The 72,089-nt window shown below is 43.9% G+C and overlaps 1 protein-coding gene across 5 annotated transcripts; it reads left to right on the top strand.

Annotated features, from left to right (window-relative positions):
- Window positions 1–19,196: 19,196 nt before the first annotated feature.
- SALL4 (spalt like transcription factor 4) lies at window positions 19,197–42,832 on the top strand. 5 transcript variants are annotated; one of them, XM_006129428.4, is made up of 4 exons: window positions 19,197–19,354; window positions 36,835–39,360; window positions 40,002–40,309; window positions 41,665–42,832. In XM_006129428.4, the coding sequence occupies exons 1-4, from the start codon at window positions 19,285–19,287 to the stop codon at window positions 42,085–42,087; spliced, it is 3,327 nt and encodes a 1,108-aa protein (XP_006129490.2). In that variant the 5' UTR covers window positions 19,197–19,284; the 3' UTR covers window positions 42,088–42,832. The 5 variants fall into 5 exon arrangements, with proteins under 5 accessions (XP_006129490.2, XP_006129489.2, XP_006129491.2 ...); XM_006129427.4 differs by having other exon boundaries at window positions 19,215–19,366; XM_006129429.4 differs by lacking the exon at window positions 19,197–19,354 and adding an exon at window positions 19,599–20,191.
- The last annotated feature ends 29,257 nt before the right edge of the window (window positions 42,833–72,089 follow it).

The following is a 72,089-nucleotide window of genomic DNA, read 5'->3' on the forward strand; positions in this document are numbered from 1 at the left end:
TCTCAGCAGGGCCACAAGTGGATACTTGTATCTACCTGGCATGTGTCTTTGTTTCAGCAGCTGCATCCCAGGCTACTAGCTTACAGATACGGTAAGTATTTCAGTTATTTTTAAATTATAAAGAGACATTTGGATCTGGTTGGTAGAGGTTCCGGGACATCACAGCTTCTGTCAGTGGGATCTTTGCTAGACATTCATTTGCTAGCGATCGCAGATTGGAAGATGGAACAGTTTTTCCATGTTTCTGGTAGAAAATGATCTATGCCAAAGAGATGTTACTGCCTGGTAACTAATCATCAAATCTGTCCCTGGAAAAGGGCTAGTAAGCTACAAGGCATCTGAAGTTTGCCTTATTTAGGAATCTCCCTGACTCTGTTGAGTTTCTCCTTATGAAAAATTCACATAAATCAGAAAGCATTTTGGAGAATCTGAGCCATTATTTGGACAGTGTTGAAATATTTATGTAAAATAGTGTTAAAATAGGAATTCACATTTTTGAAGGTGTGTGTGGGTGGGTGTGTGAGACAGAGAGAGTTGGTCACTTAAGGGAACCATAGATTTGTTTTTCAGACTATTCTATATTCTCACATTACGCAACATGCTATTCTTCTGATAAGCCTGTTTATGGTGTGACCTACTTAGCAAGATCACTGGTGGCTCCAGCCTCACAGCATTCTAAAGACTAAAGGCCACAAACAGGAAAAGATATTATATAAAAAAATGTTTTTCAAACTTTTTCCTTTACATGCTGAAAGGTGTCAAGCACTGAACCAACTCTTTATGCCACCCAGTACTGAGAGCATTGTTCAACCAACTGCCCTTTTCAAATGTAAATGGATACAAAAGCTATGTCAGCAAAAGGAATTCTTGGCTTAAACTGTGGCTCGCAGCTTATGTCCCACAATAAAACATGAGACCTATTAGTCCCTCCTAAAGACTTGTACCACATTTAAAACTCTTTCCCCCCCACCCCCAACACAGTTTCTACCTAATATGGCTGTATCCTGGTTTCAGTTCACACCCAGCCTGGTTAAATCCGTGTTAAATCCGTGTTATATTCATCTGCATAGAGGGGAGTCTATAGATTCTGCTGGTGGAATTGTCTAAAAAGATCCCTGTCTGCATGAGACGATGAACACTAGCTGCAACCATGTTGGGAAACAGGGTCAGGATTTTCAGTCAGACTAGTGTCATTCAGCATCCTCTGAAAATCTCTCTCAAAGAGTCTAAAGCTTGGGACCCAAAAATAATCAGGGCCTTTCCTATAATGTAAATCTAAATTGTTCGGGGAAGTTGGTGACAATTTCAATTTTCCTCTACTCTAGTTACAAGTATAGCAGGATCTTAACTGTACATAACTATGCTAAAGTTCAAGGTGTCAGACTATGTTTGTAACCTGCGGGCAACTGTGTGGCAGCAAGAACAGGCTGAAAAAAGGGATACAAGTTTTGTGAAAATGTGAACCTTTGCGTTTCATGGAAATTTGAAAACTTTTGAACAGCTGCCACTCCAATTGGGTTCCCTGTAGGAATGTAAAAAATTATTTAAAAATGTAACTGTGTAACTGCTAAAAATCCTAGCAGTTACATGCTCTGCGGGCGCTGCAATATAAAGCTTTGGTTAGTTTTATACTGCAGAATCTGTAGCGAAGCCTCCCCAGGAGTGGGGCTGGCAAGGGCTCCTGGGAAGGCTTCCAGCCCCATGCCTGAGGAACCTCTGGCTAGAGCAGCCCCTGCTTGCAGAGGGGGTCCTGCAGGGCTGGAGCAGCTTCCTGCCTGGGGCAGGCGGGGAGTTGCTCCAGCTCCTACCAGCTAGCTGAAACTGATAAAGCCTCACCTGCTAAGGTTAATCGGTTAACCATTTCCATCCCTAGTTCCCTGATAGAGTTCTACTTATAGGGTAGGCAGATCCTAATGTATCTCAGTCAGAACCACACTTGACAATTAATGTCACACTTCAGGCCACAAACGAACAGGCCACATGGTTGTAGCTAGCATGGCTCTGAATCCGTTGACCTTATGTACATAAGCCTTCCTTTTCCTCTATTTCCCCTCCTGAAATGTTTCAACAATACTCAGATTAGCCACTTAATTGACTCTTACAGTAAGCAATTTCCTCCTTGTCAGTTCCCTCTCTCACCTCCACCTTCTGTCCTATGTAAATTTTTTACCTCCTTTCATTGTATCCCTCTGTTATAAAATGGTCATGCCTAGTCACTTTCAGAATATGATCTGAAGAAATAGGTCTGCCCCACAAAAGCTCATCACCTAATAAACTATTTTGTTAGTTTTTAAAGTGCTACATGACTGCTTTTTTGTTTTACAATGATTCAGGCACTAGTGAAGACAAAGTGCCATCAGCCAACAGTATTTTTACAAGTACGCCATCTAAATTTGCTTTGAGCAGTTGACTAAAATAGGTACAGATGCTAACATTGTGTCTATTTATTTGTATTGTTTGTGGTATAACCTAAGGCTCCAATCAATAGAGCTTTGTGTGGATACAAAATTGATATCTGCCTCTACATCTGCACCCACATATGCGGATACCCGCGAATATAAAGTGATATCTGCACAGGGTTCTAGATACAAAATTTGTATGCACATCCGCAAAAATAAGCCACGGATATCCACAGCCACATCTGTGATGTGAATACGCACACATATAAAACAGATAGTCATGGATTTACAGGGTCCTACCAATCAGAGATCAAGTTCCCACTGTCCTGGACACTTGTACATAGAGAGAGAAAAAGCAAAATTCTGTGCCCCAAACAATTTATAATCTAATGCAGGGCTACTCAACTTTGGAAGCCCCGAGGGCCACAATGATATTCACAGCACCTGCCAGGGGCTGCAACTTAAGCATGGTTGCATATACATGCAAATATATATGCAAATATATGCAAATAGCTTCTTTTACACTGATGGGCATAAATACAAAGATTAAGGCAAGACTACACAACACACAGGCCCCATTTAAGTCAGTTCTGCTGATTTTAATAAAATGCAATATTTACCCAATTTCCCCCTGTTTGACAGCACTTTTAATGAGCAATGACAGTCCAGGAATTTAACTACTAAAACGCATGGCAACAGAAGACCATTACATTCACTACTTTTTTTTTTTTTTTTGGCTCCCACCCGCAGGTCGCATGTTGAGCCCTGCATAAACCCAAACTACACTGCAGGCCGCAAACAAATGGGCCACGGGCCATATGTGGCCCACGTGTTGAGTAGCCCTGATTTAAGGAGTTAATGAGACAATAATGGGCATAGTAGATAGTCAAGGGAGCACACTGTGACCCTCTGTCCCTACATTTTCTCACCTATCAAATGGGGATAACACTTAGTTACCACACAGGGGGGCAGTGAGGCTTCACGAATTGGGGCCCAATTCTGTGAGGTGCAGTATACATCATCTCAGTGGGAACAGGCTTGCTCATAAAGTTCCCATGACTTCCTGCCAGGTTTCAGTTGGTCCTGAAATACTATATTTGTGGCATGTGACTGTTATAATTTGCACAATAAGCAGCAGTCATAGTACCCTGACTGCCTAACCGTATGGTCCATCCAGCCCAATATTCTGTCTTGCCGACAGTGGCCAATACCAGATGCCCCAGAGGGAGGGAACACAACAGTCAATCCTCACGTGATCCCTCCCCTATCACCCACTTCCAGACAAACAGAGGCTAGGGACACCATTTCTACCCATCCTGGCTAATAGCCATTGATGAACCTAACCTCTATGAATTTATCTAGCTTTTTTTTGAACCCAGTTAAAGTCTTAGCCTTCACCACGGCCTCTGGCAAGGAGTTCCACAGGTTGACTGGGTGCTGAGTGAAGAAAAACTTCCTTGTTTTATACCTGGTACCTATTAATTTCATTTGGTGACTCCTAATTCTTATATTGTGGGAATAAGTAAATAACTTTTCCTTATTCCCTTTTTCCACACTAGGCATGATTTTATAGATCTCTATCATATCCCTCCTTACTCTTTTCTAAGCTGAAAAGTCCAAGTCTTTTAATTTCGCTTCATATGGGACCGGTTCCAAGCCCATAATCATGTTTGTTGTCCTTTTCTGAACCTTTTCAATATATCTTTTTTGAGATGTGGTAACCACATCCGCACGCAGTATTCAAGATGTGGGCGTACCATGGTTTTATGTAGAGGCATTAAGATATTTTCTGTCTTATTTCCTATCCCCTTTTTAATGATTCCTAACATTCTATTTGCTTTTTTGACTGCCGCTGCACACTGAGTCTATGTCTAGACTACATGACTCCATCGACGGAGCCATGCAGATGAGGTTTCTAGACATAGGGAAATGAAGCAGCGATTTAAATAATCACCACTTCATTTACATCAAAATGGCTGCCACACTGTGCCGATCAGCTGTTTGGTGGCACAGCGCGGTAGTCTGGACGCTCCGCAGTCGACAAGAGCTTCCCTTGTCGACCGCCCCATCATGCCTTGTGGAATGAGGTTTACTGGGGCAGTCAACAAGGGCTTCCCTTGTTGACCACGGAGCATCCAGACTACCACGCTGTGCTGCCAAACATCTGATCGGCACAGCGTGGAAGCCATTTTGATGTAAATGAAGCGGCGATTATTTAAATCACCGCTTCATTTCCCTTTTTTGAGTATACTAATCTACATGGCTCCATCGAGGGAGCCGTGTAGTCTAGACGTACCCAGAGTGGAGTATTTTGTAGACATAACAGCAGAGAGAGATTTTAAGAGACATTCAAAAAAAGGATACTGTGGCAGCTTTGCAGAGAAGAGTTGTTACTAACCCCTATGGTCTGCACCAATGCAAATATAAAAACCAGACTGCTGCAACCACAGCCAGGGTAGAATGCTAAGAATCATAACCCTAGCTAACCCACAATCTTCCAAACTTGGCTGTGATCCAGTGAGATGAACAGTGCCGTCCACCAGGGTGCTCTGTGCTGGATCTGAGCAACCACGCTTTAGACATGGTAAAGCAGAGGCTTTGCAATCTTCTCTAATACTGACATCATCATCAGTAGTTGGTCAAACAGCATCAGGGCCCTGTTTGGCCAAAACAATGAGCAACCTAGGCTAGTGAATGGGCCACATGAGTGGCCCTCCTTCGATAGTGGGCTGCAAGATTGTTATAACCAAGGCAATCTCCCATGATAGGATAGTTTTGCTAATTGCACTTGGGTTCCTAGAATTTGTCAGGGGCAGTGCTTTGAATGGACAGAGAGCGAGCACACAGTTCTCACAGTCAATGTCGTGTACATTCAGCATCATCTTACTTTATGTGCCCTTGATTTATGTGCATGTCACTTTAGGAATACTGGTAGGAAAAAATTAACATGGACGGAAACGATCATAAACTGACAACCCTGCACATGGCCAACAGTAAACAAAATGTCTGGTTTACTCAACAGGACACATGTGGCCCTCAAGCTGCAGGTTGCCCACCACAGGTAAACAGTCATTTCTGAAAACAGATTTTTAAATTCTATTGTCAGGCTTTTTTAGAGGCTTTTTTAGACAGGTCTATAGTACCAACTTCACTACAAATCCAGCTATCTCCCATTTTCAGCACATTTGTCCATGAAGACAGTTTTGCAGTGTAGATGGGATAGAACCTGGCTTTTAAAATTATGTGGAAGTCAGATTTTGGCTGGCACTGAACTGCACATTATTCATAGTGACAACCATGTTTTACCGAGGCCCCCAAACATGAATTCACTTGTGTGCTAGATAATTTAATGAGAAGTAGTTTTACATTTATTTGTAGAGGAAAATTACCAGATTTTTTTCATTGCAATTAACTTTCAGAGAATGAACATTAATGTCAGCAGAAACATCTGCCAAAGCATCTTTTTCCTAGCCATCTGGAAAACTCCAGTATTCAATGGATAGAAGAATTCTGTTTCTTCCTAACCAGAAACAATTCTTCTATTACTCATGTTAGATTCCTCTCTTTCACATTACTTTTTACTCAATGACTCATATGCTACATAATGTTGCTATAAATCACAGAAATGCTGATTGGTCACAAAGCATTCATCCATCCCAGCAAGTAAGAATTAGGGTTGTAAAATCCCATTTAATTGGGTAACATTATATTTAACCAGTTAACTGATGAAACAGAGGAGGGCGAAGGGGGCCACAGCTGTAGTGGAGTAACCCCTCTCCCCCCCACAGTGAGTGGGGACTTCTCTGGCCAAGCTGGAGCACCCACCACCCTCACCCACAGTGAGCACCACGGGACTGGAGCAGCCCTCTGCCCTAGCAGGTGTGGGGCTGCTCCAACCCCTGCCAGTTAACTGTAACTGGTAAGCATCACCCGGTACGGGTGATGCTTGCCGGTTAACTGTAACTGGTAAGCATCACCCGGTACGGGTGATGCTTACCAGTTAACTGGCTAACCATTCACAACCCTAGTAAGAATTAGCCAGACCTAAACCATACAGACTTTTCAAGCTCTTCCAAGTCATATTACAGCTTACAAGTAATTTTTGTTCTTTAGGCTGAACTGCTGAGCCTTGTCCACATTGGTCAAAATGGGCTCATAGTTCACCACTATTCCCGGGGTAGCAACAGGGCAAGTTGTACGGCAAACAATGCTCAGGTGAGCTCAGGTTGACTCTCTGATTTAAGACTTGTCCATGTGGAGAAATTTACTGGCAGAACTATATAGGATAATTATACTGCTCGGCTACGTCTACACTGGCCACAATTTCCGGAAAAGCCATGCAAATCAGGTAAGTCAGGATAGGGAAATATAGGATAGGGAGGAATAAGAGATCCTCCGGAAAAGGGCTTTATTCCGGAGGATCGCGCCAGTCTAGACGCTTTTTTTCCGGCTTTTCCCCAAGCCGGAAAAAAAACGGCGGACATGTTTATTTAAATCCGCGGGGGATATTTAAATCCCCCGCGGATTTCCCTATCCTGACTTACCTGATTTGCATGGCTTTTCCGGAAATTGTGGCCAGTGTAGACGTAGCCCTCTAGTTATAAGACTTGTCTACACTATGCGATGCCATTGATCTACTTCAACTATGCAAACAGCATAGCTGAACTCGACATACTCACTGTGGCATCTTGCATATTGCAAGGTCACTGGGAACTGCTTTCCCATCAACACCAGCTACTCTTCTCGTCTTGGTAGAATACTGGCATTGATGGGAGCATGCTCAGAGATTGATTTATCATGGCTAAGCAGACACAATGAATCAACAGCCGTTGGACTGATTGCTGCAGTGTCAATCCACCAATAGTGTAGACAAGGCCAGAGTGCCTATTTGTGGAGATGTAGCAGGTTATCTCTAGTGGTATCACTGATTTCCTTGTGAAAGTAAGATTCAAGGATTATTTTAGTAGGACTATGATACTAAATATTATTAAGAGGGGAACTTGGGTTTGTCTTAGTCTCCATTACCAGCTAATTTGTGTTCAGCATTATGTTATCTAATGTACAGTTGTCATTTACATTCAAACATGGCACAGCGTTGTAATTCAGACAAAGCCTTTCAGTCAAAGCCCCTGAGAGCAGGGGTGGGCAATAATTTTTGATGCGGGGCCACTCCAAGAATTTGGACAGTGGTCAAGGGTTGTACTCTTCCATATTAATGGAGATGCAGGGTCTGGGATAGAAGTTGGGTGCAGAAGGGAGTTTGCAGTAAGAGACTGGGGTGGAGGAGAGGGTGTGGGGTCTGGGAGGGAGTTTGGGTGAAGGAGGCAGTTATGACCTGGATTAGGGGACGAGGGTGTAGGGGTTTGGATTGTGACCTTGAGCAAGAGGGAGTTGTGATCTGGGGAAAGGGACTAGGGTGCAGAAGGGAGTGGAGGAGTTTGGGCTGTGACCTAAGGCAGGAAGGGGTTGGGACTTGGGGGAGGGAACTGGGATGCAGGAGGGGGAGCAGGGGTTTGTGTTCTGATATAGGGCAGGGGATTGGAGTACAGGATCTGGAAGGGGATATTGGGGAAGGAGAGGGTGGAGGGGTTTGGGCTGTGCCCTAGGAAAGTAGGGGGATGTGACCTGGGGCAGGGAATTGGGTTGTAGAGGGGCAGAGGGTTTGTGTTATGTGGGGTAGGAGTAGACGGGGGGCAGAGGATTTGAGCTGTGACCTGGGGCAGGGGATTGAGATGCAGGATTTGGGAGGGGATATGGGTGCAGGAAGGGGGCAGAGGTTTTGGGTTATGTGGGATAGTGGAGCAAAGGAGTAGAGTGCCAGAGCCCGGCTCTGGCTAGGAGACTTACCTGCTTGATTCTCAGCCAGTAGCCTTGTCAAACAGACTCCCGGCCTGCCCCGCTCTCACAATTGCTGCAGGGGCCATCTGGTTTTTGAACACCTATGAGCCTGAAGGGAAGGGAGGGAGGGAGGCTGCTTGACAACAGGCAGCTCCTATTGGCCAGAAACTGGCCAGTGGGATTGTGCTGGGGGCAGTGGCAGGGCATGAAGCCTCTGTTCAAACAGAGACCTGCAACAGCTGCTTTTCTCATCAGCGTGCAGAGGAAGAGGCAGGGAATCTGCATGAGGCTTCTGCTGCATCCACGGGCTGGATATTGCAGCTTGGTGGGCCAGATCAGGCTTGTGGAGGGTATTTTGCCAGGCCTGCCCTGAGAGTGTGTCTATGCTGCAAGTAAAACCCCATTACTTGCCTCTGCCAGCTGATTCAGGCTCACTGAGCTCGAATTAAGGGGTTGTTTAACTGTGATGTGGATGCTCAGGCTGCAGCCCAGGCTCTTGGACCCTGTGAGGTGGGAGAGTCCCAGAGCCTGACTACAGGCAGAGCCTCAATGGCTACACTGCAAATAAACAGCTTTTTAGTCCAAGCCCCACTGTCCCAATTCAGGTTGCAGACAGTGGTGCCGACAGACTCGCTGCTCCTCCCTCCCCCCCCGCCCAGTGCTACTTGAAGCATCCTATGTGGGGCTCTGGTGGTGATTTAAAGGGCTGGAGCTCCGGCTGCTGCCACAGTAGCCATGATAGTGGCTCGGAGCCCCAGGCCCTTTTGAACTTCCAGGCCCTGGAGCAGTTGCTCTTTTGCCCCCTCTGTCGGCAGGCCTGGTTGCAGTTATCTAATCGCAATGTAGACATTGCTGCCCTATATGCCAGGGGGCATGAAGGGAAATGATGAATGTATCATAGAATCATAGGACTGGAAGGGACCTCGAGAGGTCATCGAGTCCAGCCCCCCGCCCTCAAGGCAGGACCAAGCTCTGTCTACACCATCCCTGACAGATGTCTATCTAACCTGTTCTTAAATATCTCCAGAGAGGGAGACTCCACCACCTCCCTTGGCAATTTATTCCAATATTTGACCACCCTGACAGTTAGGAATTTTTTCCTAATGTCCAATCTAAACCTCCCCTGCTGCACTTTAAGCCCATTACTCCTTGTCCTGTCCTCAGAAACCAAGAGGAACAAATTTTCTCCTTCCTCCTTGTGACACCCTTTTAGATATTTGAAAACCGCTATCATGTTCCCCCCTTAATCTTCTCTTTTCCAAACTAAACAAGCCCAGTTCGTGAAGCCTGGCTTCATAGGTCATGTTCTCTAGACCTTTAATCATTCTTGTCGCTCTTCTCTGTACCCTTTCCAATTTCTCCACATCTTTCTTGAAATGTGGCGCCCAGACCTGGACACAGTACTCCAGCTGAGGCTGGAGTAGATATGTAGATATATTCCCACTTCTTTAACAGACTTACTCTGTGAGTTTGGATGACTTCTATAACCCTCCGTTGCTACCTTTCCTCACCTATAAAATGGGGATAACAGTTACCAGGCAGGGGGATTGTGAAGTTTAATTAATTGGGGTCCAGTCCTGTAAAGTGCAATGTATACCATCTCATGGGAACAGGCTCTCACAAAGTTCCCCTGACTTCCTGCCAGGTTCCAGTTGGTCCTGAAATACTACAAAGGCAGCCTTACATGTGGCGTGTTAGCCTTTTCCCTCCAGTCTCACCAGCAACTTGGAAATTAAGAAAGAGATGTTTGAGAATGAAAACCAACAAAGGAGACAAAAGATGTTAACCAATTTGTTTTGTTTTTTTAAACAAATTCACATAAAGTTTTGTGATAAGATGTTAGCTCTGATGCAAAACATTGCACTAGGTGACTTTTCATGCTCTAAGAAACGGAGCAGATAATGTTTACTCTTGTCTAGATGAAACACTCGGGCATTTTAACAAACATCCACTGATTTGTTTGTTTACCTGCCTAGCCCACATGCTTGTCATTCCTCTTGTCTGTGGAGCCAGTTGGAGTGTCTTTCAAAATATTACAATTCCTGTGCTGCTCTTTAGTTTACTTAAATGGAACACCCTTGATCACCTAACTTACCCTTTCCTATTTTAGATGTCCTGGTTCAAATTAATCACAGGTGTAATTGCAGAAGACATGACCCAGAATAGACATGTTCTCCAAGCTGCATTCATAAAAATAATATTTCAGTATCTGAGAAACTGTTTGCTTTGAATAAAGAAGAGAATGGTAAGAAAAAAAGCTAAGAGGATCAGCGTAACTTGCCCTGGTAACACTATTGTTCTTTGATTCTATATCATCCGTCTGTAGTCACTCTCCACATTTTCTGATGTTCACCTCCATATTCCTAATAGAATTCTCAAGAGCACCCCATTTTAGACCCTTCTTTGCCTCTCAAGTGGCTGCACATGGTCATCTGCAGACACCCCAGTTTATGAGGCTGGGGTGGACGTGACCTCTGGGGCTCTTGTATAACAGTGCAGAGTCTGGATTACCAAGCCACTGAGCCATCTCTTAGCAAAAAGCTTTAATCAATGAAATCAGAGCTGCTCACATTTAACAACAACTAGTTATTAATCGATAGTGCTTATGGCAGTGGCAGTCAAAAAAGCTAACAGGATGTTAGAAACCATTAGGAAAAGGCTAGACAAGAAGACAGAAAATATCATAATGCCAGTGCATAAATCCATTGATATGCCCTCACCTTGAGCACTGAATGTAGCTCTGGTCTTCCCATCTAAAAAAAAAAAAAAAAAAGAGCAATGGAAAAGGTACAGTGAAGGGCAACAGAAATAATTAGGGGTATGGAATTGCTTTCATATGAGAAGAGAGTAAAAAGACCAGCACTGCTCAGCTTAGAAAAGAGAATACTAAGAAGGGACATGATAGAAATCTATATAATGAGTGATTCTGAGAAAGTGAATAAGGAAGCATTACTGACTCCTTCGCCTAATACAGGAACCCAATGAAATGAATAGGCAGCAGGTGTATAACAAACATCAGGAAGTACATCTTCATGCAACACACAGTCAACCTGTGGAACTTCTTGTCAGGGGATGTTGTGAAGGCTGGAAGTCTGACTGGATTAAAAAAAACAATTAGTTTAGTTCACAGACAATAGATCAATCAACAGCTTTTAGCCAAAAGGGTCAGAGAGACAACTCTACGCTCTCAGTTCCTAAACCTCACTGCCAGAAGCAGTGACTAGACAACAAGGGATGAATCAGTCAATAAATTGCTCTGTCCTGTTCATTCACTCTGAGTATCTGGTACTGTCCACTGTCAGAGATAGGAAAATGGGCTGAATTGACCATTGGTCTGACTCAGTATGGCCATTCTTATGTTCTTATCTACTTGAACAATTCAGTAACATCAGCTGTGTTACATTTATTAGGTGACATGGGAAGAATGTGGAGTTACCACTAAATATTTAGCAGTGCTTTATTGTTTCACTTGTTAAATATTTTACATCTGAAATAGTTTAGTTTGGGATCTTCAGAAGTGCCTATGGGAGTTAGGTGCCCAGATACCTTTTGAAAATCCCAAACTGAACCTTTTAGAGACAGGTTATGGAAACTATAAGGCAGTGTTTTTCAAAATGGTCCCCAGATCCACTCTGAGAAACCTGCTAACTGACCGCTGTGGTTTTTTATTTACTGGCTCAGCAGCCACTGAGCTTTGTGGCTCCCATTGATTCCAGTTCACCATTTGCAGCCAAGGGGAGCAGTGAGAAATGGTGTGGGCCGGGCCTCTGCTTCCCGTGGTTTCCCTTTGCTGTGAACAGTGAACTGGAGCCACTGGGAGCCACTAGGTTTGTGGCTGCGGCATCGGTAAATAAGCACAGTGGGGCAGTCAGTTGGCAGGTTTCTCGGAGTGGATTGTGGGCCACTTGGAGAATCAGCACTATTAGGGATTAATTCAGAGAGGAGTTTTAGGCCATATCTGAACCGGATGTGCTTTTAGCAGTGCCTGAGTACCAGAATATTATACCAGCAAAGTGCTCCCAGTGTGGAGGCAGCTATCAGGCAAAACTGCACTTTGCACTTAGTCAAACAAGCCATAATGGTAAAACACAGTCTAGCCCAGGCCTGGTCAAATACGGCCCACCAAGTCATCGGATCCGGTCTACGGAGGCAGTGGGGAGCCCCAGGCAGGCTCCCCTGCTTGCCCTGCAGCTCCGCACACCACTCAGAAACGTGACTGCGGGGCGCTTTCTCTTTATGAGTCTGGTGGGAAGGGGGGAAGATTCAGACACTGCTCCCGCCCCCAGCACAATCCCATTGGCTGGTTTCTGGACAAACATTGGCCAATGGGAGCTGCCTCATGCTCACTCACTCAAGCACATGGCCAAGCAGGCAGAACATGTTAAGCTCTGCAAGCCTTTAGTTCTGTAGGCAGGCAGGCAGGCTGGTAAGTCTCCTGGCACCTCAGCCTCTCCCTTCCCCAAACCTCTGCCCCACACCTCCACATGCACCCATACCCTCTCCCAGATCTGGCACCCCAATCTTCTGCCTGAGATCACAATCCCCTCCTACCTTAGGTCATATGCCAAACCCCTGCACTCCAGTCCCCTGTCCTAGGTCACAACTGCCTCTTTTGCCCGAAGTCCCTCTCAGACCCCATTCTCCCTCCTACACCCCAGTCCCTTACCCGAAGCTCCTTTCTGCACCCATCCTCCATCCCAGACCCTGCTCCTCCTCCATTAATATCATGGAAGAGAGTGGCCCTTGATCACTTTCCAAAATCTTGAGATCCCCCCCCCCATCAGAAATTATTGCCCACCCCTGGTCTAGCCAATGGTCTAGCCACTGTGTCTACACTAGGATGCATACGTTTTCTGGTCAGGGATCACAATCTCTTCAACTCCAGTCTGACATAGCTACACCAACAGAAGTCTGTAGTGTAGACTTTGCCTAAACTTGTTTAACTTCGGTCTTATTTATCCCCAACAGTTAAAATCCTTTTAACAGTCTTGGTCCAATTGAAGTGATACTATCACCCTAGTGTGAATACAGTTACATTGTACAAAGATGTTTTAAATAAGTATAACTTGTTTAAATAAGTATACCATAGGGAGGGGAATACATTATATTGGTGTAACTTTACACCAATATAACTGTATACACACTAGGGATTGTACTGATCAGTTAAAAAAAATCAAACTGCCCCTGCCCTCGCATCTGCATAGCTATACTAGCACAAAATTGCATGTATATACCCTCTTCCATTGCCCCCCTTATGTAAGTTATATCCAGCTGGACTTTCTTCCATTCCCTTAGGGCTTGTTTATGTGGGAAAGTTATACAGGTATCTGCTAAAGGTATGAATTTAAACGGATATGGTTACAACCCCCTTGTGGACACTCTTATTCTGGCCTTTTTTAATGGAGTTAATTTAAACAGAAAAAAAATCCAAACATTTCTGTACAAGAAAAAAGTGTGTGCACATGTTGTGGGGTTATTCTGGTACAATCATGTTGATTTAACTACACTGGTATAATTATACTGGTATAACTGGTAAAATGTTTCTGTAAAGACAACCCACTAGATTCAGTTATATTTTGATTCCTTTAGATCTACATGTATATACAAATATGCAGTTTACTCACTAACAACTTATATGCACTGCAGTGTTAGCCTGGCCTAAAGCCAAGGTTTTAGCCTTAATGCCTCGCTGTCCATGCAGGGAAAAGAAAAACCCAACTCTGACCAGAGTCTGAGGGTGCATTTATGTCCAGGCTAGCTTACCCATCTGGGGCTGGGAGTTAGAACCTAGACTCCATTTTAACTTGGGTTAGAGTCCAAGTTAACCATTTTTCAGTGAGGGGCAGGCTAAATCTCAAAACTTTATCTTGTGCAATTGGCTCAGTACTGAATTCAATTTCTCCTTGTTAACACTGACAACAAAGACATGGTTAGCATCATTTCCGCTAACTGGAGTCTTCCCAGCCATGTTCATGTATAGTGGAAGTAAGCCCAGAGAATCCGGACCGGGGTAATTTAGCTAGCAAGTAAGTTGCAGTAATGTATGTGTTGTGATGCTAAGGCTACGTCTAGACTACATGCCTCTGGCGACAGAGGCATTTAAATGAGGCTACCAGGCATAGGAAAATGAAGCAGCGATTTAAATAAATCGCCGCTTCATTTAAATTTACATGGCTGCTGCCCTGAGCCGATCAGCTGTTTGTCGGCTCAGCGCGGTAGTCTGGACGCACGGGTGTCGACATCAAAGGCATTTGTTGACCACCCAGGTATACCTCATCCCAGGAGGCATACCTGGGTGGTCGACAAATGCCTTTGATGTCGACACCCGTGCGTCCAGACTACCGCGCTGAGCCGACAAACAGCTGATCGGCTCAGGGCAGCAGCCATGTAAATTTAAATGAAGCGGCGATTATTTAAATCGCCGCTTTATTTTCCTATGCCTGGTAGCCTCATCTACATGCCTCTGTCGCCAGAGGCATGTAGTCTACACGTAGCCTAAGAGAGGAATATAGCAGGAAAAGTAAGAGGAAGACATAGGTGCTGCTCTACCCCTGGCGGGAAGCAGTTTCCACCATATGCAGGGATTACAGTTTGCTTCAATGACTCTCAGCACCCCCAAATTGTTCCAGCACCCCAGCAGGAAGCTGTCAGTAGGGGTAAACTATTTTACTCTACAGGATCCTAAATGTAGATGACTCCCTTATGGACTATCTGTATCAGGGAAAATGCCTATTAGTATAGTGAAGCTGATATGGCTTTACCAGTGCAAACCTAGAGGCTTAGTCTACATTCCAGGGTTTTTGCACAAAAAGCCTTTTGTGGAAGAGTTCTTGTGCAAAAACTTCTTGCACAAAAGCACGTCCAGACCTCAAAGCGCATCCAAAAGCGATGTGCTTTTGCAAAAGAGAGTGTCTGCATTGCATGGATGCTCTTGTGCAAGAAAGCTCTGATGTCCATGCACAGAATGGTCATCAGAGCATCTGTGCTTTTTCCGATAGGGGTTTCTTGCACAAGAAACCCCAGAGAATCGTTCACACCTGCCTTTTTGCGCAAATCTTTTTCATACAAGTTGCCTATCTTAACCATGCAAATTGATTAGAAAAGGTTGCCTTTCTTTCCCAATTTGGTACAAAAATATATGTATTTAATATAGTCACTTCACTAAGGGTACAGCTACATTGTGGGAGGGAGGGGGGTTCAGAAGAGGTATGCAAATAGTGCTCGCATTTGCATACCTTCTTCCTATTTTTTTTTCCTGGAAGAGGCTTTTCCTCCATTTGGCCCCATCTACACGGGGCTAAATGTCAGGAAAAAACCCTCTTGTGAAAGCCCCCTTCTTCCTCATAAAACGAGGTTTACAGGGGCTTTTGAAAGAGGGTTTTTTTCTGACATTTGGCTCCGTGTAGATGGGGCCAAATGGTGGAAAAGCCTCTTCCAGGAAAAAAAAATGGGAAGAAGGTATGCAAATGTGAGTGCAATTTGCATACCTCTTCTGAAAAAAACCAAAACAGTGTAGCCGTACCCTCAGTTGTGTTATATGTAATATCAGCTCTATGTGATCAACAAAAAATGTCAGTTATATATCAAATATCTAGGGAGACAAAAATTCACCAGTATAAAAACTATCTATCTAGCTACGTAGCTATCGATCTATCTATCTAAATCTTCTTTAACAATCTATTTTCTCTGGACACACTTTGCGAACTAAGAGCATTTCAAATTGCAGTTAAACAAAAAATATAACATTGGCTGAAACTAATGCATTTGTTGTACAACTACACAGAACTGGAATAAATGCTACATGAAGATTTTTTTCTGGTCAAAATAACTTTAAATCTGTTAACTTCTTTTGTTACAATCATTAATGGATTTCTATCTTTACAACATCCCTGCAAGGTAAGCAACTACCATCCCTGTTTACCGATAGGAAACTGAGGCATAGAATAGATTAAGTGACTTGCCCGCTCTCCTGCAGAGTCTGTAGCAAGGCCAAGAACTGAAGCCAGATTGTGTGGGTACTAGTCCAGGGCCCTACCTACTTCTCATTTTATAAAATAAAATACTTTAAGTAGTAACAGTATTGTTATTCAGCATGTCAATGGGATTTAAAGGTGTTCTGACTGCTTTGCAGCACAAGCACAAAGTCAGGGCTCCTGCCCCAAAGAGTTTACAATGTAAGTCTTTAGTTATGCAAGGAATTCTGCATCAGAAGCTTCTACCCCTTGCAGAGCCCTGCTGCCACAGTGGAGTTCAGAGTAGGCACAACCAACCTTCCACTCCTGAGCACACTTTGCAGGATCAGCACCTAAGGCTCCGATATAGTTCTGTGAGGTTCCATTTAGGGGTCAGTTCCTGGCTCTGCTATAGACTCTCTGCATGAGAGCAGGCAAGTCATTTAATCTGTTCTATGCCTCAGTTTCCTACCGGTAAAACAGGGATAGTAGTTACTTACCTTGCAGGGCTGTTGTAAGGATAAAAATCCATTAATGATTGTAAGGGCTTGGGCCCACATTCTCATAGGAATTAAGGTACCTACACATAGGGACATTGACTTCAGGAGGCTCTAAGTGGTTCCAGCAGGTTTGAAGGTATGAATCTGTTTGCAAAACCAGTGCCTCTTTTTAGATGTATTGTGGTAGAAGAAACAAACAGCGGAAAGATTATATCTGGGCAAATGCATGCCCTCTGAAAGAGGCTTTTATTCTTTGAAGCTTTTCAGATTCAAACTTCTTAATTTTTATTACCTGCTCTACTTTTTGCAGTGTTTTAGTTATATAATTATCACAGCTGACCTATTTTTGGTGAGCCTCTCAGAAGAAAATGAGTCTTAAATCGGATACTTGAAAGAAAGTAAAACAACGTGCGAATAAAACCAACAAGTAGTCCTGTGACACCTTAGGCTGTGTCTAGACTACATGCCTCTGTCGGCAGAGGCATGTAGATTAGACAGATCAGCAAAGGCAAATGAAGCCACGATTTAAATGATCGCGGCTTCATTTACATTTACATGGCTGCCGCGCTGAGCCGACAAACAGCTGATCAGCTGTTTGTTGGCTCGCGCTATAGTCTGGACGTTCCCCCGTCGACATCAAAGCCCTTTTTCGGCAGCCCCGTTATTCCTCATGGAATGAGGTTTACCGGGGCTGCCAACAAAGGGCTTTGATGTCGACAGGGGGAACGTCCAGACTAGCGCGCGAGCCGACAAACAGCTGATCAGCTGTTTGTCGGCTCAGCGCGGCAGCCATGTAAATGTAAATGAAGCCGCGATCATTTAAATCGCGGCTTCTTTTGCCTTTGCTGAACAAACAAATCTACATGCCTCTGCCAACAGAGGCATGTAGTTTAGACATACCCTTAGAGACTAACAAGATAGATAGATAGATATTTTTGCTAGTCTCTAGGGCACATCTACACAGCAGGGTTAAACCTGAAATAATCTGCACAACTTGAGCTACACTAATTGTGTAGTTTAAGTCAAAATAACTTATTTCAACTTTTGGTGCTGTCTACATAGCAGTTTTTTTTAAATAGAGCACTCTTCCCCTGACTTCCCGTACTCCTCATGAAATGAGGTTTATAGAAGTCGGAGTAAGAAGTCCATTATTTCAAAATAACTGGCCTGCTGTGTAGACGCACACTACGTTATTTTGGAATAACATCAGTGCTGTGTAGATATAGCCTAAGGGTACAACTACATTAAGGAGGAAGATAGAAGCTGCCGGTTCGAATTAGCAGTTAAGACACCTTATTTGAAGTGAGAGTGCACACCGGTCAATGCCGGTAGCCCTGCTTTCACGAGGAGTCAGGGAAGTTGAAGGTTGTGTTCTTCCTTCAACTCCCTGCAGTGTAGACAGTGCCAAAAACCAAGTTAAGCTACTTTGATTTCAGCTACACAATTAATGTAGCTGAAGTTTCATAACTTAATTTGTCCTGTAGACCAGTGTTTCTCAACCTTTCTTTTATAAAGTACCCCTTTTTCCAAAATAAATAACTAAATAACTAAATACCCACAGTACCTACCATTTTCAGACACACACAATTTTTTTTTCTACCATTGCAACACATTTGTTTAAACAATCATAGCCAGGCAGACATGACATTTTTAGGTGTAAAAAGTACAAAAATAATAAAGTGCTGTAAAACTTAAAACGAAAATTCAGTTTTCTCCAAATTTCAGTTGTGTTGATGTACCCCCCAGACTTCTCTCAAGTACCCCTGGGGGTCCTCATATCACTGGTTGAGAAACACTGGTGTAGACATACCCTGAGGTGCCATAGGACTCCTTGTTTATAAAGTTACGATCTAACCCATCTACCCCTGAGACTTTTAAATATGACAGTAGCTTATATGCACATTATTCTGTGCTGTGGGTTATGCTTTTTTCAGTCCTCCTATCCCATGCCCCAAGACCATCCCCACCATCCCATAATACTGTCATCCAAATTTATCCATTTGGGCAATCACATGATCATACTCCTTTGCTTCTTCCCATCATAGCTAATGGCAAACGGAAGAATGAGTCCCCCACACTGCATTGTTTCAAGGCTACTTAAAAATAATCTTTAAACCAGGCATAGACAATAAAAAGGGCAGGTGAGATAACAAAGGTTTTGTCCCCCGGATAGCACAGAAAATCGGGCTGCCAGAGTGTTTGTTTACTCTCAAAGATGGATTCATGCTACTCATCCCCCCTCCCCGGAAATATGATCCAATCAGGTAGTAGGAAACGATGAGACTGGTTGCCCCAGGGCTGTGTTAGGAGCACACGCTTTTGTCACATGCATGGGACGGAGCCGCAATGGGAAAACTACAATGCCCAGCGTTCCCCTCTGCTCCCTGATCAATGGACCTTATTTGAATAATCTGTGAGCCCTTGGACTCAGGCCAATCAGCTGTCAGGGACCCATGATAAATCGCAATGCATTATTGATAATCATAATTACTCTGACATGCGCATTCCGCCCAAGGGGGGTAATTTCCCAACTCTAGGAATTTGTTGTGAAGAAGAAAATAATTGCTACTATTTTGCTCCCGATGCTTGTGCACCATGTCGAGACGCAAGCAGGCGAAACCCCAGCACATCAACTCCGAGGAGGAGCCCCCCGATGCTGCAAGTGGTAAGGCGAAATGTAAGAGACGGAGGCTCGCCAATTACCAACTTTAATTGATGTGCAAAGAAATCAGCCAGGGAAGAGGGGTTTGTGTGGGTGCGTGTGTGGTTCTTTCTTCTCCCCCCCCCCCACTGGACTCGGCTCCAGATCATGACCCCACGTTGACCACAACTCGCTATTGGGATCATTTATTCCCACCATCCACCCCCTTTCCAACAAGAAAAATCCCCTCACTTATCTCCAATCATTGTTCCACTGATCTCGGGCCTGATTCTCCTTTTGCGTCTGAAATTGCAACGGGATCTTTGCTTTCCCCTTAGAAGTGTCCAGCGTCTCTGCCCACAGCTCCAGCCCCATGGCTGCTCCTTGCTGACCGCTCGGAGTCCAGCAGAAATCCCTCTCTGCGTTGCTCTGCCGAGCCCTCTGGGCGTGAGCGCCTTGCGACCCCATCCCCCGGAAAGTTTACCCTGTGCTGGCTCTAGAGGGGAATCCGGGCTCGCTGCCTTGTCCCGCGCCAGGGGAGCAGGATGCGGTCTGCTGTGTGCCTGGGGATATCCCGTTTTGTTGGAGGCTAATGCAAGGTGGACCCCCAAACCCTGCCCAGTTGGAAAGGATTTTTTTGGAGGGGGAGCAGAAAACGGAGTTTCAAGCCACCTCTTTAGCGCAGGAGTGGGGAACGGCTTTCGTTTGGTTTCTCTGGACCTGTTTGTTGTGTGTTTCGGGAGAGACTTTTTTTAAAAAAAGCGCTCTGGCTCGTTTTGGTTGGCGATCCACAATTGCCCTGGACCTTTTGTAGCCTGACCTCCAGCCATCTTTGATTTCCGACTTCCTAAAATAACTCCGGTGAGCTAACGTGGAGTGTGTGGTTGTGTTTGGGAGGGTGTGGGCGGTTAATACTGGGAGCCTCTATTTCAGCAGATGCTCTTGATCTTTGTATTTTTAAAGGAAAACGAAAATTATTTTCAGTGAAGTGGTCACTGGTCTTTTGGAGCGGGGTGCGAAAGAGGAAGGGTATGGGGGGGGGGGGGAGGTAATTGATCAGCCAGCATCTGTGCTGTTTGTTTCTGGTGGGTTCTGTATGGCCAGCTAACTGGAGAGAGTTGTGATTTCTAAATCCTGGGCGAAAGTTTCCGCGATACAGTGCAGCATCTCCCCAGATGTTCCCAGGGTTTTGCTGTTGGTACATCGCTAGGTTGGGGAGAATGCATAGCTCTTTAGACTACTGTATGGGTCATTTCCTTCTATGCTCATTCTGTTTCATTCTCACTTTAACTTTCAACCTACACCTAAAAAAAAAATCGGTGTGGATCTAATTCCGCTTGTTCTTATTATGATTATTGACACACAATGTAAATCGCTGCTACTTCTTGGGGCTGGCATTATCATAACTGAATTTCCTTGATTATTTAGACCAATGAATTTCTCTTGGGAATCTCCCATTTCAGCCTCAGGAGAGAGGCTGGATTTTGTATATGGCTGAGATTCAGATGAATTTAGAATGATCAAAACACCGACTGATACGAAATATTCGGGGAGGGAGGATCCGTCGTACTTCGCTAACCCTAAACAACCTGAGCTCTAATTCTGTGGCTCGGCTGCTTTGTCTTTAAAGGTCAACTGTTCAAAGAGCTCCCAAAATCGAATGCTTCATAACTTTTTTTTTTTCCCCTCCCCGATCGGTAGAAATGATCAATAAGGATGATTATTACAGGAGCCGCCTATTCCCAAACCGCAGGAGATTCGGGCTCTTATTTCCCTCCCTCCCCCCCCCCCCTTTCTTTGAGCCGAAATATCCAATTGTTGGGTCCGGTTAATGGTGACTTAAGAAACAGCAAGCTGGCCAGAAAGCAATAAATCCCATGTTTAATGCATGACTGTTTTCCTTTGTGCATATGGTTAGGCTGGAGGGGATGGAGGTGATGTTTCCACATGTAAATCTCTTCCCACTGCTGGAGAGCCACCTCCGGGGGCTGAGCTGAAACAAGAGGCAGAGGTACTCCAAAGGGGGTGGGGCGGGAGAAGAGAGGGGATTTATCTCCCCCTTCGGAGCACATAGCTATCAGGGTTTTTAAATGATTTTGCAAGTTCTCGGACAGCAATTTAAAGCAGCACTGTTAGAACCTGCTTGGTAGGTTTGCCTGCCTGGCTAGTCAATACCCAGATTGGGGTGGAGTGTTTGTTTTGTTTTTGAATCCTGGTAGAGTCATAACTTTTTTTTTGCTTTGACTATAGTACCTTAGGGTTCGACAAGCTTTTCGGGGGGCAAGGGGAACCTTGTCAATCTCTTAACAAAAACTAGTCCGGTATCCACAATCTAGCGCATTTCTTGACTAAAATTTATTGTGGGACTTTAATTGATTTATTGCGCCACCCAGGGGTCACTGGCAGTACTAGGTTATCTGGAAAGCAAACTTTAGATATTCCCCCTAATGTCTTTTGAAGTTGGATGTAGCCCTCCTTCGCCCAGCTAGGCATACCCTGGGAGTCCTAGCTGGGCATTCCTGCTCCCGGAGGACCTTGTGGACAGAAGCTCTTCCGTCCTGCGCCCAAATTTTAAGTTATCCATGCTGGTGAATCTGAGCAAGTTTCCCTTTTATTTTTAACCCTCGTCTCACCCGTGCAGATCCTGGGGCTAGTGCACCCCCCTATTCAAAGCCAGAGCTACCTGACTGGTCTAAGCTGCTATTGCAAATGTGGAGATCAACAATCAAGTGACAGAAACCGTTGCAAAAATCTCTCTGCTATGTTCGTGATAACGATCAGAAGTGGGTGGGGATTAAAACATCTGAGAACCCCTTAGCTCAACAAAACAGCCTTGACGTGATTTTTTTTTTTTAAACTGGACTCCAGATAAACTTTTATGGTTAATCTCCCATTCTTCAGAATGATCTAGATATTCTCTGACTAGGTGTGTCCATAAATACCAAACAGGAAGGTCCATAACCAAGTTAAAATTCCAGCAAGATTGTCTGAGGCATGATCAAATATATGCATAATGGCAATAATAAAATCAAGCCCTTATCTCGTTCTTTTGCAAGAGAACATTTGCAAAGCAATTTGAGACCCGCCTCTGAGAACAATGCAGTGTGTTGGAAAATGGTTTTGCTAACCTGGTGATCGATTAACAGGTCAAAAAAAATCAGCAGGTGGTCACTTGAGAATAATGCTACATACTGAAAATTAGCATTTTCACAAAAGGGTTTAAAATGCCCATTGTACTGGATTACAGCCATTAAAGTGCAGGAGTCTTAAAATGCAGTATATAGTTCTTTAATAATGATGATAATAAAAAAGCTTTCCAGGCTAAGAATTGAAATCGTATATTGTGGGTGGGCATCCGTTCAAAATTGGGATTCCAACAATTGGGCTCATCTTTAATCATCAAAATGTACTCTCAGCTCATGCTGCTGGAAAGGAGGCATTCTTAGTGGTGGTTCCTCAAAACAATGAGTTTCGTGCAGTAAACAGTTGGTTAATGAGCCCTTAGAAATTTGAGCCGCTGATTCCAAAGATCTCATTGGGTAAATACAATTTATGCCACAAAAGTTGGCCCTTGAGTCGATGGGGAGTGAAGCCAGATAACTTGACCCATCGCTGAGCGTTGTATTTTGGTGGGAATTAAGTGTCTGAAAAGGGGAGGCCCCGCTTGAGGCTGTAACACGCCTCAGTGGCCTGTTGCTGCGCTTTACATTTAACAGCTAGTTAGGGCTGTTTGAATGTCCCCAAGATCTATGTTAGTTCATTCAACATGACTGCATCAAGGGTTGGCTATTGGCTGTGGTGTGCGTTGTGCCTAGTGCTGGCTGATCTTTGCATAGCCGTAAATTCTAACCATTGGGCGCAGCATATAAGGCGGGCTGGCTGGCTGGCTGTCCGGAAGGGGAAAGATGCCTTGCTTGTTTTTTCCCTTCTACGTAAGTGAAACATTATATTGGTTGTAGTGATCAAGTCCTCTTGCTAAAAACCCTGCAGCATGTGACGTTTTGACAGAGCTGCTGCTCTAACCTTTGCCTCCTCCTGCCTGCTGTGGGTGGTAAGTTGATGTCAAGCTTACAATTAGGACTCTCATGCAATTGACCTTGGCAGCGGGGTTTGCGTCGTTTAGCTGGGTCTTAAACACTGTACTAGTGTTAAGTGTGGTCCAGGGCCGCCTTGTTTATGGGCGAAGGGCTTGCTGGTGGAAGAAATTGAGCGCTTAGGAAGAAACAGGGGTGGATCAGGTAGAGCAAAAAGACTTGCTTCCATTCTGAGATGTTGCAGTCAGGCGGGTTTCATTGGGGCTTCTTCTCTTTCCTCGCTGGAAACATGAAATAACTTAAATGTTGCAGTGACCCTGACTTCTCTATGTTGCCTGGCTCCAAGTTAAGTTGAGAAACAGTCTTCGCTCTGAAACCCAATAATTTGGGTTTACCTGCAACTTGCAATCAAAAACGCTAGTAGCTTTTTGTAGCCTCTTTAACCACTACACTTTTCTACCTCCGTTCTTATATAAACATAGTTTTGGGGCAGATGGGAACCTACTTATTTACATGTCCTTAGGGAATGATTAATTTGTTAGGCGTTCTTCCAGCCTCCAGTAATGAATTTTAGTTGCATGTTTTGTCGCTGCTGCTGTTTTAAATTGCAGTCTCTCCTTCTGGAGAAAGTAGGCGGCTTTTTTTGTCAGTTCTGATCGAGTTAAACTGTCTTGCCGGCTCCAGAAATGGATATTGTTTTCAGCTTAATACATGAGTGCCCTCCACTGTTCAGCCTTTTAAGCTCAGTTGTTAATAGCAGCATCAGAACATGTGTTTGCTAAAGCTTTCAGTTTTGAGCCTCAGCAGGTAACTGCAGACATTTTAAAGGGGCTTGTCATGGCATTCAGTAACTTTGTTTTTAAAGCCCTTTGAAACTACACCAGAAGGCTAATCATGCCAGGACGTGGAATTTCGAGTTCTAGTCTGAAGACTTTTGAATTGCTTTAAAAAAAAATCCTACTTTTATGTGAGGATAGCTACAGTCTTACATTTGTCTAAATAACTGGCCACCTTTTACATTTTCAACGCAATTTTTATCAAACTTTTTAATATATTCTTAGTAAGGTAAGTATTACCCTTAAAGGTTTTCTGTTTAACAAATTTAGATTAAAACCTTGGAAGACAATTCACAACCTGTAAACTAAAATTCTTGTTAGACATGAAATCCCTTGTCTAGTTATTCTTGAGTAGGAAACTGGTATTGACTGAACTCTACTGGGAGAGATTTAATTATATTATCTGCAATCATTATTGGAAACTTGAAATGTTTTACTATAAAACACCTGAATTTCTTAAATGGAGGAGGTCAAACTTAATTACTAAAGCAAATGGCTCCTGATAGCTCTTACGCATTCATTCAATACTATTTTTCTTTGCAGTGCTTGAGGTTTTTCTTGAAAGACTTAAAATGGCACTCTTTTTAGTTTGTTGCAGACATTGCCAGACTAAAAAATTACTAAACTGATCATTTAAAATTATTTCTGATGGCATGATCGTACATCTTTCCTACTTCCCATCAATGAATATTGGGGAAAGTGACAGACTACTGATCAAAATTCTGTAAAATTGAGAACCTCACTGTGGTATTGACTTCAGTTACTGTGAAGTAGATGCTTTTTTAAAAAAAAATTAAACATGCCCAATTCCAACCTATTTGTGGCATTTAGCCAACCAGACAATCAGCCAGCCAATAGTGGCGATTGCTTTAGAATTGATTGGACACCGTGACTTTAAAATGTAGTTGTGTGGTGGGGTGTTTTATCCAGTTTCATATTTTCTAACCAGTCACCTCCTTCCTGCTTTCTCCTTTTCAAATTGACAATTTTGAATTATCTGCTGTATACAACACCAACTGCTCCTCACTCAATCAAATTAAATGGGGTAAAAAGCATGGGGTTCTTTATTGGGGTTTTTAGGAAACTTTTGTTTTTAAAACCTAAATTTGAGTCAGGAAGGATTTCAACAGACCTTTGTGTAAAGTGCCACCTTATGCTATACAATAGTAGACTCTTCCCCCCCCCTCCCCTCCATTTGGCAGTGATTGAATCTAAAACCCCTGCTGGGTTTGCTGCATTCTTCTAACTTATTGGATAACTAGATGCTGAGAGATAACATTCCTGAAATTCGGAGGGGGGAATAGAAAACAGTAGAGGTTCAATCTCTCTGAAGCATTTTTAAGGGGGTTAACTTAAGTGCATGAGTAATTGTTCTAACAACTCCCTTGCTACTTGGCAAATACTGTAACAGTATTTGCCGAGTTCTCCGCAGATACACACGTGCATGGTGGCCTCTCCTTGCACAGAAGTCAGCTTTAAGATTGTTAAGGTCACTGCCACTGTTCCTAGGGTGGGGAAGAGCAAAGAACGTTTTGGATAAATGAGGTGGTCTGATTGCAATGACTTGGAGGGAAGAGAAGGTGGCGGCTAGAAATCAAAACCAGGATTTTTGAAACGTCCAAAAAAGAGCTTACGCTTCCCCGCTGCCCTTCTAGCTAGGACCTCAAATTTTGTTCATCAGTTTTTGTTTGTTTTTGGTATAGTATGTAGATTCCCAGAATAAGAGACAAGATGGGGGAAGTACTTTACAAAAAAAAATTGACCAAGTGGCAGAGAAACTTACCACTCCTAAATTCTGAAGCTTCTCACCAACAGAAGTTGGTCCAGTAAAAGATTTTTCCCACCCCTGCCTGGTCTTTCTCTGGTCTCAATACCTACAGTACTCCGCTATCTCCACCACTGCACCATTTTAGCAGTGTCAGTCCCAGGATGCACAATACTAATAAAAGACAAGCCTTGGATCTTTAATAACTTTGCTATCCATTAAAAACCATGGACTAAAGAGATTGGATTTATGGCTTACTACTTCTTACAATTTATAACCCACTAACACACACCCCTTTCCTCCCAGTGACTGAAGGGTGTCTAATGGGTCACTTCACCTTACATGGTCCCTTGAAACGTTTGTAACTACTTAATGCTAAACAATGGGTTCCACCTTGCATTTGTCAGTGACAGGCTGAGTAGGGGCTTTTCTTAACTTTTTTTTTTTTTTTTTTTTTTTTTTTTTAAAGGCTGACTTTCTCTTGCTTCCTTTTAGGGGAGGTGGATTATGTTGGGGCATACCCACACTACCAAGCCTGTTCTTATTTTGAAATAAGAGACCTGTTGTTTATTTTGAAATAACTCCTGCTTGTGAAGAGGAATAATGCTTACTTTGAAATTATTTATTGAATTATTTCAAAATAACTTAATTTCCCAGTATAGACGTGTCCTTGATGGTCCCCTGGTGTAGTGCTGTGTACAGTGTAGGTTTGTATTAAAGTCACTTTACTTTGTCTAGACTAACTCCCTACCATAGCTGAATCTGAGATACTACTAGTGTCTTGCATGAGATAAGGTCAGGGAGAGAGCTCTCTCATTGACACCAGCTACTCTTCCTGTCCTGGTGGAGTACTGGTATCAATGAGTGAGCGCTCTGAGATAATTGATCATCTAAGCCATGGGTTCCCAAACAGGGGGGCGTGAAGAAATTCCCGGGGGGGGGGGGGGAACGAGGCATCCCCCTCCTGTCAATCCTTTCCCCAAGTTTTGCTGCTATTTTTGTTTTTTTGTCCCCGGTCAGTTCCTTTTTGGCAGGGCTCGACAAATAATGCAATCTACTCGCCCGTGGCATAGATTGCCCGAACCTGGCTCTTCCAGGTTGCAATCTGCGCATGCGCAGATCGCTGGTCAGCGCGGCTGGCGAGCAGGGCTTGCCGCAGTTTGGCAAGCCCTGCTTTTTGGTCCCCCTCAACTTTTGCTGCTATTTTTGGGGGGAGAGGGCTCTCAAAAACAAAAAGCATGATGCCAAAAAGTTTGGCAACCACTGATCTAAGCAGACACAATAAATTGGCCAGTGGATTGATGTGGCGTAGTGGAGACCAGCCTTAAGGGTTGTGGATTTTGTACACCCTTGAGCCACTGTTCCCTGTAAACTAAGTGCTTGTGTGGCTGCCCAGAGATTTTTGTCACCCAGCTGATTAGCAGACTTCCCACACTTAGGTTTTGTTTCAGCTAGTGGTGCACATTGGCACATGCTTTAGCGCACAAACTTATTCTGCACATGGTTGGACAAGATTAGAGGAAACATTAACACCACCACTCGGGCATACAGACATATGCCTGTAACATACATCTAACCTAGATTCCCAGACCTGAAAAAGAGCTCTGTGTAAACTAAAGTGCTGGTCTCTCCTCTCACCAACAGAAATTGGCCCACTAGAAGACATTACCTCACCCAGCTTACCCATCTTGATTCATTTATACTCAACCCTCCTCCTGCCGTACTTTGAGGCGGAAGTATTTTCTCAACTGGGAGGTTGGGGGAGGGAAGACTGTCCCTCACTGTCTTCCCTGGGGTTACCACTGATGTCTATATTTGGGAACTGGAAGATTTACCTGGTGTTGGTTGGGTCCTTAACTCAATTTATTTTTAATAAAATGAAAATGTACGTGCTTCATTTAAATCCTTGTTCTAGGGATGAGGGGTTCTGTGTGCAGGCTGCCCCAGGGAGAGGGGACTGCCCCAGCCCTCTCACTACAGCAGCTTGGGGCCAAGTAAGCACCTCTCCATGGCCACTGCAACTCCAGTGGGCAGAGCCAGGAGAGGGGTGCATGTCCCCCATGGGGCAAGTCCATGTTCATCTGCCTTCTGAGCTCCCCAGCTAGAGGGAGGAATGCAGCAAACTACACTTCCCCTCTCTCCCTGTTGAAATGGAACAGACAGCAATGTTCGTATACAAATCGGAAGGGGGGGGCAGGAGGAGCTTTGCCCTCTCCCTGTCCCCTGGGCATCTGTGGGGTGGGAGGCTCGGGGTTGGGGCAGTCCTGGATGTGGCTGGGAAAGCACCCCCAATCAGCCTTTTTCATTTGCCTTGATATGTCTCTTTGCAGCAATCCCATTCCAGGTACATCCAAACCCTGCCCTTGCTTTATGATTCATTTGGTGGTCCTAGCTCTCTGTTTAGAGTCCTTGAACAAGCAGATAAACTCTCAAATTTTTAGTAGAAAAGATTGTCAAAAATAGGGAAATAAAGGTGCCTCTACACAGCACCCTTACCTCAAAATAGCTTATTTCAACATTTAGCACTGTCCACACAGAGCCAAATTTCAAAATTAAAGCACTATTCTGACAAGTTCCATAATCCTCATAGAACAAGCGCTACAGGGATACTAGAATAGTGCGTACACATTATTTCAAAATATATTTTGAAATAACTGGTGTGTCTTAAAGATGCGGAATTGCTATTTCAGGATTCTTCCGGTATCTGGAAATAGCTCCACTGTCTAGACTGAGCCTAAATGAGCAGTATGGGACAACATGAGTACCAGATGGCTACAGAAGGGATGCTGACAAACGAACTCTCATTTTGTGATAGCAATGTTTTTGCTCCACCTTTTGAGATGTGAGGTGGCTTACACATTAGGTGTGTCTCCTTGTTTACCAGTCTAATTGCAGTTGATGTAAGGCAAAATCTTCCAAAAGGAGGTTACTATCAACATAAGGGGGGTTACACCCATTCAATATTATCTTTCTAAACCAATTTGGTTAAATCTGTATACCTTTGAGGCTGTATGAAGCGGGATGGATGTCATTTTTGAGGGGAGGGGCTTACTGCCTTAATCCTAAATGTGCAAGTATTGGAACAAAGACTGTGGTGTTTTAACCTGTAACCCACTTATTGGATGGGAATGAAGTCTGTCTTGTAAAACCTGGAGGCTAAAAAGCCTTCGAGTCAGCATTCATCTTTAGTTCCAGGAAGGAAAGGGTTTTTTTTACTAATTTAATTTTTAAAAACAAAATCTCAACTTTTTCTCTTTCTGATAAGAGTAGAACTAAATGTCCACTGTATGGATGCTCTAAAATTTTGTTTGACCTCAGGTTGTTCCTCTTTCTGTTGACCATGTCTGGAATCAAGTTGGGTCTTGTCTCCTAGCACGTTATACTTGCATCTCAAAATTATTTTTTTTTCAGTTACAGGCAGTCCCCAGGTTACATGGATCCGACTTACATCGGATCCCTACTTACAAACGGGGTGAGGCAACCCCGCACTAGCTGCTTCCCCCCAGCAGACTAGGGAGATGCGAAGCTAGCGCCCCCCTCAGCAGATCAGGGAGATGAGGAGCGGCTTTTCTCAGCAGACACCTCAGCTTGAGAATAAAGGACTGAGGGAAGTGAGGTGTGGGAGAATAAAACTGAGCTCTGGAGAAATGTTTGGCTAGAGTTTCCCCTACAATATGTACCAGTTCCGACTTACTTACAAATTCAACTTAAGAACAAACCTACAGTCCCTATCTTGTATGTAACCCGAGGACTGCCTGTACCTTTTTTTTTTTTTTTTTTTTTTTTTTTTTAAAGCTACTGGTGTAATTCTTATTTGGTGATTGTGGGTGCAGCACTAGGATGCTCACTATGATCTAACTTTTATTTTACATTTTTCGGGGGGTGGGGGACTGTCTGGCTATAAATCACTCAAAACTGATCTAAGTTGTGGGTGTGGGAGGATGTTTTGTATGGCGTTTTTTGTATTTTCTTACTTTGAGGGGAGGCTCCGTTTTGTGTATTTCAGGGCAGGTCTAGACTTAATGCTGCACCAGTGCAGTTGGATTAATGGTATTGTGCCACTGTATGGCTTAAGTAAAGACCCATCTATATAGGAATGTGAAGGTTCATTGGTGGGAGCTGGAGCCAATCCCTACCTGTGGCAGAGAGGGGCTGCTCTGGTCTGGGTACCCCACAGGCAGGAGCTGTTTTGGCCAGGTTGAAGCAGTTCCTGCCTGCCATAGGGGATGAAGTGGGGGTGCCAGTCTAGTAGTGGGCGTGGGGCCCTCCCCTCTTGGTTCCACTTTAATCAATTAGCCAATTAAATAGGATTTTACATCCCTAATCACAGGCATGCTCTCTTCAGTGTAGTTAATCCACCTTCCAGAGAGGCAGTAGCTGCTTCTCCTTTCAAGACAGCACTGTGTAGATGGGGAATTAAGTTGATATAATTGTCACTGTGGATTTTTTTCATACTTCTAAAGACACGCAGGGCTGCCTGCATGGGGCCCGGGGCAAGGTGTGGGTGGTTGGGGAATGGGGGTGGCTCCGTACTTCCAGACCAGCACAGAGTGCACCATGTAAGATTCCAACCTCGATTTTAAAGGCTCTAGTGCTCTGGTTGCTACAGTAGCGGTGGTGGTCAGGAGCCTCAGGCCAATTAGAATCACTGGGACCTAAGGCAACTGCCCCTTTTGTCCCCCCTCCCTCTATGCCTCTGCCCCAGTTAGTGGGCCTGAAGGCATGTTTATAACAACATAGGTCTGGCCTCTGTGTGTATACAATTCTGCTAATCAGAAATGCAGGGCTGTAAGGCACCTCAATAGGTCACCTAGTGAGTCCAGACCCCCCTTTATTTCTCCTTCCTTCCCCACTGCACTGATGAACATATTACTTATGATTTGGTTTTGTTACATATAATTTCTTCTTTTCAATAGCTATCTCCACTATAATGTTGCTGTGAATTTTTTTTTCTTAACCTGATCTAGTTTAAGGAAATGCCTTCAAAGCCTTTCATTTGGTGGACAACTACACATTTCACACTAAACACTTCTTTGCATTTTCACTGAGAAAAGCACGTGAGAAAGGGTTACTCTACCCAAATGCCATATCCTCCCCCATGAAATTGTTCTGGCCAAAACTAAACACACTCACCTGAATTATAGGTATAAGAATGTCTGTTCATGCCAGAGTTGTTGACTCGAGTCCCACAACTTGAACCTAGGTGACTTGACTTGAGACTGAACTTGGGGTCATTGTTTGTGACATGAGACTTGCTAATTTTGTTAAATCTGCTTGGTGAAAAAATTGTCCGAAAATGCCGATATTGATGGCTTGTACAAAAGTGACTTGACATTTTTTAAATTAAGACATGAGACTCGACTTGGGACTTGACTCGAAAGTGACTTTAGGGACTCGAGACTCGACTTGGACTTGACAATGACGACTTGAAGACAACACTGGTTCATGCAAAGCTTCTAATAGCAGGCACAAGATAGTAATACATACTGTAATACAGGGGTTGTAATTACTTTGTAGTTGCCTTGATTTTAAAATAATTTTAGAGATGGTGTGCATCTGTCGGTTCATTTGTTCAAGAATTCCTAAATGGTAAAAGGGAGGACTATTTCAGTACACAGGGGTCAGCAATCTTTCCCAACCGAAGAGCCAAATTACATCAAAATTCAGAACAAGTGGTCAACAGAGTCCTATAAGAATGTCCATTTGCATGACTGAAAATATACAAATGAATATTCTTGATTGACATGATTAATAATAGCATAAATGAAATGCACTTTTTAATGGGCTTCTGCATCTTTTTGCACATTTCTTTCGTCAAATTCAGGTTCATGCACACATTCAAACTCCATGAGTAATTACGTGTTTTTTAAAATTTTGAATTTTTCATTTTAAATTTTAAAAAATTACATATATTTTGGGAATGACTACAGAGCCATGTTTGGTTCCATACAGAGCCATAGGTTGCAGACCCCTGCCATAACTTAAAGCAAAGTCATTTGGTGGTGCCAGGAAAATGGGATGCGCCTGGAATTCCATTGTTTACCGTAACACGGACAGAGGGGATAGAGAAAGGCGTGACTTTGTACTCAATCACCACTGGGGGTAGCATGTGCAGGGGACAGCTGTCCTTCAGAGTGATAACTGGGGGCAGTGACACCACCAAGGGACTGGTCAGCTGGGGATGGGGTTCGCCATCTTTCCTGGGCCACTGACAATCAAGTGCTCTCCTGTCCCAACCCCCCTCTGCTCTGTCCCAACCCCCCTCAGCTCTGTCCCAGTGCCAGACTGGGCGATTGGAAGCCCTACCACTGCTCCCCTTCTTGGAGCACCACTGGGGCCAGGCAGCACAGCCCCCTTCCCCCTCCCAGGATGCACCAGTGGCCCTCCCTCTGGGCTGCCCAGCATGGCTACAGCTGGCCAGCCTGTGCAGCTGGGCCCCGTTCCCAGCCCTCAGTCCAGGGAGTACTAGCAAGAAGCTTGCATAGCCCCTACCCCTGGACCCAGCCTATGCAATGCTGGGGAAGTGTTCTAGAAAATTAAGCTTATCAACAATCTCTGATCATAGCTATTAACTAGCCTATATAGCAATTAAAATGCAGCATCCAATGCTAATGAAATAATTCAGTGCCACATCTTCCTGGGGTGCTGAACTCCCATTAAAACCAGACAGTGTTGAATCTCTACACCACCGGGCTATAAAGATGGAACTCAAACAGTGCCTGTATGATCGAAGGGTCTCACTGTGTGTGGCCAGAGGCCACTTTATAGTTCCTTGGTAGAAGACAGTGTCTCTAATGCTGTGTGTATAGGTGGTGGCAGGGGAACTTGTTAATGAAAACCCAAGTGATGGAAGTGATGGGGTCTCTTGTTGAAGTTGAGATAATAAATGTGACACTCATCACTGGTGAGTTGAGTGGTTTCTGGATGTCCGCTGGTCTAAGGCTCTCAATCGGGGATACTTAAATGAATGTGAACCTCTTTTTAAAGCAGCACTTATCAGGGTGAAATTTTTCTCACTTATCTTTCTGCAGAATTCTAAAAACTATGTAGTGTGTGGGATGAGGGGAACCAGGAAAGTCTGGAAAAATAAATTCCTTTCTCAAATTTTGGCTCATTGAAGGGAGGAAGTGGTTATAGTTGGGTTCTCCGCTAACGTGCAAAACATAATAATTCTGTTTCCTGCTCCCCGCAGACTGCCATAGCACTTGCCTGTCACAAGTCCCAAAGCAAGAGCAGCTCACGGTAGGACGGTTATCTTGCAACCCGCCCTGTGAGACAAGGTGGAGGGAAAGAGCTCTGCATAGCTCAGAAGCTAGTCTTTCACCAACAAAGGGTGGTCCACTACAAGACACTACCTTCCCACTTTGTGTCTCTAACATCCTGGGGTCAACATGGCTGCAACTACACTGCATGCAAGTTGTGGTCAGGGTTCCCTATAAGCTACATGGCTACCTAGTAAGCCCCACACAGGGACTCAGGGCTGCCGCAGCTGTGTCAATTCCCTGCTGGGGCCAGAGGAGCATGCTGCAGTTGGGGGGAGGGGGGGGGATACTCTTCCACCCTCAGCAGCGGGACCAGATTAAGTGTTCTGGGCCAGTTTTTCCTGGTGAGGTGGGGGAGAGGAGGAAGTGGCTCTGCATACTGCCTGCTCCCCAGCTGTAGCTGTGTCACTCAGGAAGCTCTGTTTCTGTCCTGCCCTCACCTGGAGGCTCTGCCCCCTGCAGTTCATGTTGGCCAGGAATCTCAGCCTATGGCTACTGCAGGAGACTGTGCCCACAGGTGAGTGTGGGGCTGCATGGAGCCACCTGTCGGCCCCCCCCCCCCCCCATAGACACACCATACAGAAGCTGCCTGGTGAGTGCCCTTCACCCCAGCCCTGTGCCCCCTCCTGCATCCTAACATCTGCTCAGATTCCACACCCTCACCCCGATCTCCTGCTGAGCTCTCTCCCAAATTCTGAACCCCTTGGTCCTAGCCTGGAGCCCCCTCCTGCACCCCAAGCATGAGCCCCCCCCCCCACACTCTGAACCTCTTGGCCCCTCTGCTGCCCAAGAGTGTCCATCTTGTAGGTGATACCTATTCTAGAGATACTGTTAATTTCACAGGCTTTTTTAAATATAGGCACTAAATTGTTATACTGCTCCTTTCTATTCAGGTTTGGCCACTCTTGGCCTGTACTCACTGATCCTCTGAGTTGCATACAGTCCTCTTCAGAGGTTTGAGAGCTGGATGCACCTGCTCTACACTCCTGCTCTGTGGCAGGATGGTGGGGCCTGGGGCTTCAGCTCCATGGGAGGTGTCTGCTGGTGTGCCTGTGGGGCTGAAACCCCTCCCTTCTCACTAGTCAGAAGCCCTAAGTTTCTCCCCCAGTCTGGTAGGTGGAGATGTTGGGGGGGGGGGGGGGTGCGCTCTGAGTCATAACTTAACCACAAAAGAGCTACATGTGGTTCAGGATCCTTAGCCTATACCAAGGCTTGCCAAATGAATGGCTAAAATAGTGTGTGTTTGCACTTTTTTTTTAAAGAACATAATTATGCTTTTTCTTAGAACAGGTTGAAGCTTTAAAGTTCTACGTGAATATTAAACATAGAGGCTTTATTAGCTCTTTCCCTTAGTGGTATTAAATTAAACTAGTATTCACACAAGGACTTGTTCTGGATGGTTGGTGGGGGTTTTTTTTATTATTTTTTTTAATATACAATCCAATTGTGCGTGAGGAAGTGGTTCCTTTCAACAAGTTAAAAGATTTATTTACCATTAATTCTTCATTGGGTTTTTAGTACATCGACTAGCAGCACCACAGACTTATTCATTCTGCTGACCCTTTTCATAAGATCCCTAGTCTACAGCATTATAGGAGAGTAACTGCAGTTCCATTATTTCTGTCGGCAGTGGTTCTGTGCGTCAGTGGAATCTTTTTCAAATGGAAGGTGGTAACAATAGGTGTTAACCCTAGTGATTCATGGCTTTGCTAGAAATTGGCCATTGAGCCTCTAAATCAGCAGTTCTAAAAATGGGTTGTGACTAGGGATGCTAAATGGTGGTTATTGTAACTCTGTAGCCAGTAAAACACTTAGTGGTACATGCTGGCTCCAAGAGTGGGGCCAGCAGCCAGTGTGCTCCCAGCCCCACTCCAAGATCCAGCTGCTGCCCGGTGCTGCAGACTCTCTAGAGAGGTGTGTAGTGGCTCCTGCCAGGCAGCAGCACAGTGCATTAGCCAGTGTTTAACCATTTGGGTAACAGCAGTTACCCATGTATATGACTACACTTACATCCCTAGTTGTGATCCCATTTTAATGGGGATACTTGGGTTGGCTTCAACTTCACCAGCTGGGGCTGAAGCCAAAGCCCAAGGGACTTGGCGCTGGGCAGTGCAGCTTAGGTTACAGGGCCCCCTGGCTGGAGCAGAAACTCTTGGGCTTTGACCATTTCCATGCCCAGGGCAGTGGGGAACAGGGAGACTAACATCCTTAATTTATGCACTCTTTCACTTTCTTGCCTTGGAGCAGTCCAAAAAGAATTCATCCAAGCACTGTCTTAAGCCTGGCCTACACTAAAGGGGAAGGTTGAATCAAGATAAGCAACTCCAACTGGGGATGTTAAATATTGGTTAATCGAATAGTCAATTAACCTCCAAGACTTCTTATCTGTTAATCGACTGTTCTATAGTCCCTGGGCAGCCCCTGTGTAAGGGGGAAAGGGTCTGAGTTCCCAGACCCATCATGAGTAGGAACTGAGCAGGTGGCTGCCTGCCCACCTGGTTGCTAATACACTTTAAATGCAGTGCCACAGCGGGGATAGGTCCTGGACGCAGTGCAAGCTGGGACTGAGCTGGGGTGCTGGCCAGCCTGCTAAAAATTTACTGGCAAGAGGCGGGGCGAATGTGTGTAGTCCATAGCACTAACCTATCAGCTTTTGCTTATTGGTTAATCGACTACACTATTACATCCCTAATTCCCAACTACGTTAATTATGTAACTGGAGTAGACATACCTTGATTCGCATTTCCCTGCCATCTCCACTGTGGGAGGCCAACAGGAGCAAATGTTCTCCCTGCTTCACCTGTTCCTGCAAGGAGTAAGGATACCAGCTGCTGGTGGGGGATACCCTCTGAGATGGATTTAGCAGGTCTTAACTAGCCCCACTAAATAGAACTCTGGAAGATCTATCGCAGCAGTGTCAATCTTCCTCTGAGTGTAGAGTATAAATATGGCCTTAGCTGGAACATCTATTTCTATTTTTACACGTGTATGTGTGTGTGTGTGTGTGTGTGTGTGTGTGTATAGAGAGACTATACTCTTAGTGAACTAGTTTTCCTCCATTTGAATTAGACACGTGTGGGCAATAAGCCAGACACAGCTCACTGGGGTTAGCCTCTGATGTGCCGCTGGCACTTCATTTACCTGTGCCTCCACAGGTAAAACCACTCAAAGCTTCCGTTCACTGGATTGCTGTTCCCCACCAATGGGAGCTGTGGGAAGTTGTGCAGACTGTGACATCGCTTCCCACGGTTCCCATTGGTCAGAAACGGTGATCCATGATGAATGGGAGCTTCAAGTGGCTATACCAGTGGAGATACCGAGGTAAATGTAGTGCTAGCAACACACCCCACTCACAGGCAAATGAATAGATATTGCAGATGTGGTGACCTTGATCCAGCTACAAATCAGTAGCTCTGTTACAGAGCTCGGGGATAGAATGTGGGGCTAAAAAGTGAGAATCCTAATTCCAAAGCTTGCATTTGGTCCATGTGTCCAAGCTTGCATTATATTGCATTTATCTTTTTAAATTCTTGGCTTACTTATAGCCTTAACCTGGAAAGTATAGATACTTAGCAAATATTTGATTTTTTTTTTCCCTACCCCTTAGGGAGTCCACAAAACGCCCCAGGTGATGGAGATGGTGAAATGAGTTCCAAAAGATGCCGCACAGAGGAAACCAACATCTGTGAGAAATGTTGTGCAGAGTTCTTCGATCTCTCTGAATTTCTTGAGCATAAGAAAAATTGCACTAAAAATCCACCTGTCCTAATCATGAATGATAGTGAAGGAACAATAACCCCTGAAGACTTCCCTGGAGCCTCTACAGAGAGCTTTCCCAATGAGCGACAGGATAGCCAGCCAGCCAAGGACAGTCGGACAAAGAGTTGCACTGGCTCTGTGGAGAAGAGAGAGGGGAAGGGTGATACTGAAGCAGTGGGGGGAACGTATCTAAAAACAGAACTTCCTGTTACTCCTGCAACTCATGGACTAAGCTATGTACCAAAATCTAAAGTACCAAACACTAACGTGACTTTGCAGACAATACGTGGCACTAAAGTGGCTGTGAATCAACGTACCTCGGACGCTATCTCTTCCTCAGCGGCCACCTTTAATGCCATTCCAATGATCCTTGAACAGCTTGTGTGCTTGCAGCAGCAGCAACTCCAGCAAATTCAGCTCACAGAACAAATCCGCATCCAGATTGCCATGATGGCTCCTCATGCCCTACATCCTTCAATAGCTGCTGCTACTGACCCACTAAAAGCTTTGGGTGCTCAGATGTCTCAACAGCTGTCTGCTGCTGTGGCTTTAATTGGACAGAAAGCTGGAAGCCAAAGCCTATCCCTGGAATCCTTGAAGCAAGGCAAACTACCTCATTCTCACATGGGCATTCCGACTACTGTCTCAGTAGCCAGTGGGCTTTCTTCTTCCTTCTCCTCGAAGCCTGAAGCAAATAGAAGCCTCCCAAGTTCTATGACTCGTTTTCCTAACCCTTTGCTACCTCAATCATCCAGCTCTGTCATCTTCCAGAACCCACTTTCTGCAGTTTCTTCAGTAATTGATCCTTCAAAGAAAGGGAAAGGGAAGCCCCCCAATATTAGTATGTCTGAAAACAAACCCAGTGCCGAAGAACCTTTCTTTAAACATAAGTGCAAGTTCTGCGGCAAGGTCTTTGGCAACGATAGTGCTTTGCAGATACACCTCCGCTCCCACACTGGCGAAAGACCCTACAAGTGTAACATTTGCGGTAACAGATTTACAACCAAAGGAAACCTTAAAGTGCATTTTCAGCGTCATAAAGATAAGTACCCTCATATTAAAATGAATCCCTATCCAGTACCGGAACATCTGGACAATGTGCCCACCAGCAGTGGAATCCCATATGGAATGTCTGTACCACTGGATGAATCTAACCTAATTGTGGACAGCAAGCCTGTTCTGACAACATTGCCCACGTCAGTAGGCACTGGCTTGCCTCACAATATCTCCAATCTAGCATGCATCAAAGAATCTCTTGCCAGCACGTTTTCAAGTGACATGCAGCCACGGCCTTCTCCTGAAAGTGAAGGTGGTTCTTCCTCGTCAGGAGCAGCGAGTCATGAGTCGGGAACTGAGCAGAGCCTGAGTTCACCCCAAGCTGGCTGCAGTGGGAGTGTCTTCCATGTAAGTGGAGCAAGTGATCAAGGTTCAGAAACATCTAAACTGCAGCAGCTGGTGGAGAATATTGACAAGTCCACTACAGATCCCAATGAGTGCCTCATCTGTCACAGAGTGCTGAGCTGCCAGAGTTCACTCAAAATGCATTATCGTACTCACACTGGAGAGAGGCCGTTCAAGTGTAAAATTTGTGGCCGTGCCTTCTCAACAAAAGGTAACCTTAAGACTCATTATGGTGTCCACCGGGCAAACACCCCCCTAAAGATGCAACATTCCTGTCCAATTTGTCAGAAGAAGTTCACAAATGCAGTTGTATTGCAGCAACATATTCGCATGCATATGGGGGGACAAATTCCCAATACACCTATGCCGGAAAACACTTGTGATAATACTGATGTGGATCCTGCTGTGACAGAGAAGAATGGAGACCTGACTCGCTCAGGGGAGAATGTGGAAAGCATAGAGATGGAAGAAGACATAGAAACTCGGGATGGCTCTGGCAGCTCTTTGAAACCACCAGTTCCATATGATGCACAGTCGGAATCTTCAGGCCCTGTGTTTTCTGGGATTGCCGCTCTGGAGAACCAAATGAAAATGGTAAATTCTGCTTTGAGCTTGCAACGGCAAAGCAGCTTGAAGTCTAGCGACAACGGCTCAGCAGAAAGCGATGGCATGACAAATGATTCCTCATCTGTGGCAGGGGATCCAGATTATCAAAATGGCAGGAGCCCGGCTGCCTCGGAGTCTGCTTCATTCCAGGCATTGTCCCCAACCAATAGCCAAGCAGAAAGTATTCGGTCAAAATCACCAGGTTTCAACAATCAGGAAGATGCTGGCCTGGGCAATAAAGCTGAGGGTCCTGAAAACAATCTTCCAGAGATGGAAGGGACTGGTGCATTGGATCTAACTTATGGCAATATTGGCCGAAAGGTCATCAAAGAAGAACCAGGGTTGCACTTCCCAAATGGAGAGTATGGTGAGTTATGACCAGTAGTTGCCCTCCCCACAACTAACAAATTCCTCTAGAGGGGAGCTCCGCAGAGGAGCAGTGGTAGTTTGGTTCCTATTCAAAGGGAGCATGGCACTTGTTACTCTGCAGGCCACTGGAAAAAAATCTCCTTCCTAATTTAAAAATTGAGCTTTCAAGGTAAAGACACACACACATCCCAGAATTGCAGCAATGATCACACACTCATCCCATTAACTTCAATGGGTTTTGTGCTCCATATCTTGCATTTTAGTGTTAACACTATTCAATAGCTCTCTTAACCAGCCATTACATTACTGATAAACCATGGAACAACCTGTTCAGCGCTAAGGTGTGCGCTAGCTTAGCGAATGCTGTGTCTGAGCTTTATGGATCAGGGAGATAGTTCATTTTAAATCCTGAATTCATACTGACTGTAAAAGGACATGTATGAAGAACCCGGTTTCCCTGTCTCCCCTTCCCCAAACAGATATACAACTCTTAGCACCCATGTGCCTGCAGATCACAACTTGCATATGCATTGCATGTGGTGCTTATGCCTCTTCAACAATCTGGAGCTAATAACTTGCTTCTAAAGAGCTGAAGTGTGTAGTTGGGGGTAACCTCAGGTGCATGTTCTTTCTCTTCAGGTCGCAGCAGCATTCATGCAGCTTTTGTCAGGGCACCACCAGCTCTCATAAAAATGGAAATACCTAGTGAACGTCCTATTAGCACTAGCCATTTTATTGGCCCACCAGCTTTGTCACCTAGCGTTCCCCCTCTCCTGGTGCCACGGCCTAAGCTTTGCCGTCCAGCTAAACAGCACATCTGCACAACGTGTGGGAAGAACTTCTCCTCTGCAAGTGCTCTTCAGATCCATGAACGGACCCATACTGGTGAAAAGCCATTTGCATGCACCATCTGTGGGAGAGCCTTTACTACAAAAGGAAACCTGAAGGTAAGCAATAATATAAGGGAGCTGAGGTATGCATGCCTGCCCTTAAAGGACCTTCCTAGTGAAGACCGTTCTAAACAACCCCTCTAAAATCATCTAGCTTCTAAAGATGACTGCTAATAATTTCTCTTGACCCTCTGAGTGGTCATTTTAAGACAGTCCAAATCCATTTAGGGTTTTGTTTTGGTGTTTTGTTTAACTGCGGCTTCTAATTGCTTTGTTAGGAACCCTGCCTCCAAATGCTCTTGAACTGTGCTGTGAGTTCGGGAATTTTTAAGCAATAACCTTAATGGAACATGTTCAAAAGTTTCAGAGGGGCAGTCATGTTAGTCTGTACCTGCAAACAATTAAACAGCAAATAGTCCTGCAGCACCTTAGAGACTAACAAACAATGTAAATGGTATCATGAGCTTTCATGGGCACAACCCACTTCTGGATTGTACCCACGAAAGCTCATGATACCATCTACCTTTTTTTGGTCAGTCTCTAAGGTGCTGGAGGACTATTTGCTGTTTTTTAAGTTTAATGGAGCATGTTATAGGCTCCACTATTGCTTGGAGAGCACTTTGAGAGTCTTCTATTAAAATGGGTGTTACTGGAGCAAAGTTCTGTAACAATGTTCAGGGACTTCAGCTAAGCACAAAAAAAGCCTGTTGTGCTGTTTATCAGATCCATTTATCTTTTAAGAGGCATTTTAGCTTTCCCATCCACACTATGGTTTGACACTTTAGAGCTCCAGTTAAACACCTTTTGCACAAGGCTTGTGTAAGAAGGGGTCTCTGTGAAGGAGAGAAAAGAGATGCTTAAACTTATAAAATAAAGCGGAGTGGGGGCGGATAGCTGCTTGTTTGTAGGCAGGTGGTCTTCCAAGACTGTCTTTATTTATGCAGTAATGTCTTCAGTTACATAGATGTTTTAGCTGCCAGAATTCAATTCATGCTAGGCTTTTTGTAAAATTAAGTTTCTGCAATTGCTTTAATTTAGGACCACTTGCCAGTATTCCTTGTAATCTATTCTTAAGAACCAATATAACATTGTGTAGAGGGGGAAAAAAAACTTCTCCAATGCACTGAGTAACTGACTACTTCTGTTCTTGCTTTCCCTCTTTTTGTTCTACTTCAGGTGAAAGTAAACAAGAACATTGTAGGGCATATAAGCTACTCGACAGTAACACAGATCTAAACAATTTTGCTGTAGTTCTGAGTAAAAAACTACATAAACTGTCCTTGAATGTTTGGCTTTACTTTACTTTATCTTGAAACTGTAGTGCTGGTGAGGTATAGGAAGTTGACTAGACTAGAACAGGAGTTCAGAATTATGATAGCTCTGCTAACTTATCCTACCCCCTCTTCTGCAAGGTCCATGTTGGAACTCACATGTGGAATAACTCTGCCAGGCGTGGAAGAAGATTATCCATTGATAATCCCATGGCTCTGTTGGGAAACGATCCAAAGAAGGTATCTGAAATGTTTCCAAAGGAAATAGTGCCTCCTTCAGTGAACATTGATCCCACTGTATGGAACCAGTATGCAGCAGTACTCAGCAATGGCTTGGCAATGAAGACTAATGAGATTTCAGTGATCCAGAGTGGTGGCATACCTTCCCTTCCAGTCACCATTGGGGGTGGTTCTGCAATAAATACTGCAACGATCTCCAAGATAGATGGCTCCCAGTCTGGAATTAACTCGGATATGGATAAGGCTGGTGCTGCTGCTGCAGACAATGTGCCGAAACACCAGTTCCCTCACTTCATGGAGGAGAACAAAATTGCTGTTAGTTAGAAGAACGTTGTGAAGGTGAAATTCAGAAAGAGCAAATATATATACAAACACACATATATATTTTTAAGAGATTCCATCTCGGCGTCCTATTTTCCTATTGACATGCAAATGATTTTATGGTTGTCTTTGTAAGAGTTGCCCACAGTACAATCATGATGTTGCTTTGCAAAAGTAGTAGTAATAAAAAAAAAAATCCTTTTACTTGGAAAGATGCGGGTCTTGCAAAGTATTTCTTGTTATTTGTGACTTTAATGTGTACAGCCTTACAGAAGTTTCACAACTTGAAAGTCCAAGGGTTATAACATTTGCCACTGTTTAAACTGAAATCTTTTAGGGGTTTTGAACACAGTGGAAACAACCTACTGTTCATGGAAAAACTTGTATTTACGGATGACATGAAAACTGATTATGCGGGTAAATATTCTAGAATGTCTGCCACCCTTTTAGAAGTAGTCCTTGTGTGGTTTTTATGTACTTTTTACTGTATGATATTTTTTTTTAATTTTGCCTCAGAAGCTGTAAAAAGATCTTTTACTGGCTTTTTCCCCCTTTGATCACTGCTCCTAATAATTGAATACTTCTGTATTGTTTACTGCTGCTTATTTAATACTACTACTTGGACAGTCCCTTCAGAACAGTGCCAAAACTACTCCTTCCAAAGATGTGTGCAGTTTCTTCTAAATACTGTTTATACCAAGAGCCCTGAAGAAGCATGGGTAGGCGTGTATATACTCCCCCCCCCCCCCCCCCCAAAAAAACAAAAAAAAAAAAACCTTTAACTCTTCTAGAAAGAAGTCAGGTCTGAAAACTCTGGAAGGAATCTCAACTGACTGTTGCATCTAGGCATTGGAACTGGATTTCCTTAGCAAGAGGAACTCATTATCTGGGGTGGGGTATTTAGAAGATCTGTTTGTGTAAACTTGTATTTAAATACAAAAGTACTCACATCTAAGTTTAATGTTCTGTGGATTTTTTTTTTATGGCATTCCCACTTTGGTCATTAAGTTTCTTGGTGGTTTGTGCACTTGCCTTACACCACAAAACCATGGTGACCCATGTGTGTCGTTTGAAGGTTATTGGGATAGCTCTCTGGATTCTAAGTTATCTACCTCATTTTTTTTTCTTTGTAGATGTAGTATCTATTTTTTCTATAAATGACCACTGTAATGAACTGAGATTCAAGCAGATGCTTCCATGCACTATATGAAACCAAAACCTGATGTATTAACGGGAACAGCGGAAGACTTCATGGACTTATTTTTCACTCTTCTTACATTTCCTGGATCTGTATATGTAACAATCTAAAGCTGAATTGGAAGCCAGCTAAGCATTTGGTATTAATAGACTGAATGATAAGTGACTTTTGACTGCAGGAAATCTTTTGAGTCCAGTCAACGGTGGAAGGCCCTACAAAAATGCAGATTACCAAAAGTTTGTGTAATGTTGTTGCACCTGATTCTTGTGTATGATCTATTTTTGCCATGTTGTGCCTTTCCTGCTGGACTTGTAAGAACACAACAGTAGTACCTGTTTACACTGTAAAATGGATATTGTTACATAGAACATGCCAAAGGCATCCCAAATGTCAAGTTTCTTCATTGTGAATGTATGACTTAAGAATTCTGTAGTTTTGAGTATCTGAATTTCTGTTGTTTTGAGAATAAATTTGGGATGGCTTTTTCGCACTTCATGCTTACATTTTTCTGATGAACTAGTCTTACCTCTGCTTCCACCGCGTCCTTATTCATGTGCACTACATGTTGAAGTTCAGTTAATAGGGGAAACACTAGTACAGGCCATGAATATTGATTTTGAACTCTTACCAATAGGAATAGTGTTAGGTCACTGTTGCTTTCACACCTACTGCTCCTTTCCCTTTGTAGCACATTATCAGCAAGTTCCTGGATACCTGGAGCAAGGAGGAAATACCCTGTATGTGCTGGAGTTGTACAGCTTGTATCTTCCTCTGCCAAACAGTCCTCTGACTCATTAAGTGAACTGGTCAGTTTTGGACTCCCAACTTCCGAGTGTCAGAACATGCCCAGAAGTTAAGGTACCTTGAGTAAGTTAACCCTTGCTAATCTCTTTGGAGATGCTATGCTGCTTGGCTATTGTTCAGGGCTGGCTGGCTTTCTCCTCCCCCCCTCCCCCCCCCCGCCCCCATTGCTGATTTGGGTGAGTGTTTATAGAATGTCAGTGTGCCTATTTTATTCTAGACAGCAATATATGGGTAGGGCTGCTCTAGTCACTAGCAGCTTGTTAGTGATTTTAATAGACCACTCTCCCCCTCCACACTCACACACACACACCACGAAATAGGTGGGGAATGTGACTGACCACCACCTGTCCTGACATAATTCCAGTTTGAGCTGGTTGGTATTTTGGGAAGTTCTACAGTGCGTATTATGCAGGAGGTCATGCTTACCTGCAGTAAACTGTTCAAGTAGTAAATCTCATCCTTTAAATATTTATGCCTTTAGTTCCACTCTGCCTTCATCTAGTTTCCAGCCATTGGATCCAGCTCTTTCTCTGCTAGAGCAAAGCCCCTTATTAAATATTTGTTCTCCACCTAGGTACTTAACTGTAATCAAGTTACCCATAACTACCTCTCTAAGCTAAATAACTCCCAACTCCTTGAGTATCACTTTTAGGCATTTTTGATCCTTTAATTTCTTATGACTCTTCTCTAAAACCTCCCTAGTTTATTAAAATCCTCAAGTTGTGGGCAATAGAGCAGGACATGTGGCTGCTAACTTACAACTGCACACAGCAGTCCAGTGGCAGTTGCACCAGTACTAAGTACAGAGGTAAAATAACATTTCTAGCCTATTCAAGATCCCTGTTTATCCCAGGATTGTATTAGCCATTTTGGTCACAAGCTTGACCTAGGAGCTCAGCTGAAGACCTATCACAACCCCCAGCTCTTTCAGGTTACGTCTACACTGTAGGATTCTTGCACAAGAAGCTTTTTGTGGAAGAGATCTTCTACAAAAACTACTTGCACAAGAACGTGTCCACACTTGCATGGATGCTCCCACAAGAAAGCTCTGAGTTGCCATCTGTGCTTTCAATAGGGTTTTTTGTGTGCAAAAACAGCCTTTTTCCCATCTTCCCCACCCCCCCACACACATTTTTGTGCAAGAGCTCTTGCAAAAAAGGTTATTCCTTGTGGAAAGAGGATACCTATACTGCAAAAAACCCTCCGTTCCATCGATTCACTCTTAACTTTTCTTGTGCAAAAATGCACTTGAGATGGGGATGCTCCGTGAGATTTTGTGCAAACACTGCAGTGTAAACATAGCCTCTGAGTCATTCCTAGGATTGTGTTTCCCATCCTGTAAGTGTGGCCTATAATCTTTGTTCCCATATATATACGTTTACCATACTAAAACACATACTCATTTTACCAGGCAAGCTAGATCACTTTCTGAATTAGCAACTTGGGCTCAATTTACCACTTCTCAATTTTATTTTTCATCTAGAAATATCAGTCATTTGTAGGTCATTTCATACAGGGAATAAAGGTAACAAGATAGGAGCTGCTCTAGTTAGAAGCAACTAGTCATGTGACTGGGGCAACCTCAATCTATTCTGTTGCTAGGGTTGCTAGGTGTCCGGTTTTTGCCTGGACTCTTGTTATTTGGGTCCCCATCAGGTTAAAAAAAGACAACCAGAAAATACTGGGCATGTCATCTGGCAGGGGAGTGAGGAGTGCAGGGCCATTTAAAGTGCAGCACTTTTTTTTTGTTTGTTTTTTGGCTGCTTAGCTTTTGTCTCTCCCCCCCCCCTTTTCTCAACAATTTTTTTTTTAGGGGGGTGTTCAGTATTTTTTGTTAAACCATCTGGCAACCCTATGACTGTTTGCCTGGGGTGCCCCTGCTTCTAGTATTAGTAGTGGAGGTTTGCTGCACCCCACCCAGAAGATCTTAGTTCCAGGAGATTGTGGAGGGGGTGGCAGATTGTCTGGTGTTGTAGAAGAAAACAAGGGGCTACAACGCTACATCTATACTGGCAGCTTCCTTCACAAGAATTGTTTTGCGGAAGAGTTCTTGCGCAATAAGTCTTCCACAAGAGTGCATGGAACTGGCATGCGCTTTTGCGCAAGAGCGTCTATGGCAATGGGGATGCTCTCTTGCACAAGAAAGCTCTGATGGCCATTTTAGCCATAGGAGTTTCTTGCGCAAGAAATTCATATTGCCTGTCTACACTGCTCTCTTGCGCAAGAGCTCTTGCATAAGAAGGCTTATTCCTCATGGGGAGAGGAATAACTCTTCCAGAAGAATCCCTGTTTTCCAATGCTAGACTGTAAATGTACTTGCGCAAGAACACGAGTGCAGTGTAGACATCCAGCAAGTTTTTGCAGCAAGAAGCCACCAGTGTAGACATACCCAAGGGGTATCAAGCTGAGTGGTAAATGTGAGAATTCGTTCAGAATCAAAAGGCTACCATCAGAATCAAATCACTCTTCAAAATGTTTAGTCTGCTTATGTTAAAATAGTATAATGGGCTCACTGAACCAAGTATAAAATATACCATCTCAGTGGGTGCAACTCTTATGACACCCATTTTGACTTGTCATGAATTAGACTTTTTGAAGATGGTTGTACAACAGTCCAAGAAAGCATTTGTCTTTGCATACAGTCTGCCAAGCTCATGCACTGTTGTGGTGGAGGAAAAGAGCATGTACCTACCCCAGCACATAGGCTAGCACTAATTAGAACATTTTCAGTTAAATGAAATGTGCTCCCCTCCCCCCACCTCAAAAAACAGGGAGGGGGAGAGGCAATACAGAATGTGGTGGCTAAAGCACTAGCCTGGAATGTGGAAACCTACTTCAAGTTCCTGGCCTGTCTGTTTCAAAGTCATCTGGGATGAAAAACTATCTCAAAATGTGGGGACTTGCTCCTGCATCTGCCACAGCCTAGGTCAGTGTCCGTGTTCCCTCTAATTTTTCAATCCATATGTGGAATAAATTTTATGTGCACGGAGGCAGATGCAGATGTGCACCACCAATAGACATGCTGCTAGCTGTGGGTGCTCAGCTAATCAGCTGGGTAGCTACACACACACACTCCGCTTACAGGGTCAGTGCCTTGACCACTGGGACAAAAACACTCAGGCTACGACTACACTGCAGGCTTCTTGTGCAAAAACTTGCGGAGTGTCTACATTGCACGCATGTTCTTGCACAAGTAAATTTACAGTAAAGCGCCAGAACAGGGCTTCTTGCGCAAGAGTTATTCCAAAATCACATGGCAGTGTGGACGCACTCTTGTGGAAGACCTTTTGCACAAGAACTCTTGCGCAAAACAGTTCTTGCACAGGAAGCCTGCAGTGTAGATGTAACCTCAGGTTTTGATCTGTCAATGGACATTTCATCATATCTTGGCTGCGTCTAGATTGGCATGATTTTCCGCAAATGCTTTTAACAGAAAAGTTTTCCGTTAAAAGCATTTTTGGAACAGAGCGTCTAGATTGGCACGGATGCTTTTCCACAAAAGCACTTTTTGCGGAAAAGCGTCCGTGCCAATCTAGACGCGCTTTTCTGCAAAAAAGCCCCAATCACCATTTTCGCGATCAGGGCTTTTTTGCAGAAAACAAATCTGAGATGTCTACACTGGCCCTTTTGCGCAAAAGCTTTGCGCAAAAGGGACTTTTGTCTGAACGGGAGCAGAATAGTATTTCCACAAGAAGCACTGATTTCTTACAGTAGGAAGTCAGTGCTTTTGCAGAAATTCAAGCGGCCAGTGTAGACAGCTGGCAAGTTTTTCCGGAAAAGCGGCTGATTTTCTGGAAAAACTGGCCAGTCTAGACACAGCCTTCAGTGTTACAAAAACAGTTGAAGTGTTTAGTTTTCCAATATGGAATGAAAACAATTTTTGAAAGTTGCAACATTGCAATTGTCCTCAAGATAGATGTGGTAGTCTGTTCTTGTAATAGCTCAATTATAAAACATGTCAATATTTTTTGAGAGAGTGAACTTGGATCAGGTATTGTCTTAACAGTTGTTGCCAGAGCATCTCATTCATATTTTGTGTAATACAACACACTTCCTAGGAGTTGGATCCCAAACCTAATGCTGTTCCTGTTATGAAGAGCTACCCTAAATTAGGGCTTAGCTTCCTAAACTGAATATCTATGCACAGTTCCATGAATGGTATGAAAGTGGCAGTCTAAATTCAAAGGAATAGTTAAGTGCAGCTAACAGGTGTGCATACCACAGTTAGTCATGGTACCAGAAGTCCCAGCCCTAAAAATGGTACAATTTAATGAAAACGGACAATAGCAAGGACACATGCAAAAACAAAAGCAAGGGAAAGCAGATCACTTATTCCCATTTCAATTCTTTTAAATGCTTTCTCTTCCTTGCAGAAAAATGGTCTTGCTGGAGTGGAGTTAATTAACTCAGATTAAGCAGGTGAGAGTCCTGGAATGTTTCAAAAGAGAAGGTTGTAGTCTTAATAGTGGAATAGAACTGGTCTGGTTCTAGATACAGTTGTTGCAAGGGACTCTTCTCTACTAAACTGCAAGTGTCAATGACTCACTTATAATACTGTCCCATGACTTACTCTCAATATAGTTCCAGGCTACGTCTAGACTGGCCCCTTCTCCGGAAGAGGCATGCAAAGCAGGCAAGTCAGAATAGAGAAATCCGCGGGGGATTTAAATATCCCCCGCGGGATTTAAATAAACATGGCCGCCGCTTTTTTTCCGGCTTGGGGAAAAGCCGGAAAAGAGCGTCTAGACTGGCGCGATCCTCCGGAATAAAGCCCTTTTCCGGAGGATCTCTTATTCCTACTTGCAAGTGGCAATAAGAGATTCTCCAGAAAAGGGCTTTATTCCGGAGGATCACGCCAGTCTAGACGCTCTTTTCCGGCTTTTCCCCAAGCCGGAAAAAAAGCGGCGGCCATGTTTATTTAAATCCCGCGGGGGATATTTAAATCCCCCGCGGATTTCCCTATTCTGACTTGCCTGCTTTGCATGCCTCTTCCGGAGAAGGGGCCAGTCTAGACGTAGTCCCAGTGTATACATAGATGGGACCTTAATAATGCTCTGTAGTGGGGCTACTCCAGCAGACATGTCAGACCTTTTACTGTGATTCTTAAACCACAATTAGGTCTCCTTTATATTACACAACAGAATTAAAGGTATGGGAACAGCTATGTAGGAACTGGATGCCAAATTAGCTACCTTTCCAGAAAAGGTAGGATCAGAATTTACTGTCTACTGCTAGCTACAGTGCAGAAAAAACTGTGCGCTGTATAATTTTCAAAGCCACTGTTGTGGAACTTATTGAAGTGGTAACTTAGTTTTAAGGTAGCATTTCCTTTTTATTATTTGGCTCATGCCAATTGAGAGGAATTTCACTGATGCCAACAGTTATGTCAGTGTAAGTGGAGAAGAACTGGAGCCAGTAAGTGCACTGTCTATTTATGATTAGACTCTTTTCCTTGCCTCAGGCACCATTCTGTACTTCTTGTCATTTCTCACCTTTTCACAGCAGCTACTTAGTGGATTTGTCCCAGCTGTTACTTAATGTGGAAGCAGCATATTTATTTGTAGGAATCAGGCCAAGGATTAAGTCATTCTCCTAGAAGGCAGTAAAAGTTTGGCCCTATCACATAGCTTTTACTATTGAAAATCTGACCTATAGCCTTTAGGTGCCTAAAGATACAGATTTTCAAGAATTCCTAACTTGCCTAACCACCTTAAGTCTGTCTTAGTATCTACATTTAGATACCTAATTGCCTCTGAAAAAAAATCAAATCCCATGTACAAACTCAATACATTGTATTGCATAATAAAAGCACATCACCAAAATGAGAGGTGGGCAAATTATGGTCTATGAATCATTTACACATGCTCAATAACTGAAAAAGGATAAAAAATTGTAAAAGATGCACATTTTTCTGGTTTTTTTGGGGAGAGAACGGGGGAGGAAGGTTGAAATAGCCACATTGGTTAAAGGTTTCTTTTATATTGTGGGTATTTGAATCGAAAATTGAAATTTTGATGGCCACAACTTTGATGGTGTCACTAAAAAACTCAGTGAGGCATAACTTTTGTTCAGTCAAAAGAGTTTTTTATAATTAATATTTTTGGTTTTGGGGAAAAGGCCCTTTTTAAAAAATAAGAAGCTTTGTGTTCAGAATGTGTCATCTAATTCCACTCAACACATCTGGAAATATATCTTGGGGCTGCTTTTCCAGAGATGCAGGATAATAAATGTAAGTACCCACAACTTCAGTTTAATTCCAGCAGGCTCTTTCTTAAAAAAATATAATCATAGTAATGAGTCTTGCTTTGTACTAAGTGCCCTTGATACTCTTTAAAAGCAGGTGTAAATGAGGAGGGAGGAGCCAGCCTGGGCCTGCCCCTACATAAGAGGAGAAGACAGCCTAGGGACTGCTTTTGCTACTTGAGCTGCCTGAGACAAGACTGCAGAGGGTAAGAGGAGCCAATGAGGTACTTCAGAGTACACAGAGGGAAAGGGAAACCTGTTCAGAGTAGGATAAGATGAAATGGTGAGGTAAAAGCTGACCTAAATTATTTTCCCAAAAGGGGCAAAATACTTGCAGCACTGAAGTTAGTTTAAAATCCATTGTTGATAGTTTCCCATGATACAGAATTGTGCTTGCCAGAAGAATGTATTCTATTTGGAAGGGGGAGTGGTGAGGAGGGGGCCCATGTGACAGTCTCCCTCTTATGATGTGATAGTGAGAGCCAGCAAGGTAAACAGAGGCCCTCTGGGGCCTGAAAGCTTCAGTGGCCTCGCTCATGGGTGGGGCCCCTAAATGTTATCCCCCTAGTGCTGATTGATTCTGAATTACTGCTAAACTTGAAACAGAAGCTTCTTTGCTGCCTGCCTTAGACCTGCCTCCCCACGCAGGCTGGCTCACTGTGGTGAATGCTCTGTGTGTAGCCCCAGGTGGGTGGGCAGGGGACTGAGCAGGTTTGACATCATCTCACACATTCATCACTGACCTAGAAAAGTTTCTCTTACTGCACTCCCACAGCAGGAGGGGAAATCGCACAGAAAAGAGCTGTTGATCACAGACACCCGCCTATTTTCAAACTTTCCATTGTCAGCATGTAAGGTTAACTGTTTATAAACTGCTGCGATGCTGCCATTTGTGTAAACACCCATTGAGAAGGCCTCTGCTGCAAATCCTGGGTGAATCTCTACTGGGAGATTCCTGCTGTTCAGTAACTAATGTGGCAATGAGTCGGAGAAGGGATGCCCTGACAAATTTAATACACCCTGTCTGTCTATTCATGTTTGCTTATTGGCCTTTCTTGGTGTCAGGTTCTGCATTATGATCAGTTTCTCTGCTGTATTCCATTTCACAACACCACAGGAAAATCCTTCACATTAGAAATGCCCCCTCACAGACAATAGTTGTACCTCATTCTGGGCTCTGTGTAGCAACTCCTTATTCAGAGAAAACCAGTCAATTGCCAGAGGCTTGTGCAATAAAACCAGCAATGGTGTGTCCATAAAGCAAATTAAATAGGCATACAATTACACCTAACAGCATGATGCCAATTTTGAGACGAGGAGGTTGAGGAGAAGAAATCAAATCTAGCTAGCAAAATAAACCCTGCCATTCTAGCTCACACTATACAATAAGCACAATAGAACAAGCCATTTACCCTGCTAACTGAATAATCTGCTTGTTCGTATTATACTCTTAGGGTACGTCTAGACTATATGCCTCTGTCGCCAGAGGCATGTAGATTAGGCTACCAGACATAGTAAAATGAAGCGGCGATTTAAATAATCGCCGCTTCATTTAAATTTACATGGCTGCCGTGCTGAGCCGACAAACAGCTGATAAACGGTTTGCGCAAAAGCATCCGTGCCCAGTATAGACGTGCTTTTGCACAAGAAAACTCCGATGGCCATTTTAGCCATCGGGCTTTCTTGCTCAAAAAATTAAGGTGCCTGTCTACACTGGCCCTCTTGCACAAGTATTCTTGCACAAGAGGGCTTATCCCTGAGAGGGAGCGTCAAAGTATTTGCGCAAGAAGCACTGAATTCTTACATTAGAACGTCAGTGCTCTTGTGCAAATTCAAGCAGCCAGTGCTTTTGCGCAAAATCTTGCCAGTCTAGACGCACCCCATAAGTCTCCCTCATTCTGTTCTGCTAATGTGGTAAAATTTGAGTTGGATGCAAATATTTTTATTTTCCTAAAGCAAGACTTAACTTTCAAAAGTTTAGGAAGTGATGCACTATAAAGAGATGGAATTAAATTGTCCATATAATTTCAATTGAATTTTCATGTTATACCCCTTTTCAGTTGCATATAGCATCATCAAAATGTTTCTTTTGGAGTGAAACTCCATATGCCTTGTCTTGGGCCAGAGATTAATGTCTGTTTAAAAAAAAAGTGAGGCAATTATGTGTATCATGCATCAATTGATCAAAAATGTACATGCATACATAATTCAGAAATGAATATACTTTTCTTTAATAAACTTAAAAAACAACAAATAGTCTCGCGGCATTTTGGAGATTAACAAAAAATGATGGTATGAGTTTACCATCTACATTTGTTATTAGTCTCTAAGGTGCTGCAAGACTATTTGTTGTTTTTTAAATTAGACTAACATGGCTACCCTTCTATACTTTGCTTTGTGAGTCTTGTTCTGGTCTAAAATGAGATAGATTTGAACAAAATTGGCTCAGCAGGTTTAAAGTTATGAATGCCATATTTTTATGGTCCTTCTACATTAAGATAATGTAGATTCTTACACTCTTTGGTGTTACAACATTCAAAAGTGGCTTGCAATGCTGGATATGTGAAGTGCTTTAATTTGATCTAAGCTTCCAAGCAATTTAAGTTACTATATTCAAATATGCAGTTTTTGCACATACATCATACTCTGCTTTCTGGCTTGAAATTTGTCATTTAAACTATTGGACTGTGAAGTCCATTGTACCATATAAACATTTCAAAAAGTTATGAATAAGCATTGTCATAGCCAAGATTAGAAGGCAGCCTTGGTGACCCAAGATACCACATGGTCTTGTCAATGAACACAGCTCTAAAAGTCAAGAATTCCTAAGGCCAGATTGTGCTTCTTTGATGGTGTACAGGTAACTTACTACAGGCCACAAGGTCTTTAAAAGTCCCCTTTGTGGGTTGCTCTGATTTTTTCAGTGTCAGAGAATCCTCAACTAGTGTGTAGTTTTCAAGAAGTGCACGGATTTTAGACACACTGCACTTTAGCCATATGAGAAGCAGTTAACTTCAGTGTGAGAAACAGCTGACAGGGAAGCATGTGGATATATTCCCTTTGTCTCAAGCCACTCCAGTGCACTGGTAAACAGAATTATCTGGCTGACAACAGAGTAAGTCAAAGCACATACTTGAAAATATGATTTACTTTATATGTGTTTGCATTAGTTCTGCTAGGAAGACTCCATCACCAAAGATACGACTCATAGTACTCTCAGTGGTTCGGAACAACCCATTAATTAGGCTAAATCTGAAATGCTAGTGTTACACTGCCTTCCTGCCTTTAATTGTGTCATTTGTGCTTTCTGTACTCTACACCTGGATCTCCCTTCCATGGTTCACTAAGCATCCTCCTCTTCCATTAAACTTATGCATTTTTTACCACACTCTGCTATTATCGTGGCTATGAGCAATAATTATACTTTTAATATTCTACATAATGGTTTGTGTTAAAACCATCTTCTGATCACCTGATACGTTTTGTGTCTGAGTCTGTGTTTTATCTTTTTAGGCTCCAGTCTTGCAAACCTTACTGGCAAGGCAGTGTAATTCTTACTCATGGAATCACTGAAGGTTACTTGATAAGGGTCCACTTAGGGCAGATAATGTCTGTAAGGGCAAGGCATGGTGTCAATATGTAATACAGGCAGTCCCTGGGTTACGTACAAGATAGGGACTGTAGGTTTGTTCTTAAGTTGAATCTGTATGTAAGTCGGAACTGGCGTCTAGATTCAGCCGCTCCCGTCCTCCGGGGCAAGAAAAACCCCGTTCGTAACGGCGGATCCGACATAAGTCGGATCCGCGTAACTCGGGGACTGCCTGTATATAAGAAATCTACATGCTGACACATTGAATTTTAATTTAAGGAGAAAAGTAGAGATGGCCCTTTAATTACAGTGACATGCATTACACTAGCAAGGCACTAGGGAAGGCCAGAGTGAAAAATGGTAAATATTGTGCTGGAAAATGCTGTCCCTTCTAAACAGAGGAGGTTGAAATTTATGCAGGATTGCCACAGAGAAATCCACACTGACACTTGATTAGGATTTCTCCCAGCATTTCCTCTCCAAATGCCATACGGTTGGAATCATCAGAAACATCTTTGCTGAAAATGTGCTGTCTTGAGTGATCACAACTCAAAGGCTGCGTCTAGACCGGCAAGTTTTTCCGCAAAAGCAGCTGCTTTTGTGGAAAAACTTGCCAGCTGTCTACACTGGCCGCTTGAATTTGCGCAAGAACACTGACGATCTAATGTAAGATTGTCAGTGTTCTTGTGCAAATACTATGCTGCTCCCATTCGGGAAAAAGCCCTCTTGCGCAAATGTATTTGCACAACAGGGCCAGTGTAGACAGCTAAAAAGTGTTTTGCGCAAAAAAAGCCCCGACGACGAAAATGGCGATCTGGGCTTTCTTGTGCAAAACCGCGTCTAGATTGGCACGGATGCTTTTCTGCAAAAAGTGCTTTTGCGCAAAAGCGTCCATGCCAATCTAGACGCTCTTTTCCGCAAATGCTTTTAACGGAAAAACTTTTCTGTTAAAAGCATTTGCGGAAAATCTAGCCAATCTAGACGTAGCCAAAGAGTTTGTGGAGTGGATGGGAAACTCTCTGAGACCAATATTATCTTGTTTTTCTTTGAGGAGATGCTCCCATTTCTCTGGAATCTGGCTGCAGGCTGAGTGGTACAAAAATACACAGGCTGAAGAAGAGATGTTTGTTTTAGGCCCCTTTTAACCTTGCTTCATAATGTGTTCTACTAACTGTCTGTAAATAGAATTATTAGACACACAAAGAAACCTGATTTCTTGGGAAAAGTCAACACAGCTTTTGTTAAGGAAAATCATGCCTCTTCAGTCTATTAGAATTCTTTGAGGCAGGGGATGGTGGGGTGGTCAACAAACACGGACAAGAATGATCCAGGAGATGTCGATATTTGGGCTTTCAGAAAGCCTTTCACTAGGTCCCTCAACAAAGGCTCTTAAGTAAAGTATGCAGTAATGGGATAACAGGAAAGATATTCTCCTGGATCAGTAACTGGTAAAACAAAGGGTAGGAATAAATAATCAGTTTTTAGAAGAGCCATGTAAATAGTGATGTTCCCCAGGGATCAGTAGTGACACCAGCGATGTTCAACATATACATAAATGATCTAAGAACAGAGATAAGCAGTTGGGTGGCCAAATCTGCAGATCATACAAAATTACTCATGACTTAAGTCCAAAGCAGACTGCTGAGAGACACAAAGGGATCTCACAAAACTGCGTGACAGGGCAATAACATGGCAGATGGAATTTAGTATTGATAAATGCAAAATGATACATATTGGAAATCATAATCCCAACTATACATACAAAATGATGGGAGCTAAATCATCTGTTACAACTCCAAAAAGATCTTGGTGTCATTGTAGATAGTTCTCTGCAATGCCTCCTTTCAATGTGCAGCAACGGTCAAAAAAGCTAACAATGTTAGAACCATTAGGAAAGGGCTCGATAATGACAGAAAATATCATAATACCACTATGTAAATCGATGGAACATCCTAATCTTGAATACTGTGTGCAGATCTGGTTGACCCATTTTAAAAAAAAAGTATATCAGAAATGGAAACAATGCAGGGAAGAGCAATAAAAACAATTCAGGATATGGAATAGCTTCCATATGAAGAGAGGTTTAAAGACTGTGCTATTGAGCTTGTAAAGGAGATGACTGAAGGGGAGTAGGATAGAAGTATATAAAATCATGAACAGTATAGAGATAGTAAATAAGAAAATGTTGTTTATTCCTTCACATAACACAAAAAGGAGGGGTCATCATATACGTAGCAGACTTAAAACAAACAGAAGGAAGTACTCCTTCACACAAAACACAGTCAACCTGTGGAATTCACTGCCAAGAGATGTTTTGAAGGCTATAACCTATAAGTATAATTAGGTTAAAAAAGAACTAGATTCATGAAGTATACATCTATCAATGGCTAATAGCAAAGATGGCCAGGGATGCAGCCCCCATGCTCTGAGTGTCCCTTGGCCTTTGGCTGTCAGATGCTATTGAATGAAGACACTATCCTGGGCTAAATGTACCCAGTATGGTCATTCTACTGTTCTTAAGTCTAGTTAAATGGTATATGTAGTGAATGTAGGGTTGGACAAGCCATTTTAAAAACTATTTTCAGAGGTGTCCTCACATAAGTTAAAAGGCATGATCAAGAATATAATTAAAATCCTATCTAATGAGAGTGGTGGTTCAAGCATTCAAACTGTTTTTTGTTTGCATGGTCAAGTTTTAGAAAAGTTATATAGAAGCTACTTAAAGACTAAATTTCTAAAACCTTGAGACAGTCAGTATCACATGCATAAAAACACATGTGATATACTGTGACTAGAAGATCACCACGGAAGGCATGTAAGGGCACAGAAGAGTTAACTGAAGAAAATGCACAGAGCATTATTACAATAAAACTGAAAAAATCACCTAGCCGTCTCCTAGTGCAGCGATGGGCAATCTAGGATAGTGAATGGGCCGCAGGAATGGCCCTCCTTTATCTCAGTGGGACGCAAAATTGTTGTAACCAAGGAATAGGGTAGTTCTGCTAACTTCCTTTGTGTACCTAGAATTTTTGGGGTGTGCCGATTGAATTGTAGCAGCGCTTTGATTGGACGTAGATGGAGTGTACAACTCTCAGTGTTGTGTGCAGTTCTCACACACCTCACTTCATGCACTCTTGCTTTATGTATGTGTCACTTTAGTAACACTTGTACTCTTACCAGATTTGCCCAATACTCTGGGGTATACTCATTTATCAGGGTTACTCTTATGGGTCTGGGGGGAGGTTAACAATTCTATCAGTGTGCTGTTTGTGCTTGCTTGTGCTCTCTTATGGAGCTGAATTCTCCCTGCTGCCAATTCCCCCTCCCACTGGAGCTCTCCTGCAGGAACTAGGTTCCTCAGGATGGGGTTCTTACCACCTTAGCAACACACACAGACACTCACACCCACAAACAGAGCACGTCTGAGAGGACTGGGTAATCAGCACTCACAAGCTGACCCCCTTATATGTACCTGGACTCAGCTGGCTGGGTTTAACTGCAATGCCACACTGCACCCTCATGTGCCTTTGGACTCAGTGGGCTGGATTAAACAGCACTTTAAACTGCCATCCTCATAAGCCCCCAGGTTCTGCACTTCCCTATCTCCACTTTCACACCACAATCATTCACTGGTAAACCACACGATGAGCAAACCCCACAGGATTTTGGGCACTACGGGGATCTTTAGCTTGGGTACAAGAAGCTTTGTTGCAGAGCGAATGGGGAAGCCAAAACAACACCGCTTAAGGAAGAGTGAGCGAAAGAGAAAGAAAGAGAGAGAAGCAACCAGCTTAACAATGAAAGTTATTTATTTCTGAGTAGTGAATAGATATCAAACAGTTACAATATTAAATCTAACTTGAAACTGATTACAAATGTTAGGTAACCATAAAACCGTTTACATAGGGCAGGGTCAGGAGGCTGTGCTTAGAGAGGTAGTTGATGGGAGGGGGAGAGAGAAAGAGAGAGAGAGACCTCACCACTCCATGGAGCTGGCACTGATCAGGGTTCCCAGATGATGATGGTAGCCGGGGGTCCAGAGGGCAGGAGACAAGCAGAACAGAGCCCCCAGAATGATCAGACAGGAGATGAAGAAGTCTCAATGGAACTGATGCAGTTTAAATCCAGGTATCAGAACAGTTTTTCTTGGGGCAAGGATAGGAGTTTTTATAGGGATAGTTCAAAGAGAAAGAGGAAAGACAATAGAGACTGATCACCCCTGGTTATGGGTGATGTTCCTTGAAGGAGCTCACAATGCAACTAGGCAGTTTCAGTTTTTTAGATGTCAATAGTATTGTTACCAGAATTGGTCTGATAATGACTAATTTGGGTGTGAGCAGGCCTGGGTTCATTAGCATCTGGAGTAGAGATTTCCCATCAGGCAGTGCTTCTCTGCTTTCGGTATCCCATAGTTCACTGTGGTTCCTGCCTTGGAAGAGCTGGTCTCCATTCTATATGCTAATGAGTTCTATCTTCAATGCAGATGAGGCTGGGGTGTTTCCTTAATTAGTTTAGGTGTGTCTTCCCTGGCCTTTTCATGGCTTTGTCTGATTCCAGCAAAGACTTGGCGAGGGGGGGGGGGGATGGTTTTCCATAAATGTCACTCCCTGGCTCCCAAAACCACAGGGCTAGTAGGTAACAGTGGATGGAAACCAGCAGAATCTTGCATGTGAACCAAGGTAAATAAAATGTCTTGCAGACCACACACAGAGCCCTGATGGACCACAGGTTGACTACCACTGTTCTAGTGAATTATTTCCACACACCTTAAGCAGTACATGTGACCCTGTCTATATGATGGGGGGAAAAAATTCAGTTGAGTTAGCTTAACTCCACAGTGTTCTAAATTGATGTGCGTTAACAGCTGCAATTAACGCAGGGAAGGATTAATGCATTCAAATTTTTTTAATGCGTTAATCTCAGGCATTAATGCTGCACTGTCTCTTTGAAGTGCTGCTCCGGTGCTTCAAAGTGGCAGCGCATTAGGAGCCTGCGATCAGCTGGCATCTCCGCTGACCCTGGACTCCATTCAGCGCTGCCCCTTTGAAGTGCCAGTCCAGAGCTTCAAAGGGGTAGCACAACGCAGAGCCAGGGATCAGCTGGGCACTCCAGCTGATCCCTGGCTCCTAATGCACTGCCCCTGTTGAGGTGCCGGGATGCTGCCTCTTGGAAACACTGAGTCGGCCTTTCCAAAGCTCCAGCTGATCCCGGGCTCCTGCGGTGCTGCCCCTTGGAAACGCCACCGCAGCATTTCAAAGGGGCAGTGCACGCAATTAATTACTATTCATTTTTTTAATCGCTTGACGGCTCTAGTGTCTAGACTTATTCTCTATGGCTACGTCTACACGGGCATGAATTTCCGAATATGCTTTTAATGGAAAAGTTTTCCGTTAAAAGCATTTTCAGAAAAGCGCGTCTAGATTGGCAGGATACTTTTCCGCAAAAGCACTTTTTGCAGAAAAGTGTCTGTGGGCAATCTAGACGTGGTTTTCCGCAAAAAAGCCCCGATTGACTTTTTCACGGTCGGGTCTTTTTTGCGGAAGACAGTACTATGCTGTCTACACTGGCCCTTCTGCGCAAAAGTCTTTCGGAAAAAGATTTTTGCCCGAGCGGGAGCAGTATAGTTTTTCCGGAAAAGCACTGATGATTTTACATGAGATCGTCAGTGCTTTTCTGGAAATTCAAGCGGCCAGTGTAGACAGCTGGCAAGTTTTTCCGCAAAAGCAGATGATTTTGCGGAAAAACTTGCCAGTCTAGACACAGCCAAAAAGTACATCTACACAGCAGTGTATTCCGAAATAACATAGTTCATGTCTACAAGCAGTTATATTCGAAATAATGTCAAAATAATACCGAGCTGGAGGATTTCTTACTCTGATTCCTGTAATCCTCATTTCATGAGGAGTAAGGAAAGTCAGAGGAAGAGTGCTCCTCGAACTTCCTCCTGTGTAGACAGCACCAAAAGCCGAAATAAGCTATTTCGACTTAAGCAACGCAATTGACATAGCTCAAGTTGAGCAGCTTATTTTGGCTTCAGAGCTGCTGTGTAGACATGCCCTATATCTGCCTCATGTCTTTTTCTAACCAAAGTACTGTTACAAATCCTGCTATCCTCTGTTATCTTCTGTTTGGTTTACCCTTTATGACTCATTCGGACATTAATATTTAAGAGTGAAGGAGGTGATTATTAATTTTTTGTGGCAGCATTTCAGTCTCTTGAAGCTAAAATAAGTTATGCACTTTCCCTGCTACTGCTTGTGTACCCAATTTGCATGCATAATTAACATGACTAAGTGGACCGATTGGTCATTTGTGTATATATATAAACCACCTGGATAATATTTTGACTAGCCATTTGCATTCACACAAGCCCAGTTTTGCTTGAATAGTCAGTCACATTGTTTACAAGCCCAAAGTAGATCTGTAGCTACAAGCATCTCAAATTCTGACCAAAAAACCCCCCAAAAACCTTTATGGTCCACAGATCCTGAAACACGTGTGCATGTACTCACATGTTTTAAAGTAAGTAGGTTCATCAATACCAATGTGACTGTTCATGGCCCTAAAGTTGATCACATGTTTAAATGCTCAGGACCAGCCTAAATCTCTTTGCAGTGGAAGTGGGCTATTCTCCCTTTGCTAATGTCCAAATATAGGAGTCTGATTTTCCTCTTTCCACATCTCCATGTACTTGTTTTCAGTTCTTTTTAGCTCCTATTTTTACTTGACATTTTCACCATTTTACGTAGAAAAAATTGTAAGTTTTGCAAATGTAATACACTTATTCAAATTTTAAGATCTACTTTCTGCCTATTTGTGCCCCTATATTTTTTCATATTCAAAAAACTTTGAATGCCAAAATTTCATAAAACCTTTAGAAAAGAATAACAAAATAGGCTCATTTCCCCCAAAATTACTACATTCTTTATTGTATTGGTTATTCTTTTGAATTTGATCTTATTCTGGATGAGTGGTAGGATGACAGTCCTGTTCTGTGAATTAGGCACACAAGGTATTTTTTTCTTGTGTTTCAGTATATCTTAGTATGAAGGACAAAACAAAACCTTGTAGAACTCCAACGTTTCCCCAGACCAAAACACACGCATGCTGAAACTTCATTATAAGAATGCCAAATGGTCTCTCAATAACAGAGCCTGTGGCAGTGTGAGCTTTATTGTAGTTTCCCTTCACGTGTTGATGGATTTATGAAAGGCTTCATTACATATCAGCCTAAAGGATATCCGCTATCACCCACTTGTCAAAAGAAAAAATAATATCAAAGCCATCCGTGCAGATCAGAGATACAGGTGCTAACAGCGCATTATAGTCTGGTAGTGATTAACTTGCCAATTAATTGCAGTAACCTTGTCCGAGTTCAGACATTTAAAAGATAAATGTAAAAGATGAATGCATCATGTGTATACTTAGGGCACATGTACGTTGCTACCATATTGCTAATCATTCCAGTGTTGGCATCACAGATCACATTTGCATTTCTGTTGTAAAAAATGCTTCCTCCTCCTAGGCATTAATGCACACACAGTCACTACACCTCTGGGCATAAGCCATTAGGAACATGTTGCTCTTGCAAAGCAAGTGTTCATTCCGGTAGTTTTATTTTTTTCAGAAGAGTAAATGTAATACTCTGAGGCTGTGTCTACATTGGCATCCCTTTCCGGAAAAGGGATGCTAATGAGACACATCGCAATTGCAAATCTGCGGGGGATATTTAAATATCCCCCGCGGCATTTGCATTTACATGGCTGCCGCTTTTTTCCGGCTTGGGGATAAGCCGGAGAAAAGCGCCAGTCTAGACGTGATTCTCCGGAAAATAAAGCCTTTTCCGGAGGATTTCTTATTTTATTCTTACTTCCAAGTAGGAATAAGAAATCCTCCAGAAAAGGCTTTATTTTTCCGGAGAATCACGTCTAGACTGGCGCTTTTCTCCGGTTTATCCCCAAGCCGGAAAAAAGCGGCAGCCATGTAAATGCAAATGCCGTGGGGGATATTTAAATCCCCCGCAGATTTGCAATTGCGATGTGTCTCATTAGCATCCCTTTTCCGGAAAGGGATGCCAATGTAGACACAGTGTAGGTATGTCTTCACTACAGAGTTAATTCGAAACAACAGACGTTATTGCGAATTAACTGTAATACACATACATACCGCCATTTCGAAATTATTTCAAATTAGGTAAACCTCATTCTACGAGGAATAACACCTAATTTGAAATAGCTAATTCAAAATAAGTGCTATGAAGACACTTATTTCGAATTAGGGGGCCTCCAGCCCTTCCCAGTTTCCCCTGGTGACCACTCTGGGCCAAACCATGAAAACTCCTCTCCTCTCCCCCAGCCCTGGGGCCCTTAAAGGGGCAGACTTTGGCCACTGGGCACATGCAAGAGCCAGGCCTGCCAGCAGCTGCAGACCTTCAGCCAGTGGCCACAGGATGGCAGCCAGTGGCAGCCAGCTCTCCCCCGCCCAGTCCCCCAGCACCCAGGGGCCAGCCAGGGGCCGTAGATGGCGCGCGCCCTCATGGACTAGTGCGTGGACCTCATTGAGGTTCGGGGGGAGGCCCCCAACTTCCATGATCTTCGAACTAGGCGGAGGAACACGGCCATCTACGGCTGCATAGCGGCCACCATGGCTAGGAAAGGCCACAGGTGCACCGAAGAGCAGGTGCACCTGAAAGTGAAAGAGCTGCAGCAGGGATACGTCAGGGCCACCAGGGGCGGCACTGCAGCAGGGGCTGACACCTGCCCCTACTTCCCCACCCTCGACCGACTCCTGGGGGGTGGGGTGGTCCACGCCAGGAAGGGTTTCAGCGAGCCGGGATCAGAGGGCTCTGACCCCAGCACACCAGAGGGGCCACCGCCAGCTGTTCCGGCACTGGAGTCGGCAGGGTTGTCCAGGGAGGCCATATCCCATAAGTGCCCGCACTGTCCCCTACCCAGGGGGGAGGTGGAGAGGGAGACCAGAGACTGCGCGCATGGGCCATGCCTCCCACGGATCACGCAGCCACCTGTGCACGCAGCCACTTGGGCAGGTGGCTCCAGCTGCGTGACACCCAGGAGCCGTGGCTCAATAGGCACGTGCATATGTGAAGAGATCTGACACGCTCCCGACCCTGGGGTGGGATCCAGTAGGACACTCCCTTCACGCCCCCTCTACACAGAGGCAGAGAACATCTCCCTTCCTCTCCCCCTCCCCTGCCCTGGCCACACTATACATGGCACAGGGGCATGGGTGTGGTCTTGGGGCAGCTCCCAGTCCTGGGGAGAACTCACCACTTCTCTTCTTTATCTACAGCTGCACCAGCTGCTTGTGCAGGGCATGCCACCCCTCCCAGGACATGCTCCTGGACCTGCGGCCTGCTCTGGACCACCAGCATGTGGCAAGAGTACCGGGTTCAGCACCTGGGGGCCCTGTGAGCCCTGCACTGCACCATCCAGGCCTGGATGCTGGAGGACCTGCAGCTCCGCCGGGAGCAGCTTGCTGAGGACCGAGCCATGAACTCTAACCTGCAGGCCCTGCTGCAGAGCGTGCTGTCCCATGCCGGTCCTGCGCCTGCTGCCCCCCCAACTACTGTTCCTCCTCCCACTCCTGCCCCCCTCCCACCTCTTCCTCCTCAGTATCCACCCCCCCACCTCAACCTCCGCACCCTCCTCCCCTTTCCCCTGGGGACGCTGAGGCCCCCTCCCCCGCCGTGCTGGGAGGCGGTTGGCCCGGCGAGACCCCCCAGCCCTAAGTGCTGAGATTCCCCTCCCCCTTCTTCCCCTTGCTTCCTCCTTCCAGCTCCCTCCTCCCAGTTTTCCCCCTTCCCTCTCCCACCCTCTCTCCTGCCCTCTCCCGCCTCCTTTCCCCTGTCTCCCCAAAGTGTCATTCCCCCTCCCCAGTTGTGTTAAATAAAGACAGTTTATATTTTTGAAAATATGTGTCTTTTATTTGACATTAGGAAGGGGGGGCTAGGGAAGGGTAAGTGAAGGACGAGAGGGAGGAATGGAGCACAAGCCCCCAGTGGGGCAGACCAGGGAGACTGTTAGCGCTCCTCAGGGTGGAAGCTCTCCCGCAGGATCCTGACAGCCCCTCGATGGTCCTCCCGGATGGCCGCCTGCAGACAGTGCAGCCAGGCTGCTGGCAACATGTCCACGAGACACAGCAGAGTCCCCGGGGGCAGGTCTGGTTCCGTGTTGCAGAGTGCCGTGGTGCCCCGAGTGAGGGCAAGTAGAGCACTCTGAGATACAAATGCTTTGCTGTCCCTCAGCGAGGTGGACCAGCAAGCAGAGAAACCTGAGAACTGTCTGTCCAGGATGAGGGGTTGGTTCCCTTTAAGCACAGACTTTGGCTAGCCTGAGGCAGCAGCCCCACACGCTAAGTCCGACTCTGATGCCCTTTTGGCACTGGTTCCAGCCTTAGCCTTACCTTCGATTCAGGGTCCACTCAATGTGGATGCTCTATTTCGAATTAGTTTTTGGGTCTAGATGCGTTATTTCGAATTAGCTTATTTTGAATTAACTAAGTTAATTTGAAATAGTGCTGTAGTGTAGACATACCCTGAGTGTTTCAGTATTGCCTGAAGAAACGGGGTGTGTCAGCCTTCACCCTTGTCAATCCCTAAAATGAACCAGTAGCCAGTGAAAGTAATGCAGCATGTGAAATGGTCTGCTGCAGAGTTAATGCATAACTGAAACTTTTCAATTCCTTAGCAACCCAAATCTCTACTCTCGCAGCTTCAGATATCTCTACCGCACAAATAATGGAATTGTAAGCACTGTCCTGCTACCATGTTGAAAATATAATACACATTGGAACTAAATTCTCATACTGGTAAGATGCTCAAATTTCACACTTAATTTGTGTGGGTGTAGAGGTTAAGTAATAACATGCACAAATAATCGGAATAATCAGTTTCAATGTTCAGTTACGTTTCACAAAGGAAATCATGGTAACGTAATTGCAGCAATACATGGCTTGAAAAGCAGAGCCATTACATTTATCACGGTATTTTGAATAATTTGATTATTAAATTATGAAAATTGCCTCTGAGTATGGCATGCCAACAGATGTAATTACAAACACAGATTAAGCCAACATATCTGGTAGGTCGTTTCTACCCTTTTCTGGACATCCTAGCCATTCAGTTAACTACATTGCCTGTAAGGGTTAAACCACAGGCAGTGGGTCCTACAGCATCTCCAGGAATACTAGAAAAATGATAGGAAAACAGAAAGTTGGCAGGAAGCCAGGAAAGCCAATAGAAACAGAATGTGGGCTTTTGAATTTGAAGCAGTGATCTTCCTAGGCAAGTTTTTCGTCTGACCAGAGCAGAGCTGGGAGACATGAAAAGAGCCAGGGAACAAGGCATGGAATGTCTATCAATATCTATGCCTAAGGAAAGACGAACCTTGGAACAACAGATACGTGAATAGAACACAAAATGTTTAGTTGGACACGATGAGGTTATTTTATTTTTGGGTTTGTTGGACTTCATGTATACAGGGCAAGACTAGAAAGACAAAGGCACAAAATGAGCTAATTCTAACTAGAGACATAAAGGGTAACAAGCAGATGTGCTACGAATATGTTAGAAGCAAGAGGAAAACCAAAGACAGGGTAGGCCCATTGCTCAATGAAGAGGGAGAAACAATGAAAAGGAAACTTAGAAATGGCAGAGGTGCTTAATGACTTCATTGCTTCGGATTTCATCAAGTAGCTTGATGGTGATGGGATGCCTAACATAGTGAATGCTAGTGGAAATGGGGTAGGTTTAGAAGTGAAAAAAAAACCAAGGTAAAAATTACTTAGAAAAGTTGGATGTCTTCAAGTCATGAGGGCCTGGTGAAATGCATCCTAGAATACTCAAGGAACTGATAGAGGAGGTATCTGAGCCTTTAGCTATCATCTTGGAAAAATCATGGAAATCAGGAGAGATTCAGAAAACTGGAAGAGGGCAAATATAGTGGCCATCTATAAAAAAAGAGAAATAAGAACAACCTAGGAAACTATAGACCAGTCAGTTTAACGTCTGTGCCAGGGAATATAATGGAGTTAGTAATTAAGAAATTAATCTGCAAACATCTGGAAGATAATAAAGTGATAGGTAACAGCCAACATGGATCTGTAAAGAACAAATCATGTCAAACCAATCTGATAGCTTTCTTTGATAGACTATTGAGCCTTGTGGATATAGAAGTGGTAGACTTGGTATACATAGACTTAGTAAGATATTTGACACTGTCTTGCATGACTTTCTTAGCAATAAGCTAGGGAAATACAACTTAGATGGGGCTATTGTAAGGTGTGTGCATAACTGGCTGGATAACCATTCTCAGACAGTAATTATTAATGGTTCACAATCATGCTGGAAGGGCATAACAAATGGGTTTCCTCAGGGGTCTGTTTTGGGACCAGTTCTGATCAATATCTTCATCAGTGATTTAGATGATGGCATAGAAAGTATGGTTATTACATTTGCAGATGATACGAAGCTGGGAGGGGATGCAAATGCTTTGGAGGATAGGGTCATAATTCAAAATGTTCTGGATAAACTAGAGAAATGGTCTGATGTAAATAGGATGAAATTCATTAAGGACAAATGTAAAGTACTCCACTTAAGAAGGAACAATCAGTTTCACACATCCAGAATTGGAAGTAAGTGTCTAGGAAGGAATACTGCTGAAAAGGATTTAGGGGTCATAGTGGACCACAAGCTAAATGAGTCAACAGCGTGACACTGTTGCAAAAAAAGCAAACATGATTCTAGGATGCATTAACAGGTGTATTGTGAGCAAGATCTGAGAAGTCATTCCTCTGCTTTACTCTGCACTGATCAGGCCTCAACTGCAGTATTGTGTCCAGTTCTGGGCATCACATTTCATGAAAGATGTGGAGAAATTGAAGAAGGTCCAGAAAAGAGCAACAAGAATGATTAAAGGTCTAGAGATCATAACCTATGAAGGAAGACTGAAATAATTGGGCTTGTTCAGTTTGGAAAGGAGAAGACTGAGAGGGGACATGATAGCGGTTTTCAGGTATCTAAAAGGGCATCACAAGGAGGAGGGAGACAAATTGTTCTCCTTGGCCTCTGAAGATAGGACAAGAAGCAATGGGCTTAAACTTCAGTAAGAGAGGTTTAGGCTGAACGTTAGGAAAAACTTCCTAACTGTCAGGGTGGTTAAACACTGGAATAAGTTGCCTACAGAGGTCATGGAATCTCCATCTCTGGAGATATTTAAGAGCAGGTTAAGTAGGTATCTATCAGGGATGGTCTAGATGATACTGGTTCCTGCCATGAGGGCAGGGGACTGGACTCAATGGTCTCTTGAGGTGCCTTCCAGTTCTAGTGTTCTATGATTAGGAAACACTTCCTAATGGTCAAGGTGATTAAACACTGGAATCAATTGCCTAGGGGGGTTGTGGAATCTCCATTACTCAAGATATTTAAGAGCAGGTTAGACAGACCTCTATCAGAGATGATCTAGATGATGCTTGGTCCTGCAGTGAGGGCAAGGGACTGGACTTGATGATCTCTCAAGGTCCCTTCCAGTTCTACTATTCTATGATTCCGTGTTTAACACATGTAACTATCCCTCTTACACTGTAACTCTCCAAATTGAATCCCGGGGAAGCAATTATCTGTTTTTAATCTCTTTTTTTTCCAGTTGCTCTAGAACACCTAGCAACCAAGTATGTTTTCTTTATTTTATTGATAAAATCACCTTGTGAAGACCATGATCTGACTCCTGTGTTCTAGATGGCAGGAGGTTCTGCGTCCATCTACCTAAGACTGCAAGGTCAGCTATTAAGAAAAATGATTTTTTTTCAAGCTCTCTTCAGAGGGAGAGTTAAAGAGCTTAAGAGTACTCCACAGAAAAATTCCCAAATGTGTTTTTCTGGGTTCTCAAAGGGATTTTAGCATTTGGGTGGTTGCAGTAATACCGATCTAAGCCCAGGGAATCTGTGATCTTAGAGAGTTTTTAAACAGAAGCTTTTATGAGGTCTCTTCCAGCTCTGTGATTTTATGATTCTAATAGCAAGATATTTTAAAGTCTCTTGCAGGCCCCAACCTTCTGCAGTTGAAGTGCCAGACTGGGGAACAACCTTGGCACATATACACAGAGGCAAACAGAAGTTATCACAAACACAGATTCAGTCAACATATCTAGTAAGACATTGATATTAAACTTCCAGAATAAAAAAGTCAAAACAATTTATTATAAATCCATATTTCCGTAGAGCTCAAGAGGCACAGTCCCTGTGTATAGCAGATGGAGTCATTAAGTCAAAAACACAAAATAGATGGAACATGGGAATTTCCATAGTGGAAGAGACCCAGGGATCAGATAGTCTAGCATCTTGTCTCTTGGAGTAACCAGTACCAGATGCTTTAGATGGAGTAAGAACTCCACAATAGGCAGGGGGAGGGGTAATATGCCCTCCACTTAAGTCTTACAGCAACAGACAATGGGTAGGAAAGTGAAGCAGGCGGAGGGCTGTGGGAAAGGAATGTAGAGCATGATTTTCCTACCGCAAAGAACCGGTCATCAGCACTTTTTTTGCATGTTTTATATTAGTTACATCTAAACAGGAGTTATGTGTTGTATTAGATCATGGGTTCCCAAACTGGGGGAGGGGGTGCCCCCCCAAGGGGGAGTGCAAGGCGACCCAGCCCCCCTATCAAGTTTTGCTGCCCCAGTCAGTTATTTTTTTTCTCTCTCTCAACAAGTTTTGCTATTTTGGGGAGGTGGACGGGACGTGAGGGTTTTTCAAAACGGGGGCGTGATGCTGAAAAGTTTGGGAACCACTATATTAGATGGAAACCCAAAGAACACTTAATATGCTGCAGTGTTCCCTGTTATCTTTCCCATGCATGCGTGGAATTAATATTATGTGCACCAGTAAGGAAGTGACATCTGACACACAACAAATTGCATGTGGTGGGAATGGGGTTGAGGGCTTCAGTTTGTGTTTGGGGGATGGGGAAGGTTGGGCAGAAGATGCAGGAGGACTGAAGGCTCCACAGCAGAACCAGAGATGAGGGACTCAAGACAGGAGCACATGACAGGTGTTTGAGTGGCTAAAGGCTCTGGGGTGGGGCTGGGGATGAGGGGTTCACAATGTGGGAAGGGGTTGAGGCAGACTGGGTGAGGCCTCCAGCTGAGGATATGGGTGGGGTTGGGGATGAGAAGTTTTGGGCATAGGCTGCCCAGGGCTTACAATAGGGGAAGAAAACTCCCCCAGCTCTCTCTCCCCTCAGCAGCACCTGGACTAGGAGACAGAGTCCCCTCTCCCCCGGGGACAATTTTCTGGGTCTGTATGGGGAACAGGAAAGCCGTACCTCTCCGCTAGCTGCAGCAGGTCTGTACTGGGGCTTTCAGGGAGAGGTGCCTTTCCTTGCTTTGGCAGGTCTGGAGTTGAGGGAGAGACATTTCTCCCCCCCCCCCCCACAGCCCTGAGCCCCTGCATGGGGCTTAATCGACTGCAGGGAGTTGCACAGCTTAAAGGGAATGTAGATGCCAAACGAGCCATGTGCTACTTGCTCAGGCAAAAGCCTAAGGATAATTCAGAGCTCAAGAATCACAAACCTTGAAGGTGCAGAACAGCATTTCTGTGTTGCCAATTCTAGCAGTTTAATCATGAAGTGCACAGTATTTGGTGTATTTATTAAAGCCCCAGCCCCTGAAGTCAAGAGATTGTTGTGATTTCACTTTTATTTTTTGGGAGAAATTTCTAGTCCAGGCAGTAGTGGAAAAAACACTTGAAAATGGGACTCGTGTAACTTAGAGGTTTAAAAAATAATAACAAAGACATCTTTGAAAAGCTTATAATCTGCTAGATGTGTATATTCTATTTGTGTTCATATATCATTCTTGTATGTGAAGTTAGAAATATGAAGTATAAACCCATTTATATATTGAGATGTACCATTAGCAGTACTCAAAGAACTTAATGACCCAGTACTCAAGATTTCGGTAAGTAGATCTGTGTATAGTCTTGTTTTTCTTATAAGCCTGAACTATGGTTGGACCATGTCGCCTGTTGCTGGAATCCATCTGGAATTTTCTACTTTTCCACAGGGATGGACAGAATTGAACAAAGACTTCAGTCCTAGGGAAATTCTATCTAAGGAATGGGAAGCAAACAGTTGGCTTCACAGACTATTCCCCATGCCAAGAAGATGCATGAGAAGACCTGGAAATAAAAGAACTCTAACGGGGGGCGGAGCAGGAGAACTGCTGACCCCAGGTCAGAAAGAACAGCTCTGGCCATAAAAAAAAACTTCACCTGAAACATGGGTGAGAAATTAATTTGTAACAACTTCTCTTAGTGTATTAAGCTCAGCTGGTGTGCTTTGTTTTATTTTAGCTTAGTAACTTAACTTTCATCTGTCTTACCACTTGCAGCCACTTAAATCAAGGACGGTCAATATTTTTTAATGGGGAACCACTCCAGGATTTCGGTAAGTAGGCAATGGTGGCACTTCTATGGAGGAGGCGTGGGGTCTGGGACGGCGGCTGGGGTGCTTAAAATCACTTTTGTTTATTATTAAACCTAGTGTAAGTGTTACCTGGAAGGGGGGGAGGGGCACAACAACTGTGCATGTCTCTTTTTCATTGATAAAGGGGGTGATCTTTATGAGGTTGCTCTGTGCAAAACTTTTATGCAGAGTAAGATGGATTTATTAAGGTTTTGGTCTTACTGGGGCTGTGCTCCTGGCTGCTGTGTCCAGTCCCTGTGATGGAACCTTCCCAAAGCTGAGCTGTTCTCAGGATCTGCGTTCCTCTGCTGCAGGCTGTAACCCCAACTCTTTGCCTTAGCTGTGGGAGACCAAAGCTTCTGGCCCAGCAGGACAGGGTGTGGGGTGCCCCAGAGGGCAGATAGGCAGGCTCAGTCATGGGCAGTGGGTAATGTAAGTCCTAGCCCTCGGAGTGGCTAGGAAGAATGGGGCTTGAGGTCTGAGATTGGGTGAAGCTTGGTGGGGGTAGGGGGGAACGGAGGCTGTTGAAGGGGCAGAGTCTCTAGGGAAGAAGTGTGGCTTGGATTTGCCTTCCCCAGCTGGGCCTTCACCCACCATACATGGGCTCAGTTGTATAACCAGCCCATCAAGTGACAGTCTCAAGGTGATCCCTGTCATTCAACCTATCACACTGCCCTTTAACCTTTAAAAAATTCTGTTCTTTAACAAATTCTTCTACACATTAACAATAAGCATGCTGGTACTCAATGAATAATCTCCTCTTACAATAGAGCTATGATAGTAGGTTGCTAATTGGATCAGAACTAGTGCTGTTCTAAATTACTCTGAAAAAAAATCAGAAAAGATCTGCTCACCTTTAAGTTGATGCAATAGTATCGCGTTAACCTTAATCAACATTAGAACAACCCGGGAGGCGAAGTTTGAGACTGAGATGAAAACAAATGTAATGAATTAAAGCTGGGAAAAATAAATAGGCTGTTCTTAATGAGCAGTTGTGAGTTATGAATTGGGTGCCACACAGGTCTTTTCAGGGCTTGCTTATTTGCTTCAAGCTTTGTACATGCAAAAACTAAATATCAGAGACAAGTTAGTGGCTTCAGAGAAATTAAAGTGGATTTTATTGCACTTACAGATCCAACTCCTCAGCTGTTGGTCATAGACTTTTTATGGATATTGTCTCATTCATCCAGACAATACAGACGAAACAGGCTTCATGGGATGGCTGATGTGTTTTTCACCCATCTAAATCTAGGGTTTGTGAACAAGAGGACTGGGAAGCTGCTGTTCCCAAGAGAGTGTATGCAATGTCCTTAACAAAGCATTAAAGTCTGGCTTTACCCATTTGGCTACAGTCCAATCTAGATCAATTCTGAACACTACTGGGCTACGTCTAGATTGGCATGATTTTCCGCAAATGCTTTTAACGGAAAAATTTTCCGTTAAAAGCATTTGCGGAAAAGAGCGTCTAGATTGGCACAGATGTTTTTCCGCAAAAGCACTTTTTGCGGAAAAGCGTCTGTGCCAATCTAGACGCGCTTTTGCGCAAAAAAGCCCCAATCGCCATTTTCACAATCGGAGCTTTTTTGCGCAAAACAAATCTGAGCTGTCTACACTGGCCCTTTTGCACAAAAGCTTTTGCGCAAAAGGACTTTTGCTCGAACGGGAGCAGCATAGTATTTCCACAAGAAGCACTG

Source organism: Pelodiscus sinensis, chromosome 18, assembly GCF_049634645.1.
Source record: "Pelodiscus sinensis isolate JC-2024 chromosome 18, ASM4963464v1, whole genome shotgun sequence".
Lineage (NCBI taxonomy): Eukaryota > Metazoa > Chordata > Testudines > Trionychidae > Pelodiscus > Pelodiscus sinensis.

Coding starts and splice junctions, on each gene's coding strand:
- SALL4 (XM_006129430.4), top strand. CDS start 23,097: ATGACTGCATCAAGGGTTGGCTATTGGCTGTGGTGTGCGTTGTGCCTA. Junction 23,263..36,834: donor GCTTGTTTTTTCCCTTCTAC/GTAAGTGAAACA, acceptor CCTACCCCTTAG/GGAGTCCACAAAACGCCCCA. Junction 40,310..41,664: donor CTACAAAAGGAAACCTGAAG/GTAAGCAATAAT, acceptor CTCTTCTGCAAG/GTCCATGTTGGAACTCACAT.